Source organism: Trifolium pratense, linkage group LG2, assembly GCF_020283565.1.
Source record: "Trifolium pratense cultivar HEN17-A07 linkage group LG2, ARS_RC_1.1, whole genome shotgun sequence".
NCBI classification, from domain to species: Eukaryota; Viridiplantae; Streptophyta; class Magnoliopsida; order Fabales; family Fabaceae; genus Trifolium; species Trifolium pratense.
In genome coordinates, this window is record NC_060060.1 from 1709015 (window position 1) to 1780362 (window position 71348).

Consider the following 71348-nt stretch of genomic DNA (forward strand, 5'->3'; position numbering starts at 1 on the left):
TTAGTTGGAGGAAAAGGTGTCATTGCATGATCGATTTTCTAGGTTAGTTGGTCTTTTTATGGAGCAGGGTGTGACAGTGGTGAGATGTGCCGGAGGGGTAGGGACGTGGGTGGTGGAGGGTGGAGTTGGAGGTGTTCGTTGTTTGTGTGGAAGGAGGAGTTGTTTGAAAGGTCTTTTAAATAATTTGGTTTTGCAATCTAATGTTCTTGATAAATGGCTTAAGAGGTTCCAACATTCAGATTTTTTTTTTTTGGGGTCAAGGGTGCTTAGCAATCTTTAACTCGTAGAGAGGAGGATGTGGAGTTGGAGTTGAATTTAGTTTGTTGCTTTGATTTGGAATAAACTATGTCGATAAAGGTGTCGGTGTTTGTGTGGCGTTTATTGGCGAATTGGATTCCAACTCATGATAATCTCTTTAAAAGAGGCATTCTGAATATTGATGCCCAACATTGTGTTCTCGGTTGTGGTTCTAATGAAACGTTATCACATCTGTTCTTTGTATGTGATTTGTCCCATAAGGTGTGGTGAAGTGTTCTTTAATGGCTAAGTGTGCAAAGTGTTTTACATGATAATCATGTTGTTCAGGCCCAACAGTTTAGCGGTTTACATGCTCGTTTCCTAAAGTACTAATGACTATATGTATCATCTGGAGGGTTCACAAATGACTATTATTTTAATAATAATTTTTTTGATGCGGATCTAGCAATTTCCCAAATTCGATCAATTTCATTTTGGTGGTGGTTCAAGGCGAAACTCAAAAACTTCGATTGAGTTTTTAGTCTATGAATTTTTAACCCTTTGCTTTGTTTTGGATTGACTTATTTGTAACTTTGTTCTTGATGACTTATTTCAAAAAATAATCTAAAATTGGATTCAATCCAATATTTTTTATAAAAAGATATTTAAATACATTAAAAATATTCAAATTTTTTTATCATTTTTAATTTTTTTAAAATGAGTTTGCAATTAAGCCACTAGATTTAGTCTAGTGGTGAGGGGTTTGGGTAGTACGCTATAGGTTATGGGTTCGATTCTCATCTCATTGTAAACAAAAAAAAAGTTTGCAATTTTAGTTTAGATCAGCATATATTTAAACGGCTTTGACTAATATGAACAAATGCATCATGTATTTCATGATGCACAAGTTAATAATATCGTTATAAAGAATATGAATTTTACAAAATCCATCATTGGATTGAAAGTTTGTATCATATAGATTATCCATGTCAAATTTTAAAGAAATTGAAAATCATATGATATATCATTGAGATCCATCAAAATTAACGGTATTTAATAAAAGCTCATAAACCATTAATCTTGATGGGCCTCAATGACATATCATATGATTTTCAATTTTTTAAAATTTGACATGTATAACAAATATTGTATAAACTAACGGTAAATTTTGTAAAATTTGTATTCGTCATAAAGATATCATTAATTTGTGCACCATACACCATATGCACCACTTGTGCATGTTAGAATTGGCCTATTTAAACACCCTAGTTATTAGGAATTACTATACTATGAAGGTGTGAAAACACAAGAAGGGGGGGGTTGAATTGTGTTTTAGCTAAGTTAAAACTTTTTCAAGTTCTTAACTCAACTAAGTTAGCAGCGGATAAATAACACAAATAATAACAAGATAGAGAGAGAGAGAGAGAGAGATCACACAAGCAATTTATACTGGTTCCTCTCACAAAACGAGAGTAGTCCAGTCCCCTTGCACTTCCAAGGGAGTTCACTATAATCACACAAGATTACACCTGCTCAAGCACACAAGCAAGAGACTTCTCAACAATGCTCAAGCACACAAGCTTAAGACTTTACACTTAAGCACACAAGCTTAAGTTTCTCAAGTAACAGAAAAGTATATAACAATATACAAATGCTCTTAACAGAACCTAATGAGAGCCAATACAAAGAGTACAGAGTATTAGACTAAAGTGCAAAAACACTTAACAGAGGTTCAGAGCTTGTATATCGCAGAGTTCAGAGTTTGTTCAGCGCACGTTCAATCCTTAATAATTTTGTAATAGTTGTAGCTGATTCTTCTAGTATATATATACCACTAGAAAAGAGTCGTTGTAAAAAGAACCGTTGGAGTTGATAATCTTTTGTCTTCAAGCAGTCTGTCTTGATGCAGTTTGTTTGTATCTAAACTGAGTAAGAGTTTCAGATACTTTGACTACTGCAGAGTGGACTTTCCTTATTCAGCTAACAATTCTGAAGACCCACGTTCTCAAGTGAGGACAGACAAACCGAGAGTAGCTGAACTGATCAGGCTTGAAAGGTCCTTTTCTTCATTGGTAGAAGAGTTGACTTGCAAGGAGAATCTTCACAGATTTCAAGAAGCTCTTCAGAGTTTGATGAAGCTTGTAGTCAGTCAAGAAGTTCTGAAGTCTTCATCCTCTGAATGTTGTAACTTCTGAAGTCTAACATCTTCTGAGCGCGTGAACTTCTGAACACACATCTTCTGAAGGTTTATTCAGAGCATTATATCTGCACACTTAAAATAAATTTTTAGTCCTTCCAATTGTTTATTAATACTTTGTTATCATCAAAACCTTAAGAGGTTTAGGGGCTAACTTTTAAATCAATTTTGTTCCAACAATCTCCCCCTTTTTGATGATGACAAACATCAGTATTAATTGACAATTGTTGTTAAATTAACTTATCATGTTTCTCTTAGGTTTATGAGGTTTGCAAGCTCCCCCTAAGATTGATACTCCATAAAGTCTGAACTTTATGTTTTATCCATGATATTTTAATTTAGTATAAGATTAAGATGGTTTGAAATAAAACAAATTTCATATCTTTCTTCAGAGTGAGAGGTTTGCAAGCTCTCCCCCTAAGTCTCATAAGGCTAAGTTAAAATTGCACTCTTAACTTATCCTTACTTATGAAATTTATTTCAGTTTCAACTAACTTAGTCTCCACCTTGAAATACGTAAAACAACTTAAAAGTAACAACTTTTAACTTAACGGATAAAAGCGAGATAAAAGGCGTGGTTTCAGTTTTGAAACATATCACTTATCAATTAATGCGTAACTACTCCCCCTTTTGTCATTATCAAAAAGTAAATTTATATAACCAAGACAGTCAAAGAAGAAGAGTGGTTGTTACAAAGGTGAATTTATTTCAAAGACAGAAAACAACGCGCTTAAAAGTGTATAAAAAGGTGAACGAGTTAACATGCCTGCTTCACGGAAAAACAAGAATAAACGAGTAAAACAAGAGAGATTAGGAAAAATGAAAAGGTTTAGTTTACGCATTGCAGAGTTTCGGAGAAGGAAAGAAGACGAACAACGCGAAAAAGATGAGAAAGATAAAGAAGACAACAAGAAACCGCAAGATGCTGAGATAATAATCATCTCATCAGATTCTGAAGCTGAAGAGAATGAAGATGATGCTGACTATGTTGAGTTCTTGGCTAGCTATGTTCCAGAAGAAGAACAAGAAGAAGAAGAGCAAAACCCAGATCCTATAGAGATTTCATCAGAGGATGCTGAGGAGAAATCTGAGATTTCTTCTGAGTATTATCCATCTGATTAGGATTAGGTTGTCTTTTTCTTTTTCTTTTTACCAATGTACTCAACATGGTTAGATCAATAGTAAAGATTTTCGTTTTAAAAGCATCTTGTGTTCTTATGATCTTATTTATCAAAGAAAATTTGCACAAACCAAAAAAATAACAAACCACATAACCAAAATAAGAAATTTTTGCAGACTAAGTAAAGACAACATAAACAAAACAGCTTGAAATAAAAACCAGACAAATAAAATTGTTCAGAAGGTAACAAGAAAAACAAAACACAGCTTAAAACAAGTGCTTAGAGTCCTAGGGTTTCTTAAGGAAAGCTAAGAGTTGATCAAATTTGTCGTTCAAGGATCCCACATTGGAAACTAAACCATCCACCTTGGTTTCCAATGTTTGGTGAGCAGCTCTTTGCCTTTCCAAACCTTCCTGTTGTTCCCTTAGGGCTTCTTGAAAGATCTGCAACTGATTAACCACCACAAGAGCTTGATCTTGAACCAAAGGCGCTTGTTCTTCAACCAAAGGTGCCTTGCCTTTATCAGAGGGTTCACCTTCCTCTGGATAATCAATCATCAGCACATCCTCTTGATTCTGAAAAGCAAGCACATCATCCTCTGAAATGTCCTCTGGTTGCAACTCATTTGCCAACTAGGCAACTCTTGCAGCAGCTTCTTCTAACCTTTCAGACTCAGACCTCTGAGCTTCAAGACTCTGAAACAGCTTGGAGTCTATCCAACAGACTCTAAAAGCATTCAGACGATGTTCAGCAGCAGCAAGTGCTTCCAGCTTAGCACGTTCAGATTCAGCATGATTGAAAGTTGTAATCCTCTTCAACTCAGCCCTAGCCAGACTTTTCCTCATGAAGCTTATCACATCCAAGTCTCTTCTTCCAACCACAGCCTTAATTTCCTCAGCAGCACCATCCAAAGCATTGCAAATCCTTGCCTTAATGCTTTACCTTTAGGAGTAGGAGCAGGTCTTTTCCTCAAACTTGCAGCCAGAGTCTCTTCATCAGATTCAGTCTCATCTTCTGACTCAGTCTCTTCAGATGAGCTGGATACTTCAACAACAACAGGCTCTTTTGAAGCTTCTTCAGTAGCCTTGGTAGCAGATTCTTCATGTTTTCTCTTAGTCCTTTGCTCAGTCATAGATTGTTCAACTTTAACTTTCTTTTGAGCCAAAAGATCTGGCTTAGGTAGATCATCTTGAGCTACAGCCTTTCTCTTTTGCTTCCTAGAAGGGTTATACTGGTTTGCAGGAGCCTTTGGAACCATACTCCTATCAACAATAAAACCTTCTCCTCTGAGCACTTCTAAGTAGTCCTGAATTACATGCTCAGCATCAGCTTCAGAAATAACAGGGTAGCCTTCAATGTACAGACGATCTTCAAGCCTAACAGAGAATTCTTGAGGAGGAGCAACAGGCTTAGATGCAATCAAACGCATCTTGGATAGAAAACTAGCATTCAGAATCTCTGGATAAAACTTCTTCTGAACCAATTCTGGGTGGAACTTCTGCAGGTTCTGAACCACGTGACCTTGATATAGAAGGTCTGACAACAACCTGGGATAAACTATAGTAGTTTTCCTCTGAGTCTTACTTGCAAAAATTGCTTCACAAATCCGTTCAAAAAAGTAATCTCCAAGATTAACTTTCTTCCTTGTCAGAAGGAAATATAACAAATGACGATGCGTCCAGGAGATTGTATCAGTCCCTCCAACTCTTGGACTGATAGAAGCAAGGATTATCTTGAACATCACTCTGCACTCGTCAGTCAATCCTTTGACTTTCCCTTTCAGCTTAAAGTCAGTGCAGATGAGATGCAGAAGATCATCTCTATATCTGGTATCCTTTTCAAAAGCATCTAACTCTATCCCAGAGTTAGGTAGACCAAGGAGAGCATTGAAATGAATTGGTGAGAAAGCCATATTCATCCCACATATGTTAGACCTAATCTGAACACCTGTAAATTCCAGCAAGCCCATTTCCTTCCTAGTTTTACCCTTCAGACTAGGATTCCTCTCAATAGCAGCAATTTCTTCCTTCTTTGCTTCATGTTTATCAAACACTCTTGCTTTCATCCAAAATTTCTTAAGCAAGTCTGGGTAGATAGGACCGTTAAGCATGTCGAAGTACTTATCCCATCCTTGTGATGTAAAGTACTGCTTAACTTCAAAACCATTGGCAGACAAACTATCAAAGTCCACAATCTTCTCAGACAGAAAGCAGAGTTCAGATTCAGGAAACTCCATCTCGTTCCCAACAATCTGAAGATTCTTGAACATAAACGGTGGAATCTTTGTTGAAGAAGATGACGAAGGTCCGGCCATTGTTGAAGATTAGGGTAGGGTTTGGAAAACTAACGAGAGAGAAAGAAAGTGTGTTGGAGGTTTAGAGAGAATATGAAAGTGTAGGTTGTGAAAGTGAATAGTGTGCAAGTGTATTGTGTAAGTTTATTTAAATGAGTACAGTTAACATGAAAATAGCAAATTTGGGAAGTTACGCTAATTGACAGAAAGTTGAATACCAAAAATCATCATTAACCACCCACTACCTGACACACGTAGACCACGTGCAGAAATTTACTCGGTAACTGCTATTTTAATGGACAACTGTTCAGCAGTGAATACTAAACGTTTCCCACTTAAATAGTTCAGAGCCTCTGAGATATTTAAAATTCTCTATCAGAGTTAGGTACTTCAGAGCTTGTGTTTCAGATGATCTGAATCATAAGTTCTGATATACATAACCTCTTACACTTTAATTGCCAAAAAAATTTTTTTTTTTTTTATTCAGAGATTGAAAACATGTTCAGATGTTTCTTTATAAAATCAAATCTTTCAACAGATAAAGCTTTAGTAAATATATCAGCCCATTGATTTTCAGTATCAACAAACTTAATATCTATAATGCCTCTCTGAACATAATCTCTGATAAAATGGTGTTTGATTTCAATATGTTTGGCTCTTGAGTGTAGGATAGGATTTTTAGATAAATGAATGGCTGCAGTATTATCACAATATAAAGGAATATTGTTACTGCTTACCTGATAATCTTCTAACTGATATTTTAGCCAGAGTAGTTGTGTGCAACACTTAGCTGCTGAAATGTATTCTGCTTCTGCTGTAGACAAAGCTATAGTAGTTTGTCTTTTACTAGCCCAGGAGATAAGGTTTTCACCAACAAATTGACAATTGCCACTTGTGGATTTTCTTTCAATTTTATCTCCAGCATAGTCAGCATCACAGAATCCATTTAGCACATAATCATTGGATTTCTTATAGAGAAGTCCAAGATTAGTTGTTCCTTTCAGATACCTAAAGATTCTCTTTACAGCTGTAAGATGAGACTCTCTAGGATCTGACTGGAATCTTGCACATAAGCAAACACTGAATAAAATATCTGGTCTAGAGGCTGTCAGATAGAGTAAGGAACCAATCATACCTCTGTAGACCTTTTGGTCTACTTTTCCTTCATCTTCTGACTTGCTCATGTTGGTAGTTGAGTGCATAGGAGTGTTCATTATCTTGCAGTCATCTAGGTTGAATTTCTTCAGAAGTTCTTTGGTGTATTTTGATTGATGAACATAAGTTCCTTCCTTCTTCTGATTGATTTGAATTCCAAGAAAGAACTTCAATTCTCCCATCATGCTCATTTCAAATTCATCCTGCATTATCTTAGAAAAATTCTTGCACAAAGAAGCATTAGTTGAACCAAAGATAATATCATCAACATAAATTTGAATGATTAAAATATCTTCTTTGGTTGTTTTTCTAAAGAGTGTGCAGTCAACCTTCCCTTTCTCAAAACCCTTTTCAAGAAGGAAATTACTGAGTCTATCATACCAAGCTCTTGGAGCTTGTTTCAGACCATATAGTGATTTCTTCAATTTAAAAACATGTTCTGGATTTGAGATATCTTCAAAACCAGGGGGTTGCTTAACATACACTTCTTCAGAAATAAAACCATTTAAGAAAGCACTTTTAACATCCATTTGATACAAAGTTATTCCATGATTAACTGCATAAGATAGAAGTAACCTGATTGCTTCAAGCCTAGCAACTGGTGCAAAGGTTTCAGTATAGTCAATCCCCTCTTGTTGACTATAACCTTGTGCAACCAATCTAGCCTTGTTTCTTACCACTTCACCTTGTTCATTCAGCTTGTTTCTGAATACCCATTTTGTTCCAATAATGTTCTTGTGTGAAGGCTTAGGCACTAGAGTCCACACATCATTCCTTTGAAATTGATTCAGCTCTTCTTGCATTGCTACAATCCAAGCATCATCTTTCAGAGCTTCATCAATCTTTGAAGGTTCCATCATTGAGATAAGACCAACTAAAGATTCCTCATTTCTCAGTTGAGATCTTGTCTTCCTTGGACTGTCCTTGTTGCCTAATATCAGTTCCTCTGGATGTGATGATTTGTATTTGAAAGTATTTCTTGGGGGCTCATCATCTTCAGACTCATCAACATCAGGTTCAGCAGTTGCTTCAGTTCTTTGTTGTTCAGAGTCTGTAGGAACTATTATGTTCAGAGGTTCTTCAGAGAATGGATGTTCTGAGTAGTTTGGAATATCTGAATATTGATCCTCTGATACCTGAAATCTAGACAAACCTTCCACAAGCTCTGACACTTGGTCAGGCTTTTTGTCATCAAATTTGACATGCATAGTTTCTTCCACAGTATGTGTTTCAGAAATATACAGTCTGTATGCTTTTGAGCGTTCAGAGTATCCTATAAAAATACCCTTATAACCTCTAGCATCAAATTTCTTTAGATGGACTTTGTTATTTAAGATGTAACACGTACATCCAAACTGATGAAAATAAGAAATATCAGGTTTTCTTCCTTTGAACAATTCATAAGCAGTTTTGTTCAACTTAGATCTGATATAGATTCTATTTTGAACATAACATGCTGTGTTTACAGCTTCTGCCCATAAAAACTTTGCTACATTTGTTTCATGCATCATGGTTCTGGCCATTTCTTGCAGAGTTCTATTCTTCCTTTCTACAACCCCATTTTGTTGAGGAGTTCTAGGAGAAGAGAATTCATGCAAAATGCCATATTTTTCACAAAAGTTTTCAAAAGGTTCATTTTCAAATTCTCCACCATGATCACTTCTAACTTTTAAAATAGTGTAGCCTTTTTCATTTTGAATTTGTTTGCAGAAGATGCTAAACTCATCATAAGCTTCATCTTTTGTTCTTAGGAATTTTACCCAAGTCCATCTACTGTAATCATCAACAATTACTAATCCATACTTCTTTCCATTGATAGAGGCAGTGTGAACTGGCCCAAAAAGATCAATGTGAAGAAGTTCCAATGGTCTTGAGGTAGAAACAATGTTCTTAGGTTTAAAAGATGATTTTGTAATCTTTCCTTTTTGACATGAACCACAAAGTGTGTTTGAGTGATATTTGATTTTTGGTAAACCTCTGACAAGGTCAAGCTTGCTAAGCTTAGAGATTAACCTCCAGTTAGCATGGCCTAACCTCTTATGCCAGACCTTTGAATATAGTGGAGTTATCAGATTGTTTAGATATAGTACATGATTCCTTATTAAAGACAACTACATAACCATTGTCGCAAAATTGACTTATGCTCAATAAGTTATGTTTGAGTCCATCTACTAACCAAACATCATTAATAGATAGAGAAGAATTACCTACTGTACCTGTACCTATTATCTTTCCCTTTTGATTACCTCCAAAGCCAACAGATCCTCCTTCTTTCATAGTCAGCTTGGAAAATAGTTGTTTGTCACCAGTCATATGCCTTGAACATCCACTATCCAGATACCATGAGTGTTTCATGATACTTCTTTGAGTGGCAGGCTGTATGAGAAACAACTTTAATCATTGCGATAGAACTCTTCATCAAGGTTAATGATAAAGTCATCCTAGTATTCTTCCTCTTCATTTATCAAGTTCTGATTGTTAACTTGAGAACTTGTCAGCCATTGGTCTAGGACATAAGCCCTTCTTCCTTTGCATAAGACTTGTTTCCACACTCTAGGTAGGACATATCCTTTCCTAGTTGGTAAATCTGAATGATACATTATTTCAGCTTTTGGTACCCATCTTCTGGGTCCACGCTTGTTAGTCCATACATGCTTACTATGTTGTCTAGTGTTAGAGAAAAATCTTGGTTTGGAATAATAACCTTTTTGAAATCTTTTCTTTGTTTGAAATCTGTTATTGTTCCAAGATTTGGATTGTTTATGATTCCAGGGTTTGTATTTATCATCAATCCCATGTTCTGATTGATTCACTAGTACAAATATGACATATTACACATCATGTTTACATCTGACGAGCATATGTCAGATGTAAAAGGCAATATGGAGTAGCCTTTTCATCTGGCTTCAATATCCACAGATGTGAAAAATAAATAGAAAAGACTTTTTACATCTGACTTCAATGTACCAGAAGCATAACTAAACGCGGTGGCAATACTGTAATTATCTCGAAAATTGTCTAAAATAAATATATATCTGGGCAAATATATCCTCAGATGTAACAAGTCAGGTTGAGTAAATAAAAAAAAAAAAAAATTGGAACCAAATAATTGATTCAAGTGCAAAACACTCTCAGACGCGTACCTACACTCAAATATAACACTCTCTCTCTCGATGTCAAGAACAAAACCGAAGAACAAACCCAAACCCTCGATTCGTCTCGATTCCTCTCTCGATTCCTCTCTCGATTCGACAATCTCTCACTCTCACTGTCACTCGTCCTCTCTCACTCATTCTCTCGATCTCGATTTCGTCCTCTCTCTCACAGTGGTTCTCTCGATCTGGATCTCGAACCCTAAGCCCCAAATCGAAGCTCAGTGAAACAAATTGAAGCTTCTCTCAGATTGTTATCGTTCCTCTCCCTACAACTGAAAACACAAACAGGTACTGATTCTATTCTCAAATTTTTTAATTTCTTTTTGTTTGGTTAAAGACTGAATTCTAATTATTATCATTATATATCTTTGATGATGATTATTATCATAATAATATGTAATTTTTGGGGTTTTATGTCCTGCTGATGTGCGTTTTTTGTTTGGTTTTATGTGCGTTTTTTTGGGGTTTTTATCTTATTGTTCTGCTTTTGGTTTGTGGGCGTGTTGCCCTGGTAGTCTCTTTTTTATGTTTCTCTTTTTTATTGACATTAAAAACCTAAATGTTGTGTTTTGGGATCATTTATAATTTTCTAAAACCCTACTAATTACTACTTTTGTTTTGCAGGTAAAAATACACAAGTTACTTTTAGAATCAAGATTCAGGACGAAAAAGAAGGAGGAAGCAGATCTGTTTTTTGTTCCATCTTATGTTAAATGTGCACGTATGATGGGTGGACTTAACGACAAAGAAATTAATAACACTTTTGTTAAAGTAAAAAACTCTTTCGTTTCAATTTAAAGTGTATTGCTAATGTTCTAAATGAATCTTAGGAATTACTTAGCTGAAATTCTGTTTATGTGATGATTAGGTTATTAGCCAAATGCCTTATTTTCGGTTATCTGGAGGCAGGAACCACATATTTGTTTTCCCAAGGTAATAATGCTGGTGATGGTTTTATTTTTTGCATTGTGAAAAGCATGTGGCATTTGTGTTTAATAGGTTAATACGAGTATCGATGTTATGTTTCTTTATATGAATTTAGACATTGCTAAGGTTTCCTATTAGCTAATATACATGCTTTGTTAATTGCTTTGTTTTTAGTGGAGCTGGTGCTCACTTGTTCAAGTCTTGGGCAACATATATAAATCGCTCCATTATTCTTACACCTGAGGTGAACTTTTACTTTTCCTCATAGTTTTATAGGTTTTATCAAAGGTTTTAAGTTATGGTTGCTTGCTTTATGAAAATAATCGAAAATGTGGTTAGTTAGGCTGCAATTGTAGTTGTGAAGATGAGAAATCTAGGTGTTTTGGTCGCAATTTTGGTTGTGAACCACAACTTAAATTGTTGGTTTTGTATGTTTACCAGAAACACTGAAATGACAATTGTAAACCAAACTGTGTGTTACTGTTTGGTGTAATAATGTCTTTAGTAATTAGGAGATGGAATTATGTGAAGTTTGGAACAAGCTGAGGAAAGAAGTACCAAATGTAATGTATGTGATGTGAAACAGCAGGGAATAACAATGAGGCAAAACTTGAACATATCTCAACCTTCATTTTTACAGTGTTGGTTTTCATTTTGATTTTTCCTTTCTTTTTGTTGAACTGGCCAACTAGGGGTAAAAGTTAAAAGTTTCCGTGAACTGAGTAGTGATTACTCACCTTTGATTAAAAGAATTTAACATTCCTCTGTCCTGTAGTCATTCAGCTTTGATTAAATGAATTTAACAATCCTCTGTCCTGGCCATGAACGTGAAAGCCCTGGAGGATTTCATTCTAGAATATTGTATTGATATTTTGTTAGCAATGTTACATTTATAAAAAAATAAGCATTGGAGCAATGTTACGTTTTTTTGGTATGTTTCCTATACTTTTTTTAGTAAATACTAGTAAATTTGGTACTTAAATGTGTGAGAGACTTTCATTTCACTATAGGAACTGAATGTATTGAAATTACAAACAAATCCCCAAATTTTCTTTTCCTTTTTCAGGTGTGAGGGTCTGCAGCTTTTTTCTGTTTTTTTAGTTAGTTTTAGACTCTCTTTTTTTTTTTTTTACAAAAGAGATAGTTTTAGACTTTTAGTAGTCACAATTTGTTGAATTCTGTTTTTGGTGAGTTTATCATGAAATTCTGTTTGCATGTTCTTTGTTGAATTCATATGAGAATTCCATTCCAATATCAATTTCTACAGCTTCCTCATTGCTTATATTTTTCCTCTTTGATTGCTTCCTAGACAGTATATGGACTATGTATATCTTAAATGATGTTTCAGGCAACTACAAGATACTGTTTTTATTTTACAAAATGAATTTATATGGACTTTCATTGATGTTGTTTTCAGGATTTTTAAACCTTGTTGAAGGAGAAAAACAAATTCAAACCTGGATGTTTTCAAGAAGGAGAAAGACAAATTCAAACCTGGATCTAAGGTAGAAGAAAATTAAGGGTTGTTTAAGAACAAGTGGAGTGGCAGCAAAAGCTGCGTTTCTGTTACTAAACAGCTCGTCTAGTGAGAAGCATCATCGCCTAGCGACGACAGCAGCGTGCTCTGCCTCTGTATGTTGTTCTTTCCCCTATCCAACCATTCTTGATCGTAGGTAAGCAAACTCAAGCTCTTTTCCTTCTCTCTAGGATTATTCTATTCTTTTGGTGTTACAAATATCACTAATCTCATTCTTGGTAATTATATGTGGCTTGTTTGGAGAAAGAGGCTGTGATTGAAGTATTTGGAGCTGAGAATTGAATGAAAATGGAAGGACATGGCCATTTGGAGAAAGGTATGAAATTGGAGATTGGTGATTGTTAGAGGAGTTTCATGGAAACTCGTAAGTACGAGTTTTGCTACCTTAGTTTCCCATAATTAATAAATGCACGACAACAATAGGATTTTATGGAATTTAGAGTGAGTTAAATTAAAAACCCAAATTTAACTCTACTGTAATTATAGTATATGATATAATGTCTATAGCTAATGAAATGGGACTGTAGGTGGTTAAATTATCAATTTTTGCAGAAAAACGCAGATTATGATGTTGCCGATGATGAGGCTTAGGAGCTAGCTAGGTTATGAATTGCGAAATAGCTGGGTAACTTGTTTTCTTGACCTATACAATCCCGAGGTAGATTATGATGTTGCCGATGATGAGGCTTAGGAGCTAGCTAGGTTAATTTGTGTGATGTTACAATGGATTCACATTAATTATGATGTTTTGAATTGTAATGACTTGTATTTTGCTTGAAAGTTATAACATTTTGGATGAATGAGTTGGTATTTTGCTTGAATTGTAATGACTTGGTATTTTATTTGAATTGTAATGATTTGGTTGAATGTAATTGTATTTTGGTTGAATGTTGAATTGTAATGCTATTTTGGTTTTTTTTTTAATTACAAAATAGGATTTAAAATATAAAAAAAAAACGCAGGATTTTGAAAAAAAAAAAAAAAATAAAGTTACTATTTCACATCTGGTGACTTGGTCAGATGTAAAAGGTCCAATTTAATTAAAAAAAACAAAATTGGTTAGCTGAAACACGAGAACAGAGGTAAAAGGGGATACTTTTACATCTGGCGAATGTCAGATGTAAAAAGCATAAACTTACTACTTCTCGTACGTCTACCTCTGACTTGGGCCAGATGTAAAAGGGGGTTTTGGCCAGATGTAAAAAGTGTTTTCTGTACTAGTGATTATATCTACTGACTCTAGAATCATAAATAATCTGAGTCTTGTACTTCATCTGAGATTTGGAGTTTGAATTTTTTCTTTTAAAAACTTCTGATGTTTTAGATTGACTAGCTTCAGGTACTGAAGTTCCTTTGAATCCAGAATTTGAAGTCTCAGATGTTGAAGCTTTCAGAACTTCTGAACTGATGTTCTCAGGTTCTGAACAACTTCTATCTTCTGAACTTCTTTCTCCAAATCCTGAGGAACTGGTTTCCTCTGAGCTGTCAGCTTCTAAATTACTCAGATCATCTTTGTCATTTTCAACACTACCAAGATTCTTTCCCTCTTTACTTTGTGGAACAACATAATAAACCCAAGATTTTCCAACCTTTTTGGCAGAGGTCTTCAGCTTTGAATATGTTCTACCATATTCATAGCCAAGTCCCTCTCCTCTATGTCTCATGACATTATAAACAAGATTAGCAGCTTTGCTCTTACCAAGGTTGAGATGCACAAACTGTTGAAAAGCTATTTCCTGCTCATCAATAGGTTTGTGACAAACAGCACAACCCTTTTCAAAGTCATTTACTCTATTCAGAGTTTCTTGATATAGACCTTGAAAATGTTCTACTTGTTCAGTCAGAGTGTTAAGCTTTTCTTGTAAAACTTTTTGTTTACTTAACACTCTGAGATGTTTCTCAATGACCTTGTTAAGTGCAGTTATAAGTTGAGATTTAGAGCAATCAGAAAATACCTCATCAGTTACTTCTGAATCTGATTCTGATTCATCCTCTGAGTCTGCATCTGAGTCAGTTGAAGCCATCAGGGCTAGATTTGCCTCTTCTTCTTCCTCAACTTCTTCCTCAGATGATAGCTCTTCAAAAGTAGCCATCAGACTCTTTTTCAATTTGCTCTTGAATTGTTGCTTCTTTGAGCTGTATCTTTTGCTTTTGTCTTTAGCAGACATTTCTGGACAATCAGCAATAAAGTGTCCTGGCTTCTTACAGTTGAAGCAGTTCTTCTGATCATCCTTTTTGCTGACAAAATTTCTAGAGCTGTTACCTCTGAAATTTCTTTTGTTAAATCTGTTCCATTGCTGAAACTTGGTGAATAAAGCAAACTCATCCTCATTCATCTCATCCTCTTGACCATCAGCAGAAGATTCTTCTTCAATATCAAGAAGCTGAGTCTTAAGAGCCTTAGAAGTAGTCCTAGTTGACTGTAAAGCCACTGACTTGGACTTCTTCTTAGTTTCTGAGTCAGCATCCAGAACCATCTCATGGCTTCTGAGATTGCTTATCAGAGCTTCAAGACTCAGAGTCTTGAGATTTTGAGCTTCCTCTATTGCAGTGACCTTGGGTCTCCAAGCAATAGGAAGACTTCTCAGAATCTTCTGAACATGGTCATAGGTGGAATAACTTCTCTTAAGAGCTTTAAGACCAGATACAAGGATTTGAAACCTTGTAAACATAGTCTCAATGTTTTCATCTTGTTGCATAGTGAATAGTTCATATTGCCTTATCAAAAGACTAGCTTTAGCCTCTTGAACCTTTTCATTACCATCATAGGTAGCACACATAGAATCAAAGATAGATTTAGCAGTAGACTTGTTTTCTATTCTGACATAATCTTCATGTCTAATAGCACCAACAACAATGTCTTTTACTCTATGATGCTTAGTGTAGGTTTTTAAGTTAGCTGGTGTGAGTAACTTTCTATGCTCAATGGACAACCTTCCATGTTCATTCAAGTTTTCAAAAGTTACTCCCAGCTCAACCAAATCCCACAACTCATGATCAATAGCAGTAATATTGCTATACAGTCTTTCCTTCCACCACTCAAATAATGATGCATCACCATTGAATATATGGGCTTTTCTATTGCCACTATGTTCATGTGATTCATTACTTAAGTAGTCAAAACCAAAAGCATTTCTTGGACCACCACCAGCACCACTGGCCTCACCGGCTTCACCGGTTGTTCTAGTGCTACTATCGTCTCCTCCAGACATAGTGTTCTCACAAGATCTTTACTGTCTCACTGTTAAGTGAAAGTAACAGACCAGAGCTCTAGATACCAATTGAAGGTGTGAAAACACAAGAAGGGGGGGGGGTTGAATTGTGTTTTAGCTAAGTTAAAACTTTTTCAAGTTCTTAACTCAACTAAGTTAGCAGCGGATAAATAACACAAATAATAACAAGATAGAGAGAGAGAGAGAGAGAGATCACACAAGCAATTTATACTGGTTCCTCTCACAAAACGAGAGTAGTCCAGTCCCCTTGCACTTCCAAGGGAGTTCACTATAATCACACAAGATTACACCTGCTCAAGCACACAAGCAAGAGACTTCTCAACAATGCTCAAGCACACAAGCTTAAGACTTCACACTTAAGCACACAAGCTTAAGTTTCTCAAGTAACAGAAAAGTATATAACAATATACAAATGCTCTTAACAGAACCTAATGAGAGCCAATACAAAGAGTACAGAGTATTAGACTAAAGTGCAAAAACACTTAACAGAGGTTCAGAGCTTGTATATCGCAGAGTTCAGAGTTTGTTCAGCGCACGTTCAATCCTTAATAATTTTGTAATAGTTGTAGCTGATTCTTCTAGTATATATATACCACTAGAAAAGAGTCGTTGTAAAAAGAACCGTTGGAGTTGATAATCTTTTGTCTTCAAGCAGTCTGTCTTGATGCAGTTTGTTTGTATCTAAACTGAGTAAGAGTTTCAGATACTTTGACTACTGCAGAGTGGACTTTCCTTATTCAGCTAACAATTCTGAAGACCCACGTTCTCAAGTGAGGACAGACAAACCGAGAGTAGCTGAACTGATCAGGCTTGAAAGGTCCTTTTCTTCATTGGTAGAAGAGTTGACTTGCAAGGAGAATCTTCACAGATTTCAAGAAGCTCTTCAGAGTTTGATGAAGCTTGTAGTCAGTCAAGAAGTTCTGAAGTCTTCATCCTCTGAATGTTGTAACTTCTGAAGTCTAACATCTTCTGAGCGCGTGAACTTCTGAACACACATCTTCTGAAGGTTTATTCAGAGCATTATATCTGCACACTTAAAATAAATTTTTAGTCCTTCCAATTGTTTATTAATACTTTGTTATCATCAAAACCTTAAGAGGTTTAGGGGCTAACTTTTAAATCAATTTTGTTCCAACATACTAGTCACCAAGTCCGTGTGTTCGCATCACCGCACCCTATAAAAATAACATACAATGAAAATTAGAATCTTAAAACATTGAGAATTGTAGTCAAAAAACAATCTATTCAAAAATTTAGAACTATACTAACTTCAGTTACGCTAAACTCAACGCAGTAGGTCTGATATCTAATCTGCAATTCATTAACCAACTTCTCCCGACCAGATAAATGATTGACATTGAAAGGATCTGTTTAAATATATATATTAAAAAAAGAAAGTTAACATAAAATTTTAAAACAATATCGATTTCAGGAATAAAGATGATAAATCACAAAACAGAATGAAAATTTATACGCACCTCTGAATAAATTAAGTGCAAGTGCGGTGAATTTGTTAACATGAACCATTGAAATGTGAAATGTGGTTATTTTTTTAGTTGTCAATATTGTGAAAGGTTTTAGTATGAGCGGTATTCTTTGAAAATATATATTATATTGAAATGTGATGTTGCGAAAGAAAATTGACTCACTTAATTGTACTATGAAATGCTGCGCAAAGAAAATTGTTGGTGCTTAATTGTCATATGAAAACTTTTCTATTTAATTGATGATAATTGATTCCACAATATTGATGTAAATTAATTCCGCAAGATTTAAGTTGCGATGTGGTTAACACCTTTATGACATAATTTTAATCACAATTGATTAACATTTTATAGTGGTTGAAAGATTTTATTCATAGCAAGTGATCCGGGTTTGATTCCCATTATAGCCAAATTCTATTTTTTTTAATAATAAAGGTATTGCAAAAAGTTCCCTACAAAATTGCAAATATGGTTAATCTAGTTACATATTATATATATATATATATATATATATATATATCAAAAATTAGGATTATGATTAAGATAAGTTTAAACACAAAAACCATTAGCCTGTTCAACAAGTACACATAATTTTCTTTAATTCATTCTTCTAGTTTCTTCACCTGCGCCCACAGTCCCATCACCAAACCCACAAACCAGTCTTTGGTTTTCTTCAAAACCATTTTTCACTCCCAAAAACAAGGAGTTTTATTTTTTATGTTTTTTTATACATACTTTATTTTTTATGTTGTTCCATTTCCATTTGCTATTTATTATCCTTTTGGGGAAAAAAATTAATTTAATTTATATACATAACCATGTAATTATTTTACACTTTTTTTTTTACATATAACCAATTAAATCACACAATTTTGGTATATGAAAATATTTAAAAACTAGCAAAAGTTTCAGACTGTAATATAATTTAATCAACTACAGTATATATGTAAAAAAAAAAGTTATATTATCTGTGTTTAAATTGGAGTATAATTTTATTGTCAAAAAAAAAATATTGGAGTATAATTTATATTTTTATTTATCAAAAAAATTTCAAAAAAACACTGCTGGCTAGTGGACCCTCACTGCTCAATATGTGGCGATTCGACCGAACTATGACATTTCCGCGTGAGTACCACGCTCCTTTTTCTCCCATCGATTTTTGTACCCATTTGCAATTTGCATGTGTAGACATGGAGTATCTCACACGGTACCTTTTACCGTTTTTAACCTTCAACTTTCCATTTGTACTTTGAAAGTTTCGTAATTTAAGCATCTGTAGAGGGTAATTTCGGGTATTGAAAAAAGCTACAGTATGGTGACAGAATTTTCCATAGTTAATTTTTTTTCAATTATGATATACTCCCTTCGTCCAAAAATATAAGCAAATATTAATAAATAAAAATGAATATATTTAGTCCATAATTTAAACTAGGGTCATGCTAACCGGTGCCCCCGGGGCACTGGTTAAGGAAACCAAAAATAGAAAGTTTTGAAAATAAAAGAACACTTTTTAAACATTTGAGGAGTTGACTGCACAAACTCCAATGCCAAATTACTATTTTTGCATCCTTAACCAGTGCCCCGGGGGCACTGTTTAGCATTTTCCTTTAAACTAAATAAATTAAGCTTGTTTGACTTATTTTTTCCTTATATTTTGGGACGAAAAGAATATTAAAAATTTTGTTGGCTGCTCATAATATACTGTATTTCGATGGCTCATGAGCATGATTATGATGCATGAATGTGGCATGATGGGTTGTTCCACGCCAATGGCGAGTATAAGCACGCGCGTAAACGGGAGTAGGTTACTTTGTCCCCACACAAATGGAGAAAACCTCAAAAAGCTTCGCTTGAAACTAGGAAGTGGTTCCAACTTCCAACCTTCTTGAAGGTCCAAAACAAAGAGTTTATTTTGGTGTCGGAAAGAAAGTGTTTATTTTTCTGTCTCAAAATATAATAGTTAATTTGATTAATGCACGTCAACGTATAATTTTGATCTCTATTTTAGAATTGAGTATTAGGTTAACTCATCCTTATAAAATCGGTTTGTAAGGTGAGCATTGTCTTCACTTTATAAACACTTAGTCAGGTCATCTCTCAACCGATGTGGGACTTCTTAACACACCCCCTCACGCCCAGCACTTTTAGGCTTGGTGCGTGGATATAAACGGTGAGTGACCCGATAGCGAAAACCTGATAACAGGTGGCCTAACGAATTGTGGAGAGGCTCTGATACAATCTTAGAATTGAGTATTAGACATAACTCATCCTTACAAAACCTGCGTGTAAGGTGAGGATTGCCCTCACTTTATAAACACTTAGTCAGACCATCTTTCAACCGATGTGAGACTTCTTAACACTCTACTATTTTTAATTCTTTATTAGTAAAAATTATAAAAATTTAATATTTTGAAAATACTCATCAAAACAAATCAAACAAGATCTTATATGCTAATATTTATATCTATATATATTATTAAAAAAATATGGTCAAAGCAAAAAACTGAATAGTATCGTTTAGTCAAAGTAACTCTTATAAAATGTGACGGATGGAGTATATTTTAATTTTTTTTTTAACAGAAAAAATGAATTTTATTAATAATAACAAGTCTTGTTCAGTATAAGTAGTGTAAAACATAACGTCATGCGTTTACAACACCACATATGAAAGTTTAAACTGAGATTTACATTATAGGTTTTCATCCACCAGAGCGAGTGAACTTTGACTTTATGTAACATCTGATGGACTGACGATTCATTTTCCTGAAAGAATCTACTATTCCGTTCATGCCACACCAACCAAATGCTACACAACCACAGTAGCTGCAAAAAAGAATGGCGAGCACAAGGACCTCCTGAAGAGTAAGTAAACTAGACAAAATGATCACGAATGAGAAGAGGATCAGCCGATGAAATACCAACCCAAGATCGAATCAAGCTCCACAAGGGAGCAAAACTCGGACAAGAGAGGAACAAATGTTGTGCAGTTTCCACTCACACACAGCCTACGCAAAAATGAGTATCATGAGTGATAGCATGTCGCCGGACCAAGTTGTCGTTAGTTAGTAACCTGTTCCGAAGTAACCGCAAAGCCACCACGGACACCTTTAAAGGGTACTTGTTTGTGCCAGATTAAATATGTTGTGGCATCCACATCCCGAACTTCCCTAAAAGTGAGCAAGTCGTACGCACCCCGCACAGAATCGCCACCACCTGGGTCGGGCTGCCACAACCACTAATTTGCGACATTAGGCTGCAAGACAATGTCAGCAAGTAAAATCCTACCCTCCTCTAACATCGCTTCTTCCCACGCCCACAATTGGTGACACCAAGACCACGCCGCCCCTCCATCACCCCAACATATTAATTACATAAATTTTAAGATATTGTAATTATAATAGAGTTATAAGTTCCGTCTAGCATGAAAAACTTGGATTAATAAAGTGTTTTATGATGCACAAGTTATCTAATGAATACAAATGATCTACTGCTAGATTGAAAGTTTATATCATATAAATTGTACATATATATCTTTTTAATAGTAGTTGAAAATCATGTTATTGAGATTCATCAAGATTAACGAGTATTAAAAGAAATTCATAAACCATTAATCTTTATGAATAATTCATACAATATACTGTAGACTTTCAATCCAACGATAAATATTCGTATTTGTTATAATAACGTTTGTAACTTGTATACGACGGAAGACTCACAGTAATCTTTTACCATAAACTTGACCTTAATTATAGATTTTCTTAATTAATGTCTCGAAAGCAGTTTTCATTTGGTAATCAATGTCTAAAAAAAAAAATCAAAAAGAACAAAAATCATAAAACCTTGTGTTTTATAGTACCAAAAAAAAGAAACGTAGTACAAGTATTAAAAAACAGCTGCGTCTCCTTAAACATGTGAAAAAACCCAACAGCGCCGGAAACTTCCAACACAACAACAACTATATAATCACCTCTTCACTTCCACAATCACAATCCTTTCCTAATTTCTTCTTCCTATTTTACATAAAGTTTTTATTTTTTCATCAAGTTGAGTCAAAAAACAAAAAGGTTGATTCAAAAAATGCGAATGAGTTGTAATGGTTGTAGAGTTTTAAGAAAAGGGTGTAGTGAAGATTGTAGCATAAGACCATGTTTGGATTGGATTAAGTGTCCTCAATCACAAGCTAATGCAACTCTTTTTCTTGCTAAGTTTTATGGTCGTGCTGGTCTCATTAATCTCATCAATTCTGCTTCTGAAAATCATCGTCCAGGTAAATAATTATTTTGTTTTTTTTTTTCCTTTAGTTTTTCTCCATTTATCAATTTTCTAAATAGATTTTGTTGAAATACTTTATTTTCTAATTTTTTTTTTGTCCCAAGAAAATTATGAATAAACACATATTCTCTGTTTTAATAGTTTATAGTTCTGTAAATGATGTTTATGTTAATCTTTTAGAAATAAAGAGTTTGGTAAAGATTCATGAGGTGATCTCTTTTGTACAAAAAAAAATAAAAATCACGATGTGGTTATTTTTTTTGACAAATCATGATGTGGGTATTTATTATTGTTATTGTTGAAAATTCTTTATTTTTTTTTTGTCAAATAAAAAAATGATTTCCTTAAAATTTGGCCTAAAATTGTATTGAAAATTGAGATTGAACAAATTGAAACAAATTTTTGGTTTTTTTTTTAACAAAAAAAATTAAAATTTGGATCTTGAAATATGTTAAATTTATAACGATTTTGGGGTCTCTTGAAAATTTAGATTATGATTTTTTTTATTTTTTTTCAGCAATTTTTAGATCATTGCTACATGAGGCTTGTGGGAGGATTGTGAACCCGGTTTATGGTTCAGTGGGTCTTCTATGGTCTGGTAGCTGGCAGCTCTGTCAAGCCGCTGTTGAAGCTGTGTTAAAAGGCGAGCCGATTACTCCGATTGCTTCAGAGGCTACACATGGCCCACCTTTCAAGGCCTATGACATACGCCACGTGGCGAAAGATGATAACTTGGATGAGACTCATCGAGTTAAGACTCGGTCGCAGCTCAGACGAGCCGTGAAGCCAAAGCCAAGTAAGAAAACCGGTTCAGTTGAAGATGTGGACCGGTCTGAATCATCGCTTAGTCAACCGGGCAAGGATAGTGAGAGTGGGGTTTCGGTGGAAACTTCGATTCTTTTTCATGATGAACCGGAGTCGGAAGCTAAGATATATGGTCAAGCTGAGGATGGTATGAGTAATGAGGTTGGTTTGGAGCTTAGGCTTGGGTTCGAACCTGTTCACTCGCGCGAGCCATGTGAGGAGCACGTGGTTCCCATAAAGAAAAGAAAATTTAATTTGAAGGATTGTAATGCTTCTTGCAAAGTGGAGCTTGGGCTTGAGTTTGCGACTTAAATGGCTTGAACTGATTTTGGCTGAATCGGCTTATATATGGGCTTATATATGAGACTTGTATAAGAGATGAGAACTACATTAGAAGATTATATGTAGAAGAATCTTTGTTATTTTGTCTTTACTTTTATTTTCATGAAATTCTCCCTTTTTTGGGGTTAACTTTGTGAATGTGGAGATGTACAAATTTGGGAATGCTTAGAGAAAAAAGAAATTTTTTAAAGAAAGTATTTATTGTATTGAGTTTAATATATTCCTTTGCTGAGTCACTATATGATGGAAGAATTGGGAGATAACATAGGTAGGTGAAGATAATGTGAATAATGTGTTTGGTTGATCTAGTATTTTGATTTTGAAGTGTACAAAATACATGTATATTCACTTCAACACTAACATTTGGACACAATTTTGACACCATATACATCCAATAAAATAGTCTTGGTATCAAACTATCAATCTGTTTGAATTTTGTTGATTAAAAAAAATGTGTGTGAATTTTGATGAGAGTTATAGAATTAATATAACATGGAAAATGTATAGAATGTGCTTGAACTATGACATCGAGGTCAAATTTTGATGTCTACATAAAATTTATGAACTTTGTTATAGAGTCCAAATTTATGAGCTTTTGTTAAGGAAGCGTGGTGGGCCCATAACCCGTGTGTCCCTGGATCGGAACCATGCCCTAATACCATAAAGAGGTTTAAATTGAAAGAGATTTTCATTGAATTGTATCGGTTATAAAGAGCTGTAAAAAGGGTCTTAAGGGGCCGGCCCTTTAAGGGGCGGACCCACTTATTCCTGATTATTAATTTTATTTAAATTTTAAACACAGTTTTTTTAGGGTGCCGATCGTGGACAGTGCTGATTGAAGAAAAAGAGAATAAGTTCACGACACTAGAAAAATTGTTTAAAATTTAAATAAAATTAATAATCAGGAATAAGTGGGTTCGCCCCTTAAAGGGCCGACCCCTTAAGGCCCTTTTTACAGCTCTAGATAAATTGTACATTTATACGCATGAATTAAGCTAAATGATAGGAACTGAATTAAGCTAAACTATAGGAACAAAGTATGCTATGATCTTGTATATCAGTATAAACAAAGTGAATTCAAATTAGTGGATAAGCATGAACAATTGGCATGGACTATGAAGGACTTGTAACAAGAAAAAGATCACTTTCTGAAACCCAGGAGGCAACTTGTTTAGCCAAGTAATGCTCCTTAATTGGGCTTGATTTTTCTCAATCACATGATGTTGAAAATTTCTCATCCCACCTACCCACTTTCTCACCACACCCCTGGAAATTCCATTTTTGCCCTTGATCAAAAAATTTGGAACGCGTTTTCCGAATTTTTTTGCCTTCAAAAACAACTTCGGAATGTGTTTTCCGAATTATTTCCAAATTTGAACTAAAAAAATTCGGAAAATGCGTTCCGAATTTTTTGACCAAGGGCAAAAATGGAATTTTCAGGGGGTGGGTGAGAAAGTGGGTAGTGGGATGAGAAATTTTCCATGATGTTTATTCATGAGATGGAATATTCAAATTAAAAGAATTTTTAGTTATACTCTCATATCTAATAATCATCCCCACATTTTCAAATTTACTAAAGCAATAAGCTAATTGGGCCTAATTATAATCATTTAACTAAGTGGGCTTATTAATAGTGCTTTTGATTCACTCTGATTTATGCTAGTATGATCCAACTTTGTTTAGTTATCTCTTTCATGTATGCTATAAGTTAGGGATTGCCTTAAGGGTGTATCATGATACCTTAAATAACTTGTGCAACTATCTTTTACCGAAAAACATATACGGATACCCGTTTTTCTTAAAACATGATATCCGGCTAAAAAGACAAATTAATTTGAGGGATATCGATCTCACAGTACACTAGCGAATGCTTATTTAAAGTTAGAATTTTGCTTTGTATGGATTAACCCAACATAAAAAGTGAAACCGGGATGATTCGAACACAAGATCTCTAGAGGTGCATACTCTAAAATCTCAAGCTTTCATCAAACCAACTCATTTTTTTTACGATAAAGTGCTCATAGCTAATTGATTAAAGTGTGTTCAATACAATATGAGATATCAACCAAAACCTGGATTCTAGCTAAAAATATGGGGCCGTCATAGCAAGGGCGTGAGCAACCTCATTTGCTTGTCTCCATACAAACTTAATACTAGAGTTTACATAAAAAGAAGAAAAAATAACTTTACAATGTTGAATAATAGCATCGAACTCCGTAAATTCTTTTTTGTAATAACAAAAACTATTAGGTGGATCTTTATTAGGTGGTGTTTGTTTTGGTATTTATTTTGGTGTTCCACATATATACGGCACCCGGCCTGTTATGTAGTTACTTTTTTACCAGTCTCTGTTCGTCTTGTGCAGAGACCTGAATAATAATATATGAAGTCTAGTTCAAAATCAGCCGAACCAAAATTAAATTCATTCACGATCAACTCATCTTGATTATTTATTTATTTTTGTTCTGAACTCTTTCATCCTCATGAAAAAGAGATCATGGTAATATGAAGTTCAACTTGTGAAATCAATAAAAGTTTGCTAAAACATTATTTCACACATAAATCAAACTCAAATTCTCTCAAATAATTTATCTTAACTAAAACTCATTAAGTATAATAATCCAATTGCAGAATTACTTGGTTTACATGCCACTTGTTTGTATTAAATTTCAAATCGTATAAGAAATAAATGATGGTTCGAATAAAAAAAAGAGAAAACAAGGTAGTGGGAGAAGCAGCATCTAGGGCGTGGTGGAACCATTTCATAAGGTGGCTGAGAAAAAAAAATCATTTATAAGCTTCAAAAAGGAGCAATGACCCTACAACCATTAGTCATGTAACATACAAGTTGCCATATTTTACCTTTTCAAGTAGGCCATTTTTTTTAAAGCACTTGAATATTGAGACACATGATCAAATGATAATTATTAGAATCAAATCATGGTTCTCTAGTGTTGCTAGATCAATTTGGGCTATTTATGGGGCCTTTTTTGTAAAGAAATAATTTTCTTATATGGTGTAGTAATTTGAGTTGAAATTGCTTTTCACGTCTCTTAGCTTTCTTGTATGCCCTTTGAATTTCTGAAAATATCATGCTCGAGTTCTAGAACTTGAACATGTATTTCAAGATTCTATATAATCACCTTCTATAAAGTGAAACCTGTTTTAGATTCTAGAACGTGAAACTTATTTTTACTTGATGCTTCTCATGATTTTCTCGTTGATGCGAAGTCAAACATCACACCTAAAGTTGTCGATGCTTCCACCGATGCAAAGTCGAACATCACAACAATCCAATCATCAAAATGACCCACAATTTTAGGTGCAATGTTTGATTTTGCATCAACTAGAGAGAACAACAATATCTGAAAAGCGTAAACAACTTAAGAAAGAAGAATTGTCTCAATAAAAATAGGTTTCAAGTTCTAAAATTCAAAATTGGTTTCACCTTCTAAAAAGTGAACGTAATCCTGAAATTTCATATATGAGATGTTCGAGTTTTAAAAGGTGAATGTCCAAAATCTTGAAATTTCATATATGTACGAGGGATGTTCGAGTTCCGAAAGGTAAAACCTTAAGGCTTTGTTTGGATTGGTGGTATGAGATGGAATGGAGTGGTATGTGGTGGTATGAAGTGAAGTTCCATTGTTTGGATTCTTTAAAAATGAATGGAATGGAGTGGTATGTGATGGTATGGATTCCATCCCATTCCATCATTTTCTCTTATTTTTCTTTCCCTCCAATTTGGGGTGTATGGGATGGAATACAAAATGTCCAAACAATGGAATACATTTTATGCTTCATTCCATCCCGCTCCGCTCCATTCCATCTTATTCCATTCCGCTCCATTCCGTTATGTACCATCAATCCAAACATAGCCTAAAATACATATTCAAGTTTTAGAGCTTAAGAAGAGTATTTTAGAAAATTATTGAAGTGCGCAGGAAGGTCAGGAACGCAAAATGAAATTCTAATTTGAGTGATGAAAAAGATCTCATTTTAATCCATATAATGGCATATAGGCTCTTTATGGGCCCATAAATCTTATCAAGATATCACATGTAATTACAAAAGTCATATACTCATGCATATCCAAGGGGCACCAAATTTCTTTATTTTAATTGTCATCATCATCTTCTATGTTATGTATAACCAAACAATTGTAAATAAGTGGTGAATGAGATGCATTTAAAGACAAAATGTTTAGAGGAACCCAAATTTTTAATTTTGATTGAATAATTTTTAGTTAAATTTACTTACTTTCTGATCAAAATTTGAATTGGTAGAAATCTCTCCTAAAAAATTTAGATGGTTAAAAAACAAGAATTTTTTTTTGAGGAAACCATATGTTTTCTTTAATAATTTAGAATATATTTTGAATGTGCATATATCCTAATCCTTACAATCATTGCTTCATCTATTTCTTTACTACAAAATTTGAAAAAACAAAAAATCATAAAATTCTAAGCAAACTTCCCTGCATGAAAATAACTCTTATAATCCAAAAAGTTAATGGTATATCTTATGCATCTAAAGGCTTCAAACAAATTTGAACACCATATTTGGGCTTAATTGTGAGGACAGTGATTGGTGCATGCTTATAATTATCTGAAATGGTGAAGCTAAACTTAGAGATCAACATTGCCAATATAATCTTAGCTTCCATCATAGCAAATGATTGTCCAACACAATTTCTTGGACCAGAAGCAAATGGTATGAAACGACCAGGCATGAATGATTTTGAAGCAAATCTTTGTGGATTGAATTCATTTGCATCTTTACCCCATAATTCTTCACTATGATGAATAGCCAAAACTGGAATCCAAATTGATAAACCTTTAGGAATATAAAGGTCACCTAAAACAATGTCTTCAAAAGCCATTCTAGGGAGCAATGTTGCTGGAGGATAGAGCCTCATTGACTCATTAATTACCATATGCAACTGCAATATCAAACCATATATTACTATTAGTATTTTTAATGAAAAAAAATAGTAACACATGAATACATTGTTGAACTCATCCAATGAACAAATTTCAGTTAGGTTTGAATTGATTGGGAACACTGATTTAATTTCTATTTAAAAATATTTTTTAGTCAAATTTTACTTACTACCTTGTGGCGAAACTTCAAACTACTAAAGTTCATTTCTTCTAAGAATCAGAAGGTTAAGAAACAAAATTATATTACTATTGAACATGATATTGATTTACTATATATATATAGAAAAAAGTTCAAAGTAATATTCGAGATGTATTAGGTTCTTAATATGAATATCTCTCTCTGTCGAAATTTATAACATGATTCACCATGTTGTGGAAGTTTTTTTTTTTAATGACAAATATATATTATATATTAATATAAAAACAAAAAAGTATAAGTGAAGGTTCATAAAAACAAAGAGGTACAGAAATACACTGCATCAGAATCCAATAATCTCTAAGGAAAGAAAAGAAAATAAATAGGCAAATAAAACTACAAGGAAACAAGGAGGTACACTATCAACAAACTAGAGGCACCACCACGAGAGGAAGAATACTCTTATGAAGAGAGAGGCAAAGATCAATCACATGTATGACAAAGCAACAAGATGACCTCTAATTCCCCCAATCCATCGAAACCCCAACAAACACTATCGGTTCTAGCATAAAGTAGGGAGGATACTCCACTCGTACAAGGAAGAAGGGGAGCCAGATGGAGTCTAGGTATCATCACATCGGGCCTTAAACAACTACACAAGTGAGTTGGACACCACATCTTAACCCAAAACATAAGTATTAAGTTTTTGACTTCTCTCACTTATAAAGTGTTCAATATCTACTTTTCCATCCGATGTGTGACTCAACACACACTTGTCTGGAAAACTTTCAACATAAGGAGCCGGTTGGAGTCAGTTCAACATCAGCTCTGATATCATTGTTGGATAATTAGGGGTCTGAGGATCTTCACATCGGACCTTAAACACAAAGAGTTAGACATCACATATTAACCCCAAACCTTAAGGCATTAGGTTTATGGATTCTCTCACTTATAAAATATGCAACGTCTACTTTTCCATCCGATGCGAGACTCAATTCACACTTAAAATACCAATAAAAATCTCATCTTCTAATAAATTAACCATAACAATAATTTATCTATTAAAATAAAACGTGTCGACTACAATATCAATATAGGTAAGTTGCTATGCACAAAGAAAAGATACCTTTTTTTGGTAGTTATGATACTTTAAGGTAATGCTGATTCTTTGACCATCTTTTGAAAAATCTCTAGCCTACTATGAGTTGAAGAATATATATATTTTCAATGTATGAAGTGGGTAGCCATAAAACCATGTCATAAGTAGAAAACGACCCACATATTTATGATTTTCTTTGTCCTTCAAGAACAAGAATAATAAAAATCTCTAGAGCCACAATAGTCTAAGAATTCTTTATTTCTTTATACTCTTGAGTTTTACATATATAATTCCATTTAAAACTATTTATATAGAGTATAGACTGTCCATGAGGAAAACATAATCTAAATAATACAAAATATGTAACTGAGTGTAAATTTTATTTTTTTCTTATTCTAGAAGTATGGCTGTAACCTTACTGTAAAATTCAAGCACTAATTAAATAACCCTTATGAGCATTTGGACACTCTAAAAGTAAGATATCCCCTTTTAATAATTTCAAAAATTATAGAAACTACAGGCTCTCATGAATGCAAACATGATATTTTTTTTAAAAAAAACTATGTTTACTTTGTTTGTTTACAAGAGCCAAATCCTAATAAAACTATAATATTTCTTGATTGTCTCTTCTAAAATTAAGAGCCATAACTAAATGCCTAATATCTTTATGCTAGCTTTTCTTTTTCCCCAAAGAACTGCAGTGCAATGAGTATTTTTTTTTGGCACAAAAAAAAGTAGTAATTTGTTACTCTTACATATCCCTTTTTTTTTTTGGGTAAAGTACACATCCTTTTTAATTGTCATTTTAAGATTATTTACGTACCATACTAATAAAATTAATAAATTTTGATATTTTTGAAACAATTATTTATCACTTTTTCTATAATATCATTAACTATTTATATCTAATTTTATATATTTATCTCTTTACGATAAATAGTCAGAGATAATTTTGACAAAACAATATTTAACACTACTTTAAAATGTAAAAATAAGCAAAAAAAAAATTAAAAATTAAAAAATGACGCTTAAAAAGGAACTGTACTAACCAGATTGAGTTTGGAGAGTTGATCAATAGAAGGTATTCCTTGATTGAAAATTTCTTTGACTTCAATTCTGACTTTTTCTTGCCAACTTGGATTGCTAGCAAGTAACATTGCTGTCCATGTAAGTAAGAGTGCAGTTGTTTCATGTCCTGCAAAAAAGAATGTTTTGCATTCATCCATAACTAATTGTAGGTTTAAGCTTCCACTCTTTTGGATCTCATCTAAAAGCATGCCCAATAAGTCATTCCCATAAGAATTGCTTCTTCCCATCTCCACACAATCCTTTCTACTTTGTATTATCTCCATCAAGAGTCTCTCCACTTCCATCTTCAATGATTTGATCTCTCTATTATAAGTACTAGGAAAAAACCTACATACATAATTAAAATTGAACATAATTAAATATATTGGTAAGGTATAGTGTTTGACATGTGAACATAATACATTTTACTTCATCCTTCTTTTAGTGGATTTGAAATGTATATCACTTCTTTAAGTTCATGTTTTTGTTCTAATTAAGATGCATGTCATAGATTAAGGTTTTAAATTGTGATTGCATTTAAATCGAATATTCAAATGACACATATCGACACAACCCTGCAATTGGAACTGGTGGTACCAATTTTTAAAAACCTTCGAAAATGATCCCTAAAAATGAGAGGGACGAGTTATAATGGTTAAAAAATAAAACTCAAATCGGACATTAGCCTAATATGGAGTTGGATCCTTTCTTGCATTTTTTATTGAGCTCTCTCGTTTTTCTAATCAATCTAATAGTGGATTGATCCACAAAAGAAAAAAAGAACAGGGTAGAAGAGAGAAAAATGAGAGAATGACTGATATATGAGTAGAATAAACAATGAGAAATGACGGGAGAGAATCCAAATTCGCCTAATATATGACATAAATAAATATAACCTATAAAGATTTGCTAATTCTAATCGTCCAAGTTGATTTTATGAGGTTTTTTTTTTGTCTTGATAATTATTTTGGTCAATGTTCAAACTTTACACTCGTAATCGATTAGACCTTGACTAAAGTTTAATAATCACTTGATCTCAACCACACTTCAATTTTTTTTGAGGTGAGGTGGGAATTGGATTTTCAATAGCTACAATAGGGTGTTGCAACTAATCTAGGTCGTCTGATTTCTAATCGACGGTTGAGATCATTTTGTTTTATAAACGACCGTGATTGATTATAACGTAAAAGCTCATCATTATTATTTAACAATAGTGAACCAATCATGCCAAATATGCACAAATATTGTTTAGGTGAGTGATGCGGTGGGCCATGTGGTTTATCGTGGACTAGTGTTTAAAATCATTAGAAATTCTAACGACATTCGATATATAATACTCTTTAGAAGTAAAAATCCATGACTCTCCGTCTTTACGGCTAAAATAGTGACATGATTGACATCAACAAGTTACATATTTATTTTTTGTTGCTTTAATCGAACAAGTATCAATTAAATCTAATTCCATTTGTATAAATGAGAATACCCATTAACTTATACTTCCAAATAACGACGTATACCTACCATCATTACAGTTTTAAATATTTTTTAAGTGTTGGCCTATGATGGACCACTTGTAAAGTTTTTTTTTTTTTTTTACTAAACCACTTGTAAAAAGTTGATCAGAATTTATATGTAAACTCTATTTATTAAGGTTATAACTATAGTTAATGTGAAATTTGAGTATAACATTTTACCTATCAAAAGATGAAGACTAACAACACAACATTACAATGTGATAAAATTTTAATATATATTACACCTAATATATTAAATTACACACATAAAATGAAGAGAAAAAGAATTCAAAAACTCTCACAAATTTACATACCTACTTCCAGGAAGGCAAAGTTGGCGACTAGCTTGAGCACAAAGACCTTGGAGCTGTGTGAGAAGGAAAAATATTTGCTTTCCCTTTTTGTAGCTTGTACCAAATTCAGTTCTTGAGATAATATCTGCAGTTAGTTTAGTGAAATACTCTCCAATTTCCACTTCATTTTTGTCACACTCCAATGTTGCATTTTTTAGTGATTCAAGCATCTCCTTAGTGCATTCCACCATATGACTAGCATAGCTCTATATATAATAATTGCATACATTAGTTCAAATATACCAATCATCTTTTTTAAGACTAATATCAATTAGATAGATTAAAAGAATTTAAAAGAAAATTAATGAGATATAGAAAAATTATATATACAAATATTAATTCGTTATTATATATTCGAAGATTGTTGTCCGTCTACCTTTGTTCTTGTGTAATGTTATTATTTTAACTATAATTATATATTGTGGTCACAATAAAATTACTTTTTAAAAGATTTTAGAATGAAATCACATATATAATTGTGGCTGTATTCACTCGTGGCTGATGCAGTATCAAAGTTCATAGTGTTAATTGTGACCACGTAATTTAAAATCATGGTTTTAACTATTGTAAATTTGTTAGTGTGTGATTGATTAATTTGTAACAATTAACAATTAGAGATCGAATATATTATATGAAATTAGAACACACTTACTTGATAGTCAGCAATCATGTTTATCGGAATAGCAGATATCGGAACCACCGATATGTTAGAAAAGGTCTTCCTTTGCCTATCACATGCTCCGGTCTTTGAGGTCTTTGATGGGGAAGACAACAAATGAGCGTTCGATTGACAATGTGACGACAAAGGGGACCTAGCCTATCTATTTATAAGATAACAAACCTAGTACCACCCATCATGGACTCTAGAGTTGGGCCTACACTTTGTTTCTACACAAATCAGAATTAGTGTTCAAGCCCATTATTACTGATCACAATTATCGGGCTTAAGCATCATCAAATGGATCACAACAACATCAACCCGTTTTTATTAAAACCAAAACCCACAATTGATTGCAGCCCACATAATATTAGAAAATATTCTAACATTCTCCCACTTGGGCAAAATCAATTGTGTATAAATAATTTGAATAAAACATTTTGAAAAACGACTCTCGGGTTGATAACATATTTTAACGTGGCCACAAAGATCCCAAGATGCAACATCTAATTAAGACTCCGTCCAACAAAAGTTAAATGATATCGAATCATAGCGGTAATTATATCATTATCGATACAACACCTTCCATGGTTACAAATACCACCAAACTCCGTCGACTAGTCATCTGTGTAGAGTGTAGCGAGAAAACGATATGTTTGTGATCTCAACCATACTATCATTTTCTTCGTCAGTCCTCAATTTCTCTCAAATGCATTAAAGCCAGAGAAATTCAATGGTCCATAAGATACCACAAGTCCAAGCTCCCAAATGATGTTGACTACCGCGGTATAATGATCTAATCAACATCGAGCTCCAATATTTTTAGACATAATTTCTCTCAAATGCCTCAAAGCCAGAGAAATTACATGGTCCTTAAGATACCATAATGCCTCAGCTCCAAAATAGTGTTGATCACCGGCTAAGTGATCCCGATAACACTGAGCTTAAATTTATTTATGTTTACACATAATGCCTCAGCTCCAAAATAGTGTTGATCACCGGCATAGTGATCCCAACAACACTGAGCTATAATTTACTTATATAATATATCAACTTATATAATTTATGCCAGAAGCACATCATTGAAAATAAACAATTGTTTTATCATCAAGGACAAATAAACTGCAGCTCATATTCAAATAAGTTAACACAAAAAGTCATGTCCCTGTTGTATCATGAAAATAAGCAATTTATATGATCCAAAACCAAAACCATAATATCGTAAGCAATTTATCAGGAGAATAAATTCATGTAAAATTAAGGCTTGGACATGGGATTGATAAATCAATCTTCTAATACCACCAGATTCATAAACGTGATTGATTAGAAAAACAAATATATGGCATATATGAATTATGTTTATGTTTATACGAGATTCATGTATCTTAATTTAACGATGCCTCGAATATATATCTCCATAAAACCATGATAGATGGTTATTTTAAAATGAATAAAAATTACCAAAATCTTCCAGCTGAAGAAAGGTAAAAGAACGTGTGAATGGATCTGCAACCATACTTTGTAAAATGGCACACTCAAACTCACACAAGCTTAGTTTAAATCAACAACTTGTTGATCTCTGCAACATATTAGCAAATCAAACTAAACCAAAATGGAGACTCAGAAAAATTATATAAAACTGGAATTCATTCATATCGAACTATATATATAAGGCAAAAGTAATGCATCACCAGTAGCATGAAAATTTTATACCCAATAGACTATTAAAATTATGTAAAAGAAAATGATACACAAGTTTTACTCTTACATGATAGCAATCAAAACAAACCAGCAGTGACGGATTCACAGCGAACAACTTCATTTATTTATTAAAATTTTGATCCAATATGAATGAAGACCCGGTCGATCTCAAATCACTTAAAACCAAATAAAAATAATTTAACATTACAAAGGAGTTAACATAAAATTTAAACTCCCACTAGTCAAGCATATCAAAGTAATCTTAATTATCTGTCACTTAATCAAATGTTCTTTTCAAACTCCCACTAATCAAGCATATTAAAAGAACTCACAATGTCCGTGTTTGCAATGTTACTCTTGAAAACAACGGACCTAAGTTTCTTGATTAAGGGATCAACTAATATAAAAAAAATTTTAACAAGATCAATGTGACAATCAAGTAGTCAATTCTCTCCCACTTATTACCCAAATAATCCATTTATTCAGGTGTGCTCTCCACATTAATCATAGGCTTATTCTCCAAATATTGCTTGCATTTCTTATAATTTTATGATGTTTAAAATTTTGATGGAAGCATAACAATTATATGTGGAGAAATTCATACTTGAATTAAAACCAGAATGCATTAGTATTATCATAAGAGGCCAATATAATAGTGCAACCACCTTTGGGCAGAATGCACAAACTAAGATTAATATCTCAGTAAAACCTCATGAGTCAATTATCTCAAGGACAAGATGTAGCTCAAAATCAAGAAGCTATCACAACGAGACCAATATAATAGTACAATCACCTTTGGGCAGAATGTACAAACTAAGGTCAAATCCTCAGTCAAAACCTCAGATGAGTTAATCAATGAGTATACATTGAACTTTGAGATTTGTCACCTTTAGGCAGGCAAATTCCTCCGATCAATACATCCTCCAATAACTTCATCTTAAATTAATTTTTTTTTTTTTTTAATTATAACATATAATCATCACCTTTAGGCAGAAAATCACATGTCACAATTAAAAACATTCCTCAAGCTACAAAGAAAATTTCATCAAATCAATAATATAAGCGGTCCCAATTTGATGGTAACGGCCTATCAATGCATGAAATCTCTTGCATAGGAATCAATAATTAAAGACATTCCTCAAACTACAAACGAAATTTCATCAAATCAATAATATAAACGGTCCCATTTTGATGGTGACGACCTATATCAATGTATGAAATCTCTTGCATAGGAATCATTATCTTTTGTCTCTTGTCAAAATACGACTCAGTAAAAATATGCATCATTTAAATGCATCTAAACTGGTCACTCATTATTTTAATTTGCATTCTGAACACGTCGTTTATTCATTCGTAGTGGTATTAAAAAAGCACAAAAAATATTAACATATTATGTGCTATTATTTGGGAAGAGAGCTCATCACTGTTAAACAGTCAACTTATAAGAGATCATTACTGTGAAATAGTCAACTCAATATAATAAATAAATAATTTACGCAGCGGAAAAAATAAGAGACTTCAATTTTAAATCAAATGAGGATAAAAACCAAATAGTCCCGAACTTTTATAAATAACATAGGACCATATTTCATCAATTCAAGTCTCTATAAACATTTAGAAAATTGACATGTAAAACTCTCCCACTTGATAGAGAATTATAGTTGAATTACCAATCCAAAAGTGTTAAAATATTTAAACAAATACTCAACTATTTTCTCAATCACACAATAGACATGTCAAACAATGTCACACTAAATTTATATTTTTCCATAATAGAACTCTCAAAATATTAAACTTGAAATACTCCCACTCATTAGAGTAAAATTTTAAAATCGGAGTATATAACAAAAAATCAATTAATGATTATATAGAGAGTTTATAATTTAGAATATTCTGGAAAAACAACAAATCTTTCATATATAATTGCATATTTACCGTTTCAAAACAAATTTAGAAGCAAATTTCTCCTCATAAGCAATTATATATGCAATCACAAGAGGACAAGTAATTACACCACTAACCTCCAAGAGTGTGACTTTCATCCTTACAAGTAGAGCCAATGAATTTTGTTGACTTGAGAGTATAGTCTTTTACGGTTTCATCTCAAACATTTCACAAATCATTAGTAAATCGTTATATCGTAATAAAAATACTCTAATAATAAATCAATGCAAGGACAATACAATTTTCAATTGCCTTTAATAATTGCTCAGAAGAATACTTTCAACAATTGTTTGTAAGTGAACATTCGAATAATAACAAGACATGCACTTATAAATAAGTCAACCAAAAAAAAAATGATTTGAAAGCATAAGATCACCAAAACTAAATTCAAAAGTTTATATTTAATTTTAGAGTGATATAAAACATCCATATCCAAATAATTATCCTATTTTATCACACATATGGAAGCATTAGTCTGCTTTCAAAACTGTCAGCAAACCAAATTTACAAACATTATAAATTAATATAATGCCCAAGAATTATATATTCGACCAGAAACGGTGATTCATAAAGCACATATCTAATGAGAGATGCATAAAGCATAGATCAAATTCCAACAAAATTCAACACCGAACATCAAATTTGAAAAAACCAATATAAAGATCGAACGGCAGTAGCCGAACATAAACCCAAAATCAAATTATGGTTTTAACAAATTCTAATTCAACAAAAAAATTAGGGTTCTAACTCATATAATATTAGGCTCTGATACCACATGTAACAATTAACAATTAGAGATCGAATATATTATATGAAATTAGAACACACTTACTTGATAGTCAGCAATCATGTTTATCGGAATAGCAGATATCGGAACCACCGATATGTTAGACAAGGTCTTCCTTTGCCTATCACATGCTCCGGTCTTTGAGGTCTTTGATGGGGAAGACAACAAATGAGCGTTCGATTGACAATGTGACGACAAAGGGGACCTAGCCTATCTATTTATAAGATAACAAACCTAGTACCACCCATCATGGACTCTAGAGTTGGGCCTACACTTTGTTTCTACACAAATCAGAATTAGTGTTCAAGCCCATTATTACTGATCACAATTATCGGGCTTAAGCATCATCAAATGGATCACAACAACATCAACCCGTTTTTATTAAAACCAAAACCCACAATTGATTGCAGCCCACATAATATTAGAAAATATTCTAACATAATTCGTCTCAATTTTGGATCAAGATTCTTTGTAGTCGAAAAACTCCGAGTTCAAACCGTCACCACATGAATAACTGTTGAATTAAGATTGGATAGTCTATAGAAAAAAAACAAAATCTACATATTGTGTGAACTATCGTATCTAAATTCAGCGATAAGAGTCACACATTGGTTGAAAGATGGATTGAAACTTGATAGTCAATGGTCCAATTGTTGAGTAGTGAGGGGGAGCCTCACTAGGTTAGATTAACGGGAGTTACTTTTGCCGCTCTATTGGTTACTCAAACACCGTCCGCTACTTAAGTAGCGGATGACATTTTTTCCTAAAATTTCTGATTTTATAACATCCGTTACTTAAGTAACGGATGTATAAAAATAGGGCGCGCGAGTAACCAGTAGAGTGGCAAAAGTAGCTCCCTAGATTAACACATTGAGCCAAGAGCAACCCACACAAGTGACTTTGACACCACATCTTCACCCAAAAACTCAAGACATAGGTTTATGTAGTGTTCTCTCTTTTATATGATATCATCTTTGAGTTGGGTTTAACTCAACCTTATAAGATCGACTTATAAAATGAGGATTGTCTTTTATTTATAAATCTATGTTCAAGCTCTCAGACTATCTCACATTTGATGTAGAACGATCACCACTGACTATGAATGGATGGATATTCTAACTTCATGGACTCTATTTTGATAAATTTTTCAATACCTTAAGTCTTTCTCCCATGAATGCAGGTGAAACTAGGTGACGTTGGTGGTACCAATCTTCACCATTTGCCATCAACAAGCCTTTTCCAATAAAATGCTTGGTTCCTTGTTGTTGCTGCCATGATTTTCCAGATATGGTGCTGTACTTTGAAAGAAACTCCTTGATCAATCCAGCCTCTGTTAAGCACATCCTAGGCTCAATTCCATTCCAATATAAGAATCTCTTTCCTGCAAAGTTTCATGAATAATATAATTTGAAATCATTAACACATGCACACAATCTTTACAAGGGATGTCAATGTTAAGAATTGAGCGGAAGTTACTTTATCACTCCCCATTTTATCATTTAAAAAACTCTTTCATTCCCATTATATTAGGGAGTATTCTTTCTTCATCTCCATTTTTGCAGATCACCATAGTTTTCGTGGGATCCATCAACATTAAAAAATATTAATTTTTTATTATTTTCAATCCAATTAGTTGTAAAAAGATAATAATGTTTAATCACAAAACAAATAAAAAAATTAAGACATTATTGCGAGTCTTGTAATAATAATAAATATCACATATAAACAAATTTATAAAATTTTGTGAAAATATAAATAAATATAATATATAAAGTACTTTTTTTTACAATATAATATATATGGAGTATAAAATGCTATTTTAAAAATGTTTCCGAGGACAGGGTCTCTGCGGGGCAGGGGATAAATCATATCTCCATCTCCAAACCTTCCTTGGGAGACGTTTTCCCCGTCCCCACAGAGAATAATTCTATGCCTTCGGGCTGCCAAACAGGACAATTCCTACGAAAACCCCTATTTACATATATTATATTGACATCCCTAATCTTTGTCATATTATATATAATTGTATATGGCCTTAGTAGATAAATAAATAATTGTACTCCTTTACCTTAGCCAAACAATAATTAAACTATTGATATTTTAGAAGAGACTTGGATCTTCTACGTCAACTCTCTCTACAATCTCTTTTACCGTATCTATTGATTCTTTTTTCTTCATTGTCTCTCTCCATTTTATTTCAACATTCTCTTTCTTCTCACGCTTTCGATTGACTATAAAATAAGTACAACAACAAAATATCCAAATTCATTTCAAGAGTGGTGTGATGTAGCAATTGCGACCCAAATTTGATCCTCTTGAAATAAAACAAGGACGAGAAGAGAGAGAAAATTGAGATAAAATAAAGAAGAGAGGAGGGGGGTTTGAATTGGGTACCGTCAAAACACCGTAGACTCATTATAATTGAAAGATGGATTTAGATCAAAGTCTGTATTTTGAATTTTATTTAAAATGTGATTAGTAAAGTCAGAATATATACGATTTTGATCTAACAACCATTATATGTCGACTCCATTAGTTGTGTAATATTTTGACTAGACCCAATCTAAATCCGAGAGAGAAAAGAGACAAAAAGAGAATTAAAGAGATGTAGGAGGAGGATGTTTAGAATCTAAGTTCAAGGCAATCACATCAAGTACATTTACCCATAATTTTCGGTGATTTCAAGAATTGTGAACTGCAATTTAAAACCATAAAAATCTAAACAAACAAACAAACAAAAAGGTACACATAAAATAATGAAATTTTATATACATTTTCTTACCATATTGCTTGGACCAAGCAACAAAATGAGGCAAAAGACGATCAACAATGTCATGGTTAATTGTTTTCATATCTTGTGAAGTAGTTTTGGAAACAAAGGAGGAGATTTCATTAAGGTTGCCTATAAGAAACCGAGGTTTAGGGCCACACACTCCTTGCTTCTCCATAATTTTCTTGATACGTATTGGATTAAGCCAATAACATGAGATTGTATCATAAGCAACTTTAAAACATAGAGTCACGAAAATGGCCAAAAGAGTTGAGAAAATCATCATATGTTGAATTAGTGATGATTCAAAGATGTTGTAAGATTACAAATGAGTTTATTAATTTGCTTCAATGTCATTAACCTATATATAGTGCAAATTTAATGATAATTCTTCACTAATAATATATATAACATTATAAATATATGATGATATTGTTTATTAGTAAATCTTCGGTGTTTGGTAGAGATATTAGAATAATAATTTTATTTCGTTAGTAATCATGTGGATTTGGATCCTCTCATATTTTCCCTCACATGTTTTCTCTCATTTTTCTTAATTCAATGGTTGATTTTCTCTCCTTTTTGTTCTTTGTAATTTACCAACCCTTAGATTAAGAAAAATGAGAGAAAAGGAAAAATTGGAGAGGATTCAAATACGGTTAGAAAAACCTTTTAAACTATATATGGTTCCTGTTTCAAAAAAAACTATATATGGTTCCAGCAATAGAAGTATTTAATTAATACAAAATTCAAAACTAGAGAAAAAAATATATAGCAAGTATAATTAATGTGTATTTCTATAAAATAAAAATTAATATATTTAACAAATTATTTAACTGAAGAATTTAAAAATTAACATATTTAACAAATTCAATAATAAAACTATTGAATTAGTCAAGAAATATATATATATTGAATTAGCAAGTACTTTTTTTGTGATATATATATTCCTTATAATATATGGCAGTATAAAGAAATATTTTATATATATATATATATAGTATATATTGCTTTTTGACTGATATATTAAATTTTTATATATAGTATATATTAAATGTTTGACCGATATACATTATAAATTTTTGACTGATATATTAAATTTTTATATATAGTATATATTAAATGTTTGACTGATATACATTATAAATTTTTGACTGATATATTAAATTTTTAAAATAGTATTATATATATATATATATATATATAATATGTGTATATGTGTATTATATAATACTTTAATGTTTTTTTTAATATTTATACACTAAATGCAAATATTATGGTTAAAATACTGCCTCTGGAAGAAGAATATATTGATTTAAATGTTGCATGCAACATTGTTTGTCCATAATTTTTTAGACTTGAGCCGATCAGCAACCAAAACATTTAAAATTGAACATTTTATTTTAGAAAAGAGGTTTGAGAGATCTAATTAGAAAACAATCGCTATTGTCGAGACTAAAATAATTTTTATATATTTTGGTTGCAGTTTAGTAGCGATTATTTTGTAGTTAGATCTCTCAAGCTTCCACTACTGTTACTGTTCGTAGCCTACTAATGATGTATTTCCAACTCCTAGCAAGTAGCAAAACATAGATCACAAAGTATTACTTATTGCTACATTATTCATCTTCAAAAGTTATATTTACTTCATGCATGTTTAATATTATACCGAATTTGTTAGGATTACAACTGTTATTGACTTTATTAAAAAAAAAAAGTGAAATTTTTATAAGTACAACTCAGATGATAAAAGACGTGAAGAATGAAGATACTTAAAATATGATGGTATGTTGATTTAAGTTTGCAACATCCCTCCTTTCCACACATGTGAGAAACTCTTTGAAACAAGGAATAGTTTCAAGTAAAATTTTCAAAATGAAAATAATTATCAGCAAAAGAAGGGCAAACCACCATTTTGATCCTTGAAAGTGTAATTCGTTGTCACATTGATCCTTGAATGAATCAAAATTGCAAATACATCCTTAGTATCTCATTTGATAGTAATTTTTTAGACTAAATTGACCAACAAAGAACACATTTGAGGACTAAGTTGACTACTTAAAAACATATTCGAGGACTAAAATGAACAGTAAAAAAAACGTGGATTTGTTTGTAATTTACATTCAGAGACTAATTTGACAACAAGTTACACATTCAAGGATCAAAATGGTTGTTTGCCCACAAAAGAATTCAAAGAATTTCAAGTAAATTTATATTTTATCCCCTGCCTGCTCTGAAGGGTACATTAGAGCAAATATTCCATCTTTGTTTGTGTATACTTATCAATAGATCCTGTTTAACTCACACACACACACACACACACACACACACACACACACATATAGTTTCTGTTCATACAATTAAAATGTAAAAAATATAGAACATGGGAAGAGAACAAAAGACTGAAGATTATAAAATCATTACAATATAGTATGTCAATGCAGGCCAATCTCCTAATTCAATTTATATAAACCATAGGTGAAATGAATCAAAAGTCAAAATATGTCACACCTCATAATCCAAATTTTCAACAAAAAAAAAAACTCATCAACTTCAAAAGTGTAACCAATGTCAAATGAGTTTCTTTTCTATTTCATCTAATTTGACATTTTTGTTTAACATCCACTGCTTTATATTGCAGCCAAGAGTTACAATCACAAACTGAGAGAAACAAAGATTCATAATTATTGCTTCAAAAAGAAAAGGATACTTCTTAGGAGGTTGCATTGTTAAATATACTATGTGAAGAATTAAAGAAAAAAATAAAATAAGGCGTCTCGTTGTCGAGCCTAAATAACTATAGAAATAGTTGTTCTCTTTAATTTTGTTTTGATCAGGTGTGTTGAGAACCAGGATAAATAGAACGAATAAAGCGAAATATGGAGCAATCAAACCGTCGCGACACATCAAAGGGAACATGGAGAACATGGCGAATTGCATGAACCATCGAAAAATAAAGGGCTCTTCCATAGCTAGCATGGTTGCTGGAAGAAGTGGTAGCAAAATGGACTTCTCATGCACTGTGTAAGGACATACAAGAGTGAAGATAATTAGTAATAAGCTATGAAGCACGGGCGCCGACACCGATAATAATTTTAAAATGTGACATAATTGAATATATTATGTGTCGGTGTCGTTTCGGACACCCACACATGTCAGACACCGGAACACGTCTAATCCAAGAAGTGCCCGTGCGTTGTAGGTAATATGATTTTTTCTTTGACAAAATTGTCAAATTTCTGCAATATGAAAGGAACTAAAGTGTAAACCAGTATTTTGGTCCCTCAAATTTACGAAATAGCAAATTAGTCCCTTACATTAAAAAAAATATCAATCAATTTAGACGCTCTATCAAGATATTTCTTTAGTAAAATTAGATAAAAGGACTAGATTGACTAACATTGTTCAATTTAAGGGACTAATTTCATATAAATTTCAGGGATTAATTTGACCAAAACTCACAATTTCAAAGACTAAAATGTTGGTTTACTCCGAAGATAATAGTACCAACCTTGAAAAGAAAACAAGTAAAATGCCAAAGAACTGTTGAGAAGCCCATAAAGGAATCCTTTATTACTTGGAGACTTTATTTGTTGAACCATTGAAGGAAAACACGATATAATTGTTAAAGAGAAACTGAGAAGTTTTAACGGCCCTGTTGCAAACAATCTCTTCCACTTTATGAGAATCGAAGTGGCACACCAAAAATTGGCCACATAATCCTCAAATATTCCTCTTTCAAACGGAGCAAGACGGGCAATGACCTGTTACAAGTTCCACATTGCAAATAACAAAGGTAAAGTCGTAAAGATCGAAATTGCAAAAGTAATTTTCACAACTTCCATGCACGAATAATACACCAGAAGTTAACAACATAAATAGCGGCCAATTATAATGTCGTTACCTCCAAAAAGGATTGCGTTGAATACAGATAAGGCCACCACACTGCTGCAAAGGTTCCTAAGACCACAAATCCTAGTTTTGACACCTCAAGGACTGGATGTTCTCGTCTCAGGCATTTGCCAAGTAGATGGCTGAAAAAAGCGGGTGCAAAATATAGACTCATCTGTAAAAGAACACATAAAACAGTTACTGTATCTTGAAGGAATGTAAAGGGGAAAATTGATGGGGTGTGTGTCATTTTGCTTACAGAATTCAGATACAATTCATAATGTCCTTAACTTATCAACCGACACCGGCTACCAAATACAATATTTTTTCGGGAAACTATCTGCCTCTGTCAGCTAAGACCACATTAAACTAAACAACCAAAGATTTTATCGTCACTTGTTGTAATACACGTAAGACTATTATAGCATAGTCACAAAGTCATCAAATTGATCTAGTGAAGTGTTTAAAAAATTTATTTGATTCAAACAAGTGTATATGCTACGAATCATATTATACCAGGATACATTTTCCCGGACATACAAGTTACAACAACAAAGCCTTTACCCATTATGTGGCCGATTTCAGCTACATAAATTAATTGACAGATAAATTTTATCCTGTTCACGGTTCAAAGATAGATTATTTACCTTCAAACCACTCTTAATGATTTGGCGGCCTGTAGTTTCTCTCGGTTTCCCTCTACCTCTAACTATTATTAGACTGTTCTCCATTAAATCTACTCTCCTTATCAGTGCTTCTACAAGTTTTCTCCATACATGCCGAAACAACTTATGATGAGGTTCCTACCAACATCTCTACTATAAAGGCTACTCAATTTTCGTCTCTAATAATTGTGTTTCTAGTTGTATCTTTTCTTCTGTAGCCACGCATCCAACGTAACATTCTCATCTCTATAAGTTTACTTTCATCCACCCTACGCGCCAACCACTTGCGCTGGACCATGGTATATAAGGTAGGGTATAGAACATAAATGATTGTATAGACAATGTAGAATAGCTTAGAGAAATAAAATATACGAATATAGACCAATACACTAACGGAGGAAATTAACCTGTTTATGATTTAGAGCTAGACAGTAAAGAACAGAACCAACAAGATCTTTCCCAGAGAGGATAGCAGCAACAGCTGCAACAGTAAATCCCAAGCTGATACAGTTGTACTGAAATACAAGAAAATGTAACATTGAAAATCAAGGCACTATCAAACGTATAATTGGAAAAGAAGTGAAGAGCCAAAGGAATTAAACAACGTATGAACTTTCTAATGAAGAAACCTGAAAGTGACCGTGATCGATTAAGATCAAACACGGGTTTAGCAAAAGCAAGGTAATGTGCCATGCCAAATCAGTTTTACGGCTCCGAGAAGGTTGATTATAATGAATAATAATAAAGTACAAAACAGCTGGAAAGAATATCAGGGCATCAGATGATATCACTGTCCACCGCATCAGCTGTTTTCTGCAAAAGTATGTCACATTTTTAAACTCAGGTACTATCTGAATGATTTGTTGTTAACTAAAGTAGATTAACCACTTTTAACAACTTCATTAAATTCCAATTTCCATTAAGGATTATTTCAGCCAGAGATCAAACCCATGTACTATGCAAATGATTCAGTCTTAACTGAAGCGGATTAACAACTTCTAACAACTTAATTAATTTCTAATTCTCACTACGAATTGTTTCCGCCACAGATCAAACTCGGATACTATCCAAATGAATGAATCTTAACTAAAGATGAACACATCTACTTCTAAATCACTTGAGACGTGTATGGATTGGCTTATTTGAGCTTATCTATTGGCATAAGTTTTGAGACTGTTTACGAAAACTTATGGAAACAGCTTATGACCTGTTTTCAGCTTATTTTTATAAGTACTCCAAGATAGCTTACAAAAACAACTAATAGGGAAACAATTTAACTATTTTGGGCCTGTTTGTATTGGCTTATTTGAGGTTATCTACCGGCATAAATTTTGTGAGACTGTTTCGCAGAACTTATAAAAACAGCTTATGACATTTTTCATAAGCTTTTTTCCAGCTTATTTTCATAAGTTCTCCTAGATATGTTATGAAAACAGTTTATAGCATATAAAAAACTATTTAATTTATCTTTAGCTATAGAAATAGCTTATAAGTTGGTTATCCAAACAAAGACTTATCCAATAACCACTTATGCTATAAGCATTTAATCAACTTATGCAAACAACTTAAAACACATTCACAAGCTATTTTCAGCTTATTTCTATAAGCTCTCCAACTTACCCTACACAAACAATTTATAGCTTACATAAAAAATGACTTTGTTTTATCTTTGTAGACATAGCTTATACATAAACACTTATGCTATAAGCACTTAATTAAGGGCCTGTTTGGATTGGATTATGAGTTTATCTACTGACATAAATTTTGTGAGACTTTTTCGTAGAACTTATAAAAGCAATTTATGACATTTTTCATAAGCTTTTTTTAGCTTATTTTTATAATTTATAAGTTCTATAAAATAGCTTATAGGATATACATAAACATAGCTTAATTCAATCTTTTGCTATATAGCTTATTGAAGTATACGACCATGCTTGGATTGGCCTATTTTTTAGCTTATGCGAAACAACTTATGCAAAAAAATAAGTTTTTATGTATTATTATAAGTTTTTCAAGGTAGTTTATGAAAAAATAGCTTATAAAGAGACAACTTTTGTTAGTAAAAACTTATGAATTATCATAAATGTTTTATTTGCATAAGCTATTTTCATAAGCTCAAAAATAAGTTAAATTCAAACGGGACCATAAGCGTTTGTTTGTGCTATAAGCTACACATAAGTTGTTTATCCAAACAATAAGCCCTTAATTAAGTTGTTAATCCAATCAGGGTCAAGATCTCTATTAAACAATGAATGAATTAGAAAGCACTTACCCAAGATATGATTCATGACCTCTAGAAGTGAACAGAGAAACAGAAGGCGGATGAAAAAATCTGAGAAAAACACCATGAATCCAACTCTGATAAGCAGTAAGAGGAGGATAATCAAGACCCCAATAACTCAAATCATTATTGGTTCCATTTCTATACCATTCACGAATTGGAAGATTTATTGTTATCTCCATCCAATGTCTCTGTGCTTCAAAATCTCCGAATTTTGGTGGGGTTTTGAAACCTGAATAAGGGTACAATGATACGAGGAAACGGATTAAGATTGCGAATAATGCGATTGTTGTGAATGTTGTTGGTGTTCCTTTTTGCAGTATCCAATGCCATGTGTTGTTGTTGTCGTCGTAGGTTGTTGTTGTTGTGTTTTTTTTGGTTTTGTTTGCCATTTTTGTGATGAGATCGTGACAGTGATGAGACTGAAGGAAGAAGAACACACAGTCTCGTATTAACTTTCTTAAAAAAAAAAAGTATTATTAAAAAATATGTTTTTTTTTATGTTAATGTTTATGAACATCAAAAAACATTGTTTTTAATAATATATATATTTTTTTGTTGATAGACGAAATGACAAAGTCATTGAAAACTCACACACACAAAGTGGAGTGACCGAGGTTCGAACCTCGATCCCGACGTCCGACACTAACAATTTCGACATTTCTGTCGGTTGAGCTAGGATTTGTGGACATTTTAATAATACTTTTTTGATGTTGAAAATGATTTATTTTCTTATTATTAAAAAACATATTTGTTTTGTTTGCCAAAACTTAAAATCGCAAACCTTAACCGGTTCTCTCCTGCTCCCGATGCAAGGTTAGTTGAAATATATATCAAATACAACTATAATAACCATTTTTCTGTTATTTTTAATGTGGATGGAAGTTGTCTCTGTTATTCTGTTCCATTTGGATTTGGCGCAATTATGAGAAATGCTTTCTGTCACTATCTTGTAGGCTTCTCAGACTTCATTCAAGGGTCATCTGACATTCTACTTGTTGAATTGTATGTTATCTACAAGGGTCTCTTGTTGACCAAATACATGAGCATTGATGAACTTGTCTGCTACTATGATTCTTTACACTGTGTCAACCTCATCAAAGGTTCTCAAGTTAAGTATCATATACATATTGATACAAGATATAAAGGAAATGTTCTCTCAAACAAATGTTCCTCTCTATCACACACTTAGAGAAGTGAATCAATGTGCAGATATCTTCGCCAAACTTGGAGTCTCTCAGATGTCGACTTCTTGACTCATACGTCTCCTCCAGAAGGCATTCGTAATCTTTTTAGAAATGACGCAATGAAAATCTTCTTTCTTAGTGAATAGCTTTTCTTTTTAATTTTGTTTTTTCTTTCTTTTTAGCTTCCTTACCAAAAAACAAAGTAAAAATCTCAAACAGAATGAATTTACGAACAAATTCACAGCATCCATATTAATAACATAAAACGTTTTTCACACACAACATTAAGTATTTATTCTTTACTCACCAAAAAATAACCACACACCTAAGTGGACATTCACATTTCCAAGATATTGTGTCTTCTCGTTTCAACTTCTTTTGGATTCCTCTATAGACGCCACCCTTTCACTACCGAAAAACTTACTTCACAATTAACCTAGTCAATCAAATCATCTCGAAGATGATTTGTCTTATTTATGCAAAAGTTCATACACCATTAATTTGACAATGTTTGATTTGGATTCATCAGGAGTCTCAAGCATAACTAAAATTATATATTAATATCACATCACACTTCAAAGATTAAAAAAAAAAAAACTAAGTTAAAACACAAACAACAATACAATAGTAGAAGAAAAAAAACGTGATTTCAGGCCTACCGGAAGATATAATCCAATAGGTGTTAAAATTCATGTCTACCGAGAGATATAATTCAGTAGGTGTTAAAATTTATACCTATCAGAAAATAGAATCTAATATGACGTAGTTTTCAAAATGCAAAAAGCGGAAAAATAACAATCGAGGAATAATATTATAATATTAAGTGTGTCATACTATTAAAAACATAAAAAATATATCTCAACATAAAAGATACTCCGTATAAAATACGCACTCCATAAAATCTAAAAGAAACGTAATTAATTTCAGTGTAAAAAACCAAAAGGAAAAAAGTCTGTCAATAAGCGTTGATAAATAATCTTAAGTGACGTAATTAATTTTTCAAAATACAGTAGAGGCGAGAAACTTTTACTCTTTTCCAACAAAAACTACATCATTCTCGATGTTAACGATGTACGACTATCTTTCTCGATTAGAATGCTACATTTTCCAACGTAAAAAAAAACTCCATCCAATATAAAAATATCACATGAACTTTATTCTTTACTATACAAACCTAAAAAATTTCAAACCACTCTACCCAAACATTTCACAGGAGACTTCTTCTCACCTCTTCTTTCTACTTCATGCTCTCTTTTTCCTTATACATGTCTACATCTCTTTCCCTTCTTCTACATTTATGCTTGTTGTTCTATATCTACCCGTGTGGATAGTAGTAGTGATTCGTGTAGTACACATAGTTTCTCAATGTGAAGGAAGAAAAAGTGGGGTCAAGTACTTTTTTTCTTCTCAAAAACAGTAAAATTCGGTCCAACCCATGTAATCGGCCAAACCGTGCAGTTCTCATGGTTTTTTTTCGGTTTTTTTTACCGATTTTCCGGTCTATATCCCAATTCATTGGCAGAACGGTCTATAACTTCAATCGGACCGGACACGGACACAGACCTGGTTCATGGTTCAACCGATTTTGATTACTTTGGTTAGAACTTCACATTATCTATTCTTTGAAAAACAATAGTGAAAAAAGAGGAAATTGATGGTAGAATTGTGTAATAAAACCGGAATTTCGTGTAAAAAGTTTTGCTTTAGAAGAGGTTAAGGAGGTTGATTGTAGAAGAAGTGTTTTGAACAAGCTAGGTTTGTCTTATACATACAACCCTTAACAAATTCTATCTCCCGATAGGCATGAATCTTGTGTAGCGAACAGTTTCTAGGTACCATAAGGTGTAATAATAATTATTGCAGTTTAGCCTACCGGATTTTATCTTCCGGTAAGGTGCCACTGGGTTTTAACTCTAGGTAGGTACTTTTAGGGGCAATTTTGGAAGGTGTAAACTCCAGTACACATCTTATATGGATATGTACTGGTACACCGCTGAAGTGGACAATTCTAATAGATCCACAATAGTGTTTAATATAGAAAAATTAATAAACACTATTCATGAACCTATCAAAATTTTACAAATCAGCAATGTACTGGCACACATTTAAATAAAATGTATACCGAAGAATTCACCATTTTAAAATTATTAGGAGGGCTCTGAGCAATTTAGAGGGGGCAAAGAGCAATTCTCAAATGTTAGAACCGGTGAAATCTCATGGGCCGGTCCAACACTTTGATAGGCTTGGAGCGGAATTAAAAGAGAATTTCTCCCCCCAAAAGTTTACCGATAATCTCTCAAAGAGTCTCACAAATGCTTGTGCAAGTTGCTCAAACATTCTTACAAGTGCTTATGTTAGTAGATAAGTTCAAATAATTCAATCCAAATAGGTATGTATAGTGTGATGTGACTTACAAAACTTTGCATATGTTTGTAATATTTTCTAGAATAGCTGTATTTTTATTTTTATTATTATTATATGGTTTTTGGTTTTTCAGTTGATGTGGACATGTGGTGCACTAGATTTTGATTGTGATGGTTGACGAATGCAAATATTAGTGGAAGTCGTTATTATTGAATAATGTGTTGTTGTCTGTTCTAATGTTTGACCTACAAAATAGGGCACTCGATTTTTGAGTTTGATGATATATTAATACGAGTGTTAGTAGAAATGACTTTGTACAAGTTGGCAAAATTTCACTATATGTAAAACATCGTTGTGTTGATTATTGTTTGTGTTTGTATTCTACGGTTATGTGACTATAAATCATTGCACACGAGTTTGAAATTTTATACCAAACATGTTTTCCTTCATTTTACTGATTATAATTGTGATGGGTCTATGCAGCAAATCCAGAATCCAACTGTAATTATGATTGCTAGGACTGCTGTGGCTGAGGATGAAATAAATGGTGATGGCACAACTTCGACTGGGATCTTCATGGCGAACTTATGAAACGATCTAAACGTTAAATTTATGAAGGTTTGTGAGGTGTATAACTTAAATATTTCACTGCTGTGTCAATCCTTGCATGTCTTATTGTTATACAATGAATTTTCTCTTATTGTTATACAATGAATTTTCAGGGTCTTATTCAATGGAAAGATTTTAGAACTAATGAGTAATATCTTAAAAGTATGCTAGACTTGGATGCATGTGCAATGCTATAACTCGAAGGTTCAGGTATTTTCTACTACAAAATCTTCTCATTCAACTATTGCATTTTGGTTTTTTGAAAAGAACCTTAAACTAGTGTCATTTTAGGAATGTCAGGGGTTGAATACTCGCTCAATCGTCGTCCAATTCACGATTTTGCTGAGTTTGCTGAGTTAGCACGGTTTTGGTAGATAGAATTGTGAATTCGTACGACAAACATGACAGTAAACATATAATAGGCAAACAAAGACATCAGGAAAAGACAATAGTGGGTCAATCTAGTAAGTAGGATTAATTTTTCAAGCAAAGGTTACTAGGAAGAATTTTATTATGCATAAATCTGATGACAATGCAGCGTTTTAAATGTACTTAAAAATTTCTCATTAACAAAATGTGAGGAAATGATATTTGATCCCATTTCAACTAACACTGAATAACTAAGTATAGAACAAAACATACAGGGTCAAACTTACAGCGTGTGCTCATTGACACCTCAATAGGATCAACCAGAAAATCCATTTAGACAAAATTGCATGTCTATAAAATCTTCGACAACCAATTCACTCCCGGTACGTCTCACATGTTATTGCACTTTTCTTCTTGCACGCGAATGAACCCCTGATCAATAACTGCAAAATATCCAAACAACAAAGTATAAATACACAAAATTGATATTCTAGTTCAAAGCAGTAGAAGTTGACGTACACAATTTTAGATTGGTAATAGATAATTTTTGTAATATCACATTTCTAAAACAAAAACCTAGATAAACTTCAATCATCTTTTACCCTTTAATGAATCCAAGTAAGGTTTGTATTCTGTTGAATAAACTATGCTGATGTGATGCACATGCAATTAAGAAACAGCTTATTTATTGCTCAGCACTCAGCAGAATCAAAGTATCATCTTAATATGAATTTTGGGCCGAATCTTAATATGAATCATGAGATATAAATCAATAAATATATTATATTTTTAGGTAAAGCAGGTAGCATATGCAAAAAAACATAACTGATACATCATTTATGTCAAAATAATTCATGATTCATGTCATAAATATCAGTGATGCAACGCTTTTCAAAAAAGATACGTGCAAGGATTCATATCAGGTTTATTCAATTTTGTTATGGATAGAGATATGATTTGTTGTTTGGATTGTAAGATACTAATAACGATGCCAGCAACTCTATATACATCAATATCATAAAAAACTTAAAAAGAATACCCGATTCAGCATTGATATTAAGACATGCAATTTTAGCGAACTTCCAAATAGTGAACATACCTAATAGGCGGCTTTCCACTTTGCTATAAGTTCTTCATACACAAATTATTTTCTTTCTTTGACAAGGCTCTGTCTCAGCTTTGACAATGTAGAAGAAGTTAACTTGATTCCTCTTCCAATAATATGCTCGGCATACTTAACTGCATCAAGGACCCTATCATTATCTCTAAGCCCTACAACCAAAAGGTTAGCAGTACCCTCTAAATCTTCACGATAATTATCTACCAAACATTTCCAAACTTTGATAGCCATAAAAGGATCCCCATTATCCAAATAAACCCTAACTGCTGCATCACAATTAAGCTGATCCGGCACACACCCATTTGACACCATCTCAGTAAACATCTCTGAAGCCTCCCCCAATTTCTTCCCCTTGATGAAAAACTTAAACAACAAATTATAAGTGAATTCGGAAAAGCCCCCTTACAAACCATACCATCGAGCATATTCATAGCAGCATCAATATCACTGTGATAACAATACATAGATATCATTGAATTATACATTGCGGTTGTCGGCTGCAACTTAGTTTTCCCCAACATAATTTCCCAAAAAAACTCAGCCCTCCTTATATCATTAAACCTAACACACTCATCAAGAACAATCCCAAAAAACCTAATTCCCGGATAACATCCCCTATCTCTCAACAAATCAAAAAACTTAAGAGCTTCATGAATCCCATCAGAACCTTTAGCCAAGGTACACAAAAACAGATCATAAGCAGGAAAATTTGCGGGATCCCAAGCAATTTCAAAAATCATATCATAAAAATTCTCCTTAGCACCAACAACATTCCCATCACTTTCCAAACCTTCCATCAAAATAGCATAAGTATCATAATCAGGTCTAACAAATTTGTTTGCAGTTTGCAAATAATTACAAGCTTCAATAACTCTACCACTATCACAAATAGCACTCATCAATGAATTCAACGAAATAACATCCTGAACACAACCATAACGATTCATCACCTCAAAGGTCCTAACAGCATCAGCTAATCTACCTACATTAACATAACTTGCAAAAATCGAAGCAAATGTAGACCGTGAAAGCAAACCTATTCGACTCATCGATTTCACCACAGTCCACATTGCCTTAAATGAGCGATTTTTACCTAAAATATCAATTACCAGATTCCAGGCGTAAGGAGTGTGGTTGATACGGTTACTGGCCCAACGGAAGAACTTGAACGCCTGAGCCGGGAACCGATAACTGAGTTTGAGGACTTGTTCGATGTCTTGTGGTGTGACATCGATGCACGAATCTTCTAGAGTTTTCTCGACAGTGAAGAAAGGGTTTGTGGAGATGATTTCGAAGAGGGATTTTGTTTTGCTTAATCGTGGTAATCGAGAGAGGGTTGTGTTGGTTTGAAGGAGTGAGGTTGATGATGAAGGGGATGACATTGAATCGTAACTTCTCTTTCTGTTGACACTCATGTTTCTTCTTCTTTTGCAGAAGCACTGCAAGTGTAACAAAGGCGAAAGAAAACCCTAAGAAGTTAGAACAAATTAAAGTGTTTCTTTACGGGAACATGAGATAGTTTAATAAGATTTTTTTTTTCCTCTCCTAAAAAATAATATAGTTAAATAAGAGGTACACTGCAAATTTAGGATTTGGATCCTCTCAGGTGGAAAAAAAATGAGAGAATAGTGTAGGATTAGGATCCTCTCAAGTGGAAAAAGAACATGACAGAATATTGTGGGGATCTAGACCATTGAAATATAAAGAGGGAATAATATTGAAACATGAAAAAAATGGAGAAAAGTTGGTTAAGGGTGGAGATGTGAAAATTGAGAAAACATGAAAGAGAGAAAATGGAGATCCATTTCCCTTATATTTATCATATATACTTTTCAAAAAAAAAAATTTATCTTGATCAAAAAAAAAAAATTATCAAATACTTAATTCTCATTGAGTATAAAACTAAGAAAAAGTATAGAATTTATTTATACTATTGGGATATATCTTGAATTTACATATTTTGTTTACTTTTTCTTGCACAATATACGAGCAATAATCACATCTTGAGTATTGTATTTTCATATTTTGTTTACTTTTTCTTGCACAATATACAAGCAATAATCACTTCTTGTGGTGCCCATGCCCAAGACACTATTAGTGTCTTGGGCACTGCAAGAAATGCGTCAGCAAAAGCGTCGTCACCAAGTTGTGCGCGCTGTTTCAAGATTATGAACATCCAATCCTTGAAAATGGAACTCGAAAACTAAAGATCAATAAAAGACAGAAAACATGAAACATTGATAGTACCACCTTGGACTGTTTTTTTAACTTCATTTATCAGGTGTTGTCTAGCAGCAACTTTAAATGCACCCGCCCCCTGAAAACAGGCAAAGATTATGATGGATATAGATTAGACAGAAATGGAGTAAAACAGTTTGTGCGAAAGGAACCGACCTCCTAGTACATAAATCCAATATTATCAGCAATGTAATCCTAAGCTTAAAAGAAACACCATAATGAATTTAATATAGTACAGTGAATAGTGAAATACTATTCAGAATAGTTTCAGAACTACATAGAGAATGACTATCTATTAACCTTAGAGCACGTAGGACTCTGGAACTGACTGGATTCTTGCAAGCTTAACATTGACAGATTTTTGTTCTATAAAAATATCTGAGTCAACCGTGGTAGAATAGTGCTTCCACAATCCAATTCATGATTACGAAAATTGTTTTCAGTCTCAAAATCCAGAACTACATGATATTTGTAACAAGGTTGAATCATCTTGTTTGCAGTTTGCAACAAAAAAAATTCATGTGATTTGATTGAGGAATTCAGCACAAAGTAATTGACTAACTTTACCAATATAAACAGCACATGAAAAAGACCAAAAACGAACAACAATGCAAGAAACAAACAAAAAAATTTAGATATCTTACCAAGACAACAGATTCGTCTTCTAAGGTATTCTTGACTGCCCTTCAAATCATCATAAAAAGCATCTTTAATCTGAGTTATTGTGTGGTCATTAGGACCTGTACAATTGTGAAAACAGCTCATAAAAATTATGCAGGAACCATCCCAGAAGTATATTTCTCTTCACCAAGGACATGCTCATACACCAAACCCTGCCCACCCAAGATATTCAGGAGTCAAATCATTAACAGAGTTTACAGCCTCTCCTTCGTAGGCCAAAACCAATCATTCCATGTTTCTCCTCTTTGCTCTCCGAAGGGCAATTATCTTAAACAGAAACAATGGAAAAAACAAATTAGCAGACACAATACATGATAAAATAATGTATCAGGTAGCTCATAAGTCATAACACATTAGCAATATGCAATTAGTACCATGCCAGCAAGGTTGTCCAATAGATAGAATATTTGTGTTTATATCACGTGTCATAATCTTAAACTAAGAGGGACACAGAGAATGACATTAAAAAGCATTTCAGAAATCTAATTTGGCCGACTCTAAAAGTCCTCCTCTATTGTACGGAACTGAGCTTCCTAAGATAATTAGCACTTCGTCAATTTCACTTCTTATCATAATAGCAGTCAACACCCAACACCACATTTTGCCAATATCTATCCTTGATAGATAAACAAAATTTTGTATGCACACATATTCTAGGTGTTTCTCATTCCGAATATTTCATATTTGAACATCACCAAGACACTGAAGTCGGCACATGCTAACTTTAACAAAGATAACCCTATTATTATCTGTCATTCAGAACTGCTAACCAAAGGATTATTCAGATAAAAAATAAGACCTTCCACCTAGAAAAAATACAGAGAAACCAATAAACTGCATAAACCAAGTAGATTACAAATCTCAACTGTTGGAGTTGCTTCCATGTGATTAAGAGGTCACATACTCAAACTGTGTAATTAATCACTTTCAAAAGTAAGGTTAGCTAACTGCAAAGTAGCACAATGTTTTGGCTACAGAATAGCCAAGGAGAAAGGAATTCCCTGGTAAATTACTTTGAATCATGTCCTACTTTATATTCAACATGTAGCACTCTAGGAAATTATCAAAACCAAGTCATGAGTTAACAAATGAGTAGGTGTACTTCTCAAACATACCAAACATGTGTAGACATCAAACTTATGCCGGATGTGCATAATCTCCACCATTAACAGATCAATTGCTTCCTCAGGCTTCCTGATGCACAAAACCTATCAAAGCAAAACCATAGTTTACTACGTGTAAAAGGTCCAAGAAACATAAACAGGCAACATATTCAGTTTATAAAACAAAATATGGAAGATAAAATTTCATGTTTACATTTTCACAAGACTTAGAAACAAATGTCAATACTGCAATGTGCACTCACCGCATTAACAACTATATCAGTCAATTGATCAGCCAGTGACTCATATAACTGTAAAGTAAAGGAGAATACAATACAGTCAAATAATGATAATATGTAGCTCAATGAAAGTTATGTAAGCAGTTACTTGATCATTGCTCAATCTTTAATCAATACAAATATACAATTAAATCTCCTTAAAAGAAAGAGTAGAATTAGAAGATAAATCAATATTTACCTTGGTTCTCACGGTTGTTCTTGCTACCATCCTGAGAAACTCTCTGTCAGACTCATCACCCATCACAACAGGAGTCTTAAACTTTTCTAGGAATTGTAGAGTTGCTCTTTTTACAATCTCAAAACCATCAACCAAGACTCGAGGATGCATGCCTATGTTCATAATTTCATACATCATCATAACGTATATTGTGCAAGAAAAAGTAAACAAAGTATGAGAAAACAAGATATGTACCAATAGAATAAATTAATTCTATACTTTTTTTTAGTTTTATACTCGAGGAAAATTAAGTATTTGATAAATTTGTTTTCTTAAGGAGTATATATAATAAATCTAAGGCATATTATTCCCTCTTTATATTTCAATGGTCTAGATCCCCACACTATTCTCTCATTTTTTTTCCCCGCTTGAGAGGATCCTAATCCTAAATTTTCAGTGTACCTCTTATTTGACTATATCATTTTTCTGAATAGCAAAAAAAATATCTTATTAAATTTACATTTAAAAGAATCTTATTAAACTATCTCATGTTCCGTAAAGAAACATTTTTGAATTTGTTATAACTTATTAGGGTTTTCTTTGTTCCTCTATTACACTTGCGGTGCTTCTGCAAACGAAGAAGAAACATGAGTGTTAACAGAAAGAGAAGTCATGATTCAATTTCATCACCTTCACCATCAACCTCACTCCTTCAAACCAACACAACCCTCTCTCGATTACCACAATTAAGCAAAACAAAATCCCTCTTTGAAATCATCTCCACAAACCCTTTCTTCACTGTCGAGAAAACTCTAGAATATTCTTGCATCGATGTCACACCACAAGACATCGAACAAGTCCTCAAACCCAGTTATCGGTTCCCGGCTCAGGCGTTCAAGTTCTTCCGTTGGGCCAGTAACCGTATCAACCACACTCCTTACGCCTGGAATCTGGTAATTGATATTTTAGGTAAAAATCGCTCATTTAAGGCAATGTGGACTGTGGTAAAATCGATGAGTCGAACAGGTTTGCTTTCACGGTCTACATTTGCTTCGATTTTTGCAAGTTACGTTAATGTAGGTAGAATAGCTGATGCTGTTAGGATCTTTGAGGTGATGAATCGTTATGGTTGTGTTCAGGATGTTATTTCGTTGAATTCGTTGATGAGTGCTATTTGTGATAGTGGTAGAGTTATTGAAGCTTGTAATTATTTGCAAACTGCTAAGAAATTTGTTAGACCTGATTATGATACTTATGCTATTTTGATGGAAGGTTTGGAAAGTGATGGGAATGTTGTTGGTACTAAGGAGAATTTTTATGATATGATTTTCGAAATTGGTTGGGATCCTGCAAATTTTCCTGCTTATGATCTGTTTTTGTGTACCTTGGCTAAAGGTTCTGATGGGATTCATGAAGCTCTTAAGTATTTTGATTTGTTGAGAGATAGGGGATGTTATCCGGGAATTAGGTTTTTTGGGATTGTTCTTGATGAGTGTGTTAGGTTTAATGATATAAGGAGGGCTGAGTTTTTTTGGGAAATTATGTTGGGGAAAACTAAGTTGCAACCGACAACCGCAATGTATAATTCAATGATATCTATGTATTGTTATCACGGTGATATTGATGCTGCTATGAATATGCTCAATGGTATGGTTTGTAAGGGGGCTTTTCCGAATTCGCTTACTTATAATTTGTTGTTTAAGTTTTTCATCAAGGGGGAGAAATTGGGGGAGGCTTCAGAGATGTTTACTGAGAGGGTGTCAAATGGGTGTGTGCCGGATCAGCTTAATTGTGATACAGCAGTTAGGGTTTATTTGGATAATGGGGATCCTGTTATGGCTATCAAAGTTTGGAAATGCTTGGTAGATAATTATCGTGAAGATTTAGAGGGTACTGCTAACCTTTTGGTTGTAGGGCTTAGAGATAATGATAGGGTCCTTGAAGCAGTTAAGTATGCCGAGCATATTATTGGAAGAGGAATCAAGTTAACTTCTTCTACATTGTCAAAGCTGAGACAGAGCCTTGTCAAAGAAAGAAAAGAATTTGTGTATGAAGAACTTATAGCAAAGTGGAAAGCAGCTTATTAGGTATGTTCACGATGTTGGAAGTTTGCTAAAAATGCATGTCTTAATATCAATGCTGAATCGGGTATTCTTTTTAAGTTTTTTATGATATTGATGTATATAGAGTTGTGGGCATGGTTATTAGTATCTTACAATCCGAACAAATCATATCTCTACCCATAACAAAATTGAATGAACTTGATACGATTCCTTGAACGTATCTTTTTTGAAGAGCATTGTAGCACAAATATTCTCAATTTGGCCTTAAGCTTTTTGTAGCTAGCCATTTTTTTATTTATGACTTGAATCTTGAATTAGTTTGACATAAATGATTTATCAGCTATGAAATCTAAAGTAGTTTATCTAAGATGATACTTTGATTCTGCTGAGTGCTGAGCAATAAATAAGTTGTTTCTTAATTGCATATGCATCACATCAGCATATAGTTTATTGAACAGAATACAAATCTTACATGGATTCATTACAGGGTAAAAGCTGATTGAAGTTTATCTAGGTTTTATGTTTTAGAGATGTCATATTATAAAAATTATCTATTACCAATCTAAAATTGTGTAAGTCAACTGCTACTGCTTTGAACTAGGATATCAATTTTGTCTATTTATACTTTGTTGCTTGGATCTTTTTCAGTTATTGATTAGGGGTTCACTTGTTTGCAAGAATAAAAGTACAATAACATATGAGCTGTACCGGGAGTGAATTGGTTGTCAAAGATTTTACAGACATGCAATTTTTTCTAAATGGATTTTCTGGTTGATGCTATTGAGGTGTCAATGAGCACACCCTGTAAGTTTGACCCTGCATGTTTTGTTCTATGCTTAGATACTCAGTGTTAGTAGAAATGGGATCAAATTTCATTTCTTCGCATTTTGTTAATGAAGATGTCCTTATGATAAATCTTTTAAGTACAATTAAAGCACTGCATTGTCATCAGATTTATACATAATAAGATTCTTTCTGGTAACCTTGCTTGAAAAATTAATTCTACTTACTAGACTGACCCATTATTGTCTTTCCCTGATGTCTTTGTTTGCCTATAATAGGTTTACTGTCATGTTTGTCATACGAATTCACAATTCTAGCTACCAAAATCGAGCTAACTCACTTATAGTTTGATGTTCTTTTCATAAAACCAAAATGCAATAGCTGAATGAGAAAATTCCGTAGTGCAAAATACCTCAACCTTAGAGTTGTAGCATTGCACATGCATCCAAGTCTACCATACTATTAGGATATAGGATAAGGAGGGGTTTGTTTGTTAGGATATGGGAAATTGTTATGACTTAAGACCACAAGTAGAGTCTAACCCCAAAAACGCATTCATTAGGTGGGAGAGCCTCCTGGCTTAAGTGCCACATTGTCACGCCATTTAAGAGTCGATGTCTACGATGACTGTCACTCTATCGGCACTAACCCGGTGGTCTCCCTTTATTCTTTAGCAGCTTCAATTACCCACCAATATTTGGTAGTGAACCTTAATCGAATCTATAGGCAACCCTTTCTGTAACCCAACTCTAAACGAGAGCACTAATTGTTATGACCTAAGCCCACAAGGAGAGCCCAACCCAAAAGACTAGTCCATTTAATGGGATAGCTTCATGGCTTTAGTACCACATTGAACTTTCAATTCTATTCAATGTGAAACTTATAACGTTATTGTTAGGATATAGGATGAGCAAGAGTTCGTTAGTATGATATAAGGAGTTGGTAAGGGAAGTCAGTTAGTTATTTAATTATTAGAGAGTATTTGTATATAAATTGGAGAATACAAGGATAAGACCATGATTGAGTATTGTAAACTTTTGTGTATACAGTAGTGTGACTATTGCAGAAAGGAAAACCGTCAGAGGAGAGATTTCTCTCCTATTCGCCCTCTATCTTTTATTTTTTTCTCTTTATCTTACAATAACATAGTTCTTCCTTTGAAATCAAATCTATGGGTTTCTAACACATACTAATGTGAGCCCATCTATCCCATCTACAAAGGAGGTGAATGATGCTCTATTTGAGTCCCTTGTTCTTAGCTGCAAGAAAATTTGTTGGTCATGAGTACCCTATGTTTTTAGTATGGTGCATAACTGTGTTTACTATTTGAGATCATAATCCTTATATCCTGTGTGTGTTTTCAAAAAATTATAGCAGTGAAATATTATCCATAAGTTCCAAAAACTTTCCATTGAATAAGACCCTGAAGATTCATTGTATATATAACAACACAGCAGTGAAATATTTAAGTTATACACATCACAAACCTTCATCGATGTAATGTTCAGATTGTTTCATAAGTTCGCCGATGAAGTTCACAGTGGAAGTTGTGCCATCGCCACTTATGTCATCCTGAGCCACAACAATCCTAGCAATCATAATTGCAGTTGGGTTCTGGATTTGCTGCATAGACCCATCACAATTATAATCAGTGAAAAGAAGGGAAAAATGTTTGGTCTGATAAAATTTCAAACTTTTGTGCAATGATTTGCAGTCACGTCAGCGTAGACTACAAATAGAAACAATAATCATCATAAACAACAAACACAAACAATAATCAACACAACAATTTCTACTCAGAGTAAAATTTTCCCAACTTGTGCAAAGTTCCGTAGATCATGTTATGATAAGACATCTAACACAAACAATAATTTAACGTAGCGATTTCTACTAACACTCGTGTTAATAAATCATCAAACTCAAAAGATCGAGTGCCCTGTTTTGTAGGTCACACATCAGGATAGACAACAAACACAAACAATTATTCAATAATGACTTCTACTAATACTTGCATTCATCAACTATCACAATCAAAATCTAGTGCACCACATCAACCGAAAAACCAAAAACCATATAATACTAAAACTAAAACTAAAAATATAGCTATTCTAGAAAAATTTCCAAACATGTGCAAAGTTTTGTAGGTCACATCACACTATACATGCCTATTTGGATTGACTTATTTGAACTTATCTACTAGCATAAGCAATGGTGAGAATGTTTGAAAGATGATTATAGGAAAACATCTTATTATCATAGGTTGTTTTTAGATTATTTCCATAATCCCAGGATAATTTATGAAAAAAGTTTATAGCTTATATGAAAACATTTCGACTTTATAGCTTATACATTATTGTTTGGATTGGCGTATTTGAGTTTATCTACCGGACTAAACACTTGTGAAACAGTTTTGAGAGACCTTGTGAAAACAACTTATAACAAATTCATAAGTCATTTTCAGCTTATTTTCATAAATTCTCCAAGATAGCTTATAAAAACAACTTATAGCTTATACAAAAAACAAATTTAGTAAAGCTTAAAAGTTTAAAAAAAAAAAGTGACATAAACAAACCATTTCTTTGAGCGGCATTGATGTTCATAAGTAGTGCTGCTGATTTATTAAGAACTTCGGAGTTAGGGTTAACACTCGCATAGACATTATTGGATTTTGAAGCGCGAAGAGAAACAACGAAGTGAATGAAGGAGAAGGAGAAGAAGAAGAAGTTGTTGGAAGTGTAACTAGTTTAGGGGCTTTGAGAAAGGTCATACAAATCACTAGGTTTTTTTTTTTGGCTTAACTATACATTTGGTCCCTTACGTTTATTTTAGGTTTCAATTTGGTCCCTTACGTTTAAAAAGTATCAATTTGGTCCCTTACGTTTATTTTAGGTTTCAAGTTGGTCCTTTCCGTCAATTTTGTCACATGTGGCAGTCAATTTGCATACGTGGACTGACACGTGGCACTTGGACACGCTGACACGTGTACTATTCAAACGGTGTTAGTGACAAAACTAACGGAAAGGACTAACTTGAAACTTAAAATAGACGTAAGGGACCAAATTGATACTTTTTAAACGTAAGGGACCAAATTGAAACTTAAAATAAACGTAAGGGACCAAATGTATAGTTAAACTTTTTTTTTTTTTTAGAAATATGGAATGCGGGTTCGAACCCCCGCCACTTCAATGATATCACCGGTAGGTACAATTTGAGCTACACTTATGTGACTGTTATTTTTTTATTTGTTAATTTAAAAATAATTTTTTTTTTTATTTGGTATCCGGTGGGACCAATCTTACCGTCGAGTTGCGGGCCTATTTAAAAATGACATATTTTAAATGATAGAGCACAGGCTCTACACGACACGGACACGGCGACACCGCTAATGTAAAAAATATAGGACACCGACACTGCTATATATTTATAAAATATATAAATTAAGAGTCAAAATATATACATGTAAATCTAAGTTAAGCAAATTATTTATTATAAAAAGTTTTAAAACAAGATATGATAATATTTTACCTTTATTTATTCATCTACTATCAAAAAAATTAAAAATATTGTAATCAAAATCTAATGTCTTCAATCCTCCATTGATCAATATTGTTGTTTTGACACATCTTTAACACTTGTAGATATATTTGATATGTGCCTAATGAGAGTATAAGCAAAGTAAAAACAACTTTTTTGGGGACACTTGTCCGACACGTGTTGTACGAGTGTTTTACAGGTGTCAGACACCGATCAAGGAGTGTCAAAGTAAAGAAAAATTTGAGTTTTTTTCCGACACCGCTATGAGCTATCCGACACGTGTCGTACGAGTGTCATAGTGTGTCGAACACCGACACGTGTCAGACACCGCGACACGCTTAATCATAGAGGTGTCGGTGTTTCATATGTAGTAGTAATGATGTAAAATCATATAAATAGATTTTCATTAATTAAATTATTAAAATAATCATTTTTTAATCATTTTTGTCAAAAAAAAAAAATCCTTTTTTAAGTTTGAATTACAAAATTTGAGAGAATCGGTAAGGTTGTTCTTCTATGGAAGGAAAGGGTTTTGTGATGAAGTCTTATAGAGATTTTGGAGGAACTTGCTTCAAGATGGTTGTATATTGTTCCATTGCCATTAGGTATAATCTCTTTTCTAGTATCGTCACTTTTGTATTTATGGATTTTGAATTTTAAATTTAAGTGATTAAATCTCACATCAATTATAAATAAGAAGAATGTTGAAAATATGAGAGCCGACATATATACTTAATGTCTTAAGATTTTACTGTTAAAAAAGACATTAATTTGTTTTTCCAAACTCCCCGACAATGGGAAAAAAACACTATCATTTTTTACAATGAACTCCATGACTAAATTTTAAACCATAAGATATTTTGATGCATTTACAAAATCCAAAACCCCAAAGTCTTATGCTAATGCAATCTCTATCTCTATCTCCTTTAATTTCAAAGCATAGTTGCAACCTAACCCTCAAACTCTCCACTAATCATTATCTTAGAAACACCCTAATCATTTCAATATTGGAACTTGGAAGGCCAATTTTGCTATTTTTGTAACATTTGAGTGACTAAGTTATATGATCAATACAATTTGAAGAACTAGCATTCCCTCTTTCCACAATCCACACAACCAATATCACATCGGATGTACACATCCCGAAAAAACATGAATTTTGTGTCGTCTAGAAGTACACTTCAGAAACACTCGTGGTTTTTAGTAATGTTGGTGGATAAAGTTGCTCGCGTGAATAAGTTTTATAACATGATCACAAACTTTACCAACACCATCCACCCTTATTAGCAAAAAATTGTACTAATAGGAAACTATTTTAAGATCAAACAACAATCATCATTACAAATTCTTTTCCTTTGTCCTATTATTTCATACAACATTCACATAAAAGAAAAGGTTGCAGTTATAATGAAGCTCCATGGCGGAGTTGATGACCTCATTTCAAACATCTAACTAAAGTTGATTGTCGGATGCATCAATATATATTCGTAAATTGTGCTTCTGGCATTCATCTTGCATTCGTCTAGAGTCTAACAGTGCCCTCTCCGGCTTCTTTTAGATTGTATTCTTTCTTCATTTCCTCTAAGACGGAATCATTTGTGCTGTAAAAGAATTTACAAAAGAAAGATATCAATTCCACATTCATATGCATACAGGTAGTCAATCAGGTACTCACACGAACACCGGACACCTCAAATATATTACTTTTAAAAGATACTGACCCCCACAACAAGAAAGAATACTAAGAGGAATTATTTAAAATTAAATCCTTATATAAATAAGCTTAAGATAAGATGAACCGTGTATTTTATAAGAACTAGTTAATCCTATGATAACAGGCCTCATAAAATAAATGATAACAACCATCATTTTGCTATTTGTCTCAAAAAGTAAAAGATCTAATTCTCAAATATAAGGTTAAGAGTGTCTGAGAAGTGTCCGACCAATAGCTGGTGTAGGGTCAGTCTCTTGGTGTGTGTCCAAGACACATATAACAAGGTGTTCGGGCCAAACATATATATTTTTTGAAATAGGACACCACTAAGGGGTATGTCTCCAAGACATGTCTGAGAAGTGACAGTGTCCGAAATTTGTTCAAATACACCGCCACAGCACTTTGGAGAGGTGTCTGGTTCAGAGTGTAATGTATAGGTAATTAAGCATGTGATCACCGGCACAAAGATAAACAATTGACAAATCAAAGGAAGAAACATCGGAGTATATGATAAATGACCAATGCAAATATTTATTCATATTTTCCCAGCTTGACAAGAGATCTATGAAGGAAATTTACAAGTTTTGCCTAGGTCTTGGAACAAATGCAAATTTAAACAAAAACTGAACAGGGCTTACATTACAACCAGTTTTACCATTAAGCTAACAACTAACAAGTTTGTTATATGTCTACTTTTTTGTTTCCATGATTTCAAAATTACTAAAGATGAAACGAAGAAAAAGAAACAAAGAGTTCCTTTTATTTTGCCAACCCAACACTTTGGCATGCACAAATGAAATAATGTCAACCAAATCAGGAAGTTATGCCTTTTCTGTTTCATACAATGTTAAATGTTGTTAATCGCGGAAAACAGTGGTTTGTACAAATTCCACTACACGACAGTGCCATAGCTGCTATTTGACTACCATTTATACTAAATAGTCTATTGTGGAACAATAGCGATTAGTTCAAATTCCGCTACGCTATAACACAATAGCTTCTATTTAACAACATTGATTTCACAGTTCTATGAAAATTGACAAAAAGCATCTTCTTAAGCCATGAAAGAGCAGTGACGACCAGATCAAACCAGATAAGTATTTTGTGCCCCGTGAGGAACATTTTGTGCTCTATGGATCCTTACATTCAACTATACGTGTTGGTTTATTTAATTTAAAATAAAATTGAACCTGTCTTTTTAGGCATATCTAAGGAAAATGACCATTATGTTTTAGACACTTCAATCATCCTTAAACTCAATTTAATGTGATTCTACCCCAATTTCTCACTAAAACACAGGGTCTTAAACTTGTACAATTCTGAGTTAACTTAAGATTTTGACAACCATAATAAATGGGCAATCATATGTTAGACATCTTATTATGACAGTTATCGGCAGTTACAGGCAATTATTATGTCAGTTATGTTGTTTAATTTTAGCAATAAATAGAGAAATGAAAGGAGAAATTGATTATGGGATAGTTTTTGAATGGTTTTGGGAGGGAGACCAAGCTCTATTATTCTTGGAGGGAGAGAGGCCAAGACCCTCGAATTTCTTGGATAGGAAATGTTGTGTAATAGTATACTATTTCTTTCCTTAGTTTATGTGTGAATTGTGCATTCTCTACAGTGTGCAAATCTATTTCTGTGGTATACGTATTCTACCATCAATTAAGTCATTTTTCTACAATTAAATTTAATTATGGTATCTGTTTCTAACAATATAACGTGTCTAATGTTATAGGTTAGGCGTGGTCAAAATTTGATAATATATATATAAAAAAAAAAAAAAAAAGAGGGGATAATTTAGAACCATCAATATCATCATTTTTTGTCACAGTGGAATAGTCTAGAATACAGTATTTTTGTTCTGTTTTCAAATAGCTAATGTATAGAAAGATTTAACATGTATATACCCTGTGATGAGAAGTCACTATGCAGTTATGAGTTTAATCTAATATTTCAGGTGTGGTCGTTTGAAACCACAGCAACAACAACCAAGTTTTATCCCACTAGGCGGGATTGAATACATGGATCAAATGACGCCATAACGTTTTATCATAGATTACAAATCTATCCAAACCATTGACCTCTAAATCGTTGTTTACAGTTTTTCTTGACCTCTCTCTGCCTCTAGCGATTGGACTACCGTCCATCTGATCTACTTTCTTTCCTCGTAACTTACAGGTCTCTTCCCCGCATGCTCAAACCACCTAAGTCCAGATTCAACCATCTTTTCCACAATTGGTGCTACTTCAACTCTCTCTCTTAATGTTATACCACAATGAAATGGTCCATAATGAAGTATTTCCATTCTCTTTTCAAACAACTAATGGATAAAAAGCCTTAACATGTAGATATTACCCGATGCATCCATGAAGTGTATTAGAGTATAATACTGTATTCCAAAATTAAAGTGAATAATACACTTTTTGTTCTGTTACCACTTTTCCAATTGGCAAGAACTAAATCTTTTCCTAAATCGTAGAAGAACTAAATTTTTGCATATCTTGTATGAGCAAGAGAGATAAACATGGTACAGAAATATTCGTGGCTAAAATCAAGTAAACACAGATTATATGTAACAGACAGAAGGACGTTAACGACTACAATAGAAACAAACAACTAGTATGAATGTGTGTGCGCACGCATAACTAGAAGTTTCTTTATCCTTCTCAGGAAATCCGATGCTGCAGAATGTTACAGCTAGAACAGAAACATCAATGTCTCATGTACAGAGTCTATTTGGAAAAGGAGAGTTTTCTTACTTGCACAAGACTAAGAAAGGATATATGTTATTACTTTTTCTGCATTTATGTTAGTATCATTGAAGTTGACGAGAAAGCAAATCAATAGAGCCACACAGGTCACTGAGCGCAAACTAAGACTGATAGCCAACCCTGCTAAAATGCTTTACAAATTCAAATATTCAACTATTTTTATAAAAAAATAAATTCATAGCAACACCAAGACATGCACATTTACAGGCAGAAATGGATGAGGATATCCATACATTCATTAGTATTAACAGATGCATTTGACAACAATAACATTACACGATCATGCCTACAACATAAATCACACAAGTACTATGAATCTATGATAGAACATTTAAATTTTTACTTAATAGTTTGAGCTACAATCTTCCTTGATCATCCTCTACTTCTACTTATTTGCCAATAATCTCAAGGCCAGCTAAGTGTAAGGCACCTGAAGCTTTTGCTTTAGGCCGCTAACCTAACCCGCTCAACCCCCTAGACAGCCTACTAATTTCATAGTAGCACCTCCATGATGATACCTAAAAGAAGTTGCATGTATAGCTCTAACACCCCTTCCATCAATTGTATACTCTAAGACCTCACCTGCTTAAGGCATGAACTTAATGTGGGCCGGCCTGTATAATCTAAAGAGATGAATTTGACTTGGAGGGCTACATTTCTGAAAAACACGTTTCAGAAGTGTACTTTCGGATTATACAAAATTTATGTTTCTCCACATGTGCAGTCATGTTGGAGTGGGGAAAGTTTCTCCCTTGTCAAGGGACCAAACCCTCATTTTCTTATTATCCGATGAAACAAAAGCCAGGATTTAATTAAATAAAATGAGTAAACAATCAATTTGGTCCAAAAATGTGAGACCAACATGTCACTATAGTGTCACTAAATGTATTGAAATTACAAAAACATCTACAAACATGACTATTGTTAGTAATTTTATGTGTCAAATTGACTAACATAAGACACATTTGAGGACCAGACTAATTAACAAACACACATTCCAGAACCAAACTAATTAACAAAACACACATTCGAGAACCAAACTGACTAACAAAATATGCCGTTAGTTATATTTATCTAATTTTGATACATTGAAGGACTATTGCAACAGCGCCATAAATACCGAAATAATTGATTAATAGTATTTCAATGAATAATTGCTTCATTTTTCTGAATAAAATGAAGGTATCAATGAATAATTCTATATAGACCAGATACATCAATCATGTAATTCATAAGATGACTTACAATTGATGAAGACAGTTATTCAACACTTTAGCTTGTCCACGACACTTCCAAACAACAGAAAGTGTTCTCCCTAAAGCACATTCAGCATATTTCTTTGTATACTCATCACACTCTTTAAGTGCTTTCACCTTCATTTTACTACGTAAAGCTGCAAAATTGATCATAGCCCACAAAATCAATTTCACTATAAAACAGTTCAATCATAAATTTCAATGCAAATTATAAGAATTACGAAATACCCATTTGAATTAAACCCAATTGTTGTTCGAAAAATTGAAACTTTTTGATGAAGAAAACGTGGGTTTAGTTTAGGGTTTAGTATTATGATACCTTCTTCGACTTTCTTCTTGACGTGATTCTCGCGTGCTTGTTGAACGTAACTCATTGTTCAGCTTTTTAGATTGAGATGAACGGAACAACTCTCAGTCGCAGGAGCTGCCAGACGGCAAATGTGTTCAAATGGAAGGAAAAATAAAAAATCAAACAAAAAACCAAAGAATGAAAAGCTTCTATAATAAAAATTACAAGTTTTTTATGCAAAAATAAAAATTAAAAGAGGCATTCCTATTTTTCATATTCTTTTTTTTTTCTTTCCAATATTTAGTTTTTAATAGAAATTATTTTTTTGTGTAAAAGAAAATAATTTTTTTTTTCCAAGTAGTTTAGAGTCCAAATTTACAGAGCTAGGATCTTCTCTATTTCCAATTATTTTCATTTATTTCCTCCATTATTATATACTTTAATATAATTTTTAGTTTGTTAAAAAAAATGATTTTAGTAACTAAATGAAGGTGGCGAATAATTCATAGTCACAATCTTTGGTGGCAAGAATATTTAAGACATAAGACATGGTATTTTCCTAGAACCTTTTTTTTTTTTTACTCTTGTCATCGGGTATCTAAGGACTCGTTTGGCCTAGTTTTTTTATAGCTTATGCAAACGGCTTATACAATATAAATTAGATTTTATGTTATTTTATAAGTTCATACTAGTGAAACTTGTAATTTTATAAACTATTTTATTTTAAACTACCTTGACAAACTTATAATAATATATAAAAATTGCATAAGCTGTTTGCATAAACTCTAAAAAAAGATGGGTCAAACGAGCCATAAGTCCAGTCACATATTTGAAGAGTGTGCCATGGGTGCATTCCAACTCGTTCTGGGTTGACACATCGTCATGTAGATTGTTTATTCTTTGTAATGACGAGGTGGAGGATGATCATCATGTTTTTTTTTACTTGTTTGCATGTACAAAGTTGTTGGGATAATGATGGTTTGAGGTCAATTCTTCTTAGTAGATTGCACTCAGATGAATGGTGTTGGTGCAATGTTGTTTGATGTGTGGAACGACCACAACATTAGTGTCGTTCAGTTGGGGCAACAAACTTGTAAGGTGTGGCAGGATTAGTTTGACGTGAACATGGTGCAAGATCTATATTTTACTTAATAATATTTAAATTTAATATGTTGTTTTATATTATATAAATATCTTGTTTGAAAGTATAATTTAATTTGTATAAATTGACGGCATAAAACTTTTTTATATCTAATCAATATCACATAATATAGATGTTTTCGTGAGGATATTTAAAAAATTAATCTATAAAAATGACACTATAATGTTATTACTTATTTGGGATTATAAAAGTTTGTATATATTTTTAAATTTAAAACAAATTGTTTTTTTTAGAGAACAAATGAGATTAACAATGACAAATTTATATATAAAATTTGCTATCAAATTATAGATGAAATGATAAGTTTTTAAAAACTCACACATATAAAATAGAGAGATTGAAATTCAAATTTTGATCATTTAATCTAACCATTTTAATATTTTTACATGTTAAGCTAGAACTCGTGAACAAAGTTCAAATTATTAGTAAAACGTTGTCTAGAAGTCGAATTTTGAGATGATTTCTTGTGTGCACACCCCGCATAATATGTATAAATGGATTGGAAAGTGACTAAGCATGCCGACGAAATTCTTCTATGTGTAAAAAAATAAAAAATTGTATTCTTCTATAAAAAAAAAAAAAAAAACAGATAAGGGGAGTGATTATGGTGCATAAGCTTTTTCCATATGCACCATGCATAAATAATGAAAATTGTTTAACGCGCCCTGCAAATTGTTTAGCGCGCCTCCCATATGCTTAGTGCGCCCCCTAGATTTTCTCGCGAGCCCTCCAATTTTTTTCCTAGCGCACCCCTCCATATTTTCTCGCGCGCCCCCAGTTTTTTTTCCTCCCCCAGATTCCTAGCGCACCCCCCAGTTTTTTATTCCTCCCCTCGATTTCTAGCGCGCCCCCTAGTTTTTTTTTCCTCCCCAAGATTTCTAGCGCGCCCCCATTTCCAATTATATAATTACTTTTGTTCCTTTAAAGTACATACTATAAGAATCCTTTTTAAATTAATTGTGTTGGATGATTATATAGTCATATTTTAATTTAAAATTACATACTAAAACATGTACTGTAATTATGGTTTAATTTATCACAATTAACATAAAAACTATTAAGTACATCTGGGG

At 33.1% G+C, this 71348-nt stretch overlaps 5 protein-coding genes and 1 long non-coding RNA gene across 13 annotated transcripts; 2 read left to right on the forward strand and 4 right to left on the reverse strand.

Annotated features, from left to right (window-relative positions):
• Window positions 1–9828: 9828 nt before the first annotated feature.
• LOC123910924 lies at window positions 9829–13422 on the forward strand. Of its 4 annotated transcripts, none has more exons than XR_006810341.1 (6): window positions 9829–10446; window positions 10783–10929; window positions 11027–11091; window positions 11260–11329; window positions 12503–13063; window positions 13175–13422. It is a non-coding gene; the product is annotated as an uncharacterized LOC123910924 (long non-coding RNA). The 4 variants fall into 4 exon arrangements; XR_006810342.1 differs by having other exon boundaries at window positions 12503–12986; XR_006810339.1 differs by having other exon boundaries at window positions 9832–10446; window positions 12503–12938.
• Window positions 13423–21103: 7681 nt separating this feature from the next.
• Window positions 21104–22951, forward strand: LOC123910925 (LOB domain-containing protein 40-like). The gene is made up of 2 exons (XM_045962215.1): window positions 21104–21606; window positions 22129–22951. Exons 1-2 carry the CDS (start codon window positions 21417–21419, stop codon window positions 22725–22727), a joined length of 789 nt encoding a protein of 262 aa, XP_045818171.1. The 5' UTR covers window positions 21104–21416; the 3' UTR covers window positions 22728–22951.
• Window positions 22952–27083: 4132 nt separating this feature from the next.
• Window positions 27084–40069, reverse strand: LOC123910926 (cytokinin hydroxylase-like). Its single transcript, XM_045962216.1, has 5 exons — window positions 39743–40069; window positions 38115–38341; window positions 31832–32076; window positions 29985–30351; window positions 27084–27699 (listed from the first exon to the last, which is right to left on the reverse strand). Exons 1-5 carry the CDS (start codon window positions 40014–40016, stop codon window positions 27280–27282), a joined length of 1533 nt encoding a protein of 510 aa, XP_045818172.1. The 5' UTR covers window positions 40017–40069; the 3' UTR covers window positions 27084–27279.
• A 2045-nt stretch (window positions 40070–42114) lies between these two features.
• On the reverse strand, window positions 42115–47057 carry LOC123910927 (probable dolichyl pyrophosphate Man9GlcNAc2 alpha-1,3-glucosyltransferase). Its single transcript, XM_045962217.1, has 6 exons — window positions 46559–47057; window positions 44916–45099; window positions 44694–44801; window positions 43635–43796; window positions 43242–43494; window positions 42115–42750 (listed from the first exon to the last, which is right to left on the reverse strand). The coding sequence occupies exons 1-6, from the start codon at window positions 46957–46959 to the stop codon at window positions 42302–42304; spliced, it is 1557 nt and encodes a 518-aa protein (XP_045818173.1). The 5' UTR covers window positions 46960–47057; the 3' UTR covers window positions 42115–42301.
• A 4219-nt stretch (window positions 47058–51276) lies between these two features.
• Window positions 51277–62286, reverse strand: LOC123910929 (T-complex protein 1 subunit zeta 2-like). 5 transcript variants are annotated; one of them, XM_045962221.1, is made up of 9 exons: window positions 62113–62281; window positions 61028–61163; window positions 56716–56867; window positions 56502–56549; window positions 56251–56343; window positions 55099–55402; window positions 54467–54533; window positions 52196–53655; window positions 51277–51539 (listed from the first exon to the last, which is right to left on the reverse strand). In XM_045962221.1, the coding sequence occupies exons 1-6, from the start codon at window positions 62128–62130 to the stop codon at window positions 55361–55363; spliced, it is 489 nt and encodes a 162-aa protein (XP_045818177.1). In that variant the 5' UTR covers window positions 62131–62281; the 3' UTR covers window positions 51277–51539; window positions 52196–53655; window positions 54467–54533; window positions 55099–55360. The 5 variants fall into 5 exon arrangements, with proteins under 5 accessions (XP_045818177.1, XP_045818176.1, XP_045818179.1 ...); XM_045962220.1 differs by having other exon boundaries at window positions 55099–56343; window positions 62113–62286; XM_045962223.1 differs by having other exon boundaries at window positions 52196–54533.
• A 2082-nt stretch (window positions 62287–64368) lies between these two features.
• Window positions 64369–69313, reverse strand: LOC123910930 (uncharacterized protein DDB_G0275933). Its single transcript, XM_045962224.1, has 3 exons — window positions 69144–69313; window positions 68814–68961; window positions 64369–64675 (listed from the first exon to the last, which is right to left on the reverse strand). The coding sequence occupies exons 1-3, from the start codon at window positions 69196–69198 to the stop codon at window positions 64597–64599; spliced, it is 282 nt and encodes a 93-aa protein (XP_045818180.1). The 5' UTR covers window positions 69199–69313; the 3' UTR covers window positions 64369–64596.
• Between the last annotated feature and the right edge of the window lie 2035 nt (window positions 69314–71348).

Coding starts and splice junctions, on each gene's coding strand:
- LOC123910929 (XM_045962218.1), bottom strand. CDS start 54,490: ATGAAGTTAAAAAAACAGTCCAAG. Junction 53,656..54,466: donor AGTTAAAAAAACAGTCCAAG/GTGGTACTATCA, acceptor TTACACTTGCAG/TGCTTCTGCAAAAGAAGAAG.
- LOC123910925 (XM_045962215.1), top strand. CDS start 21,417: ATGCGAATGAGTTGTAATGGTTGTAGAGTTTTAAGAAAAGGGTGTAGT. Junction 21,607..22,128: donor TTCTGAAAATCATCGTCCAG/GTAAATAATTAT, acceptor ATTTTTTTTCAG/CAATTTTTAGATCATTGCTA.
- LOC123910926 (XM_045962216.1), bottom strand. CDS start 40,016: ATGATGATTTTCTCAACTCTTTTGGCCATTTTCGTGACTCTATGTTTT. Junction 30,352..31,831: donor CTTTGCCTTCCTGGAAGTAG/GTATGTAAATTT, acceptor TTATGTATGTAG/GTTTTTTCCTAGTACTTATA. Junction 27,700..29,984: donor AACTCTCCAAACTCAATCTG/GTTAGTACAGTT, acceptor TTGATATTGCAG/TTGCATATGGTAATTAATGA.
- LOC123910930 (XM_045962224.1), bottom strand. CDS start 69,198: ATGAGTTACGTTCAACAAGCACGCGAGAATCACGTCAAGAAGAAAGTC. Junction 68,962..69,143: donor CAAGAAGAAAGTCGAAGAAG/GTATCATAATAC, acceptor TCAATTTTGCAG/CTTTACGTAGTAAAATGAAG. Junction 64,676..68,813: donor AATAACTGTCTTCATCAATT/GTAAGTCATCTT, acceptor ATTCTTTTACAG/CACAAATGATTCCGTCTTAG.
- LOC123910927 (XM_045962217.1), bottom strand. CDS start 46,959: ATGGCAAACAAAACCAAAAAAAACACAACAACAACAACCTACGACGAC. Junction 43,797..44,693: donor TAGCTCTAAATCATAAACAG/GTTAATTTCCTC, acceptor GTTCTTTTACAG/ATGAGTCTATATTTTGCACC. Junction 42,751..43,241: donor TTACTTGTTTTCTTTTCAAG/GTTGGTACTATT, acceptor GTCCTTACACAG/TGCATGAGAAGTCCATTTTG.